The following is a 53546-nucleotide window of genomic DNA, read 5'->3' as shown; positions in this document are numbered from 1 at the left end:
AACGTGATAATTATCACGTTTTACGTAAAAACGTGACGTTTTACATAAGAACGTGACGTTTTAATAAGATAAGCATCACAAACGTAATCGTGCTCGAAAAAATTATTTTCTGTGGGACAGCAATACAATTTCGTAGCACACGCTTCACACTGTGAAAAAACCATCTCTACTCCAAATTCTTTCTGGATGGTTTCTTACATAACCTGACATACAGCGTCAGGCCACTGCAGAGTAGGTCATATAGGCAGCTTAAATCCACAAGGTCATTGTTCTGTTTAATATGCAAATTACATGACTGACAGTAAAAATATAAACCAACAAATAAATCAAGTCTCGTCTTCCAACTCAGCTCTGTCAAAACCACAACAGAGTTGTGACATCATGCAAAACTCAATCCGTCAGTCTGTGACTGTCCTTCCCTCAAACTTTAACTCAACTTCATACAGAATTACCTTCCACCCTCGAGGTCGTCTTGTGTCATCATGTTACAAAAATATTAAAATGAGTCCATTCAAAAACAGACTCTCCTTTAATTTGAACAATTTCAAACAGTATCAAAATAAAAATTTAACATAGCTAAACAAAATGAACAAGATTGCTCCTATGTAGTATATAAATATATATATATATATATAGTGATAGACACGTTTTCATTTGAAGCTGCACTGGTGCTTCCTTCATCATCTGAAGCGGGACTTAAGCGAGTTCTGCTTGTGGATGAAATTTCCACAGGTATGAAGTCTCCATCAAACTGGTAGATGATGATGTCATCAAGTTCACCAGGAACAGGCTCTGCATTTGAGACTCAGCTTGATACAAACTGGAAGCACTATATGATAAAAACCATTAGATCAACTGTGAATTTTCATACAAGATATAAATAAAACCTGTAACCAACATTATATACCATTCACATACCTGCCATCAGCAATAAATGCTGCTGAACACTGCAACATCTCCAATTCCTGATGAGCTGCTGACAACTGAGCTTTGCTCAAAATCGGTTTGCTCTTGTAGGAACTGAACTTTTTTTCCAAGGCTTTAACCTTTGGTCCGTTTTAGACGGAGCGTTCAGTGCCACGTTAAAACGTCACAGAACTTTCTGCATACATCATCCCTTGTTGCTGCTGCAAAAGCGTTGTGAAAACCCTTTTCCCATTGCTGTACCTTTGGTTTGCAAGAACAGTTTGTTGCCAAACATGAAGTTGTTTCTTTCAAGTTTGATTTTCAAGAGTTCCAGAATGATGTCTGGTCGGGTCCAGGTTCTCCTGGAAGCATTCCAGTCCTCTGTCCATTTCAGTGTTGGTGTACAAGCTTTTGACATCCATGGTGAAGAGGAGGCTTCTCAACCTCTCTTAAGGTTGGGGTCTCAGTGTGTGGCAATTTTCTGTAAAAAGTCCCCTGTGTCCTTGATGTAGCTGGGGTGTTTGTTGGAGAGGGGATTCAAGTAGTGGTCAAGGAAGAAAGCCGAGCCGTAGGACTCTCACTGCTGCAATCGGAGACGATGGGTCTGCCCTTCGGATTTGGTCCACTCAGAGTGTTCCTTGTGGATCTTCGGAAGGAGGTAGAAATACCTAGGCCTGGGCGGATTGGTACCCATTAGAAAGAGGAGCTGCTTATGCATATGCATTTCCTCTCAGTTGTTTAAGCAGTCACAGAACTTAATCATGGTTTGTGTTTCTGGGTAGATGGGTTCCTCCAGAGGTTTGTAATATTCCTCATCTTGGAGTTGTCTCATGGCCTCCCAGTCATAGTCTGTTTTGTCCATGATCACTATGGTGGAGCCTTTGTCTGCTGGTTTGATGATGGAGTGGAGGTTTTGGATTTCCTTTAGTGCGTTCTCCTCCCCCTGGGTGAGGTAGGTCATCTCTGGCTCTATGGGGATCCTCCTGTTCAATGAGTTCAAGGATGAGGGGGTGGCCCTTGTCCGCCGGTAGTTCCCACTGGGAGGGGGACAATAAGGAGAACTGTTCCTTGTTGCTGAAGAAATAGGCTAATTTGATTTTGCGGTGGTAGTGGTTTATTTGAAAATTGAGAAGTTCCCTGACATTTGGGATCCTGGTGGTTGTTGGGACTAAAGTAAGATCTTTTGTCAAAAGTTTAATATGGTCATCTTTTAAGTGGAGTGTTGTTGACAGGTTAGGTACTCTGTTTTTAGTGCCAAGTTGGCTTGCTTTCAATTTGAGCTTTTTCAATGCTTTAGGTCTGTGTTTCAAGGCTAGGCGTTCCGTTTAATTCATATGGCCCTATTAGTTTAACGCACGGATCCAGTGGTTCCAGATATGCTGCCCAGTGTCCAGTGTATCCTGTCCTCAACTGTGGGAAAGTGAGCAACCTGGATTTTGAGGATGATGTGGTTCGTCTCTGGCGAACTGACATGATGGTTGAACCTTTTAGCAGCAAATCTAACAAACTTCTAAAACAGATTGAAAATTTACCTCACCTGCTACATTTCTTGCATGGAAACACTTCCTTGGGGTTCTGCGGCGGTTTTGGTGGAGGTTTGGGCTTCTTTGCGGCGGGTTCAGCCCAATGCTGCTGACTGACGAGCCTCCTTACTCATTGGGTCTGGCTCTTTGATGACCAGAACTGTCCCTGTCTGAAGCTACATGTGGGTTTTGACTATGCAAAGAAAGTTCGACGATTTCCTCTTTTTGAACGTAACGGGGTGTTAAGCGAATAAAGAGGATTGGACAGTACTTACGTTTCCGGTAGCTAATTTCCAGGAGTGACGTCACGTTTTTATTCCCTGCTTGTTTGTGTGTCTAGCAGACTGAAAGGTAAAGTACCAGAGAGAGGCTAAGAGCGGTAACGAAAGTTAACAGGATTTAAACGGAGCGTGCTTCTTCTAATTAATGGACAATAAATAAAAAAAGTGTTTATTTTAGGCTACACTCTTTTATTTGGCCTGGTTTAATAACGCTGCACCAGAGCGGCAGAGTTACCTCTGTGTTCAGTCGTATCTAAGCTGAAGAGAATTTCAGAACTTGCTCTTCAGTGGTGTACGGCTGGGTCGACAGGCGTTTTGGCCGTTTATCACCAGAGACGCGTCAATTGACATCTCCTCTCATCTCTGTTGAATTTATAGCAGCATCACGTAGAGAGGGTGCTATATAACACTTATCGGTAATCCTCGTGGCTCTGCAAAAGTATGCACAGACGTTCTTGTCCTCATGGCTGAAGCAACAATAAAACTTTCTCAAATCCAAAAATCTTAGGCGTCATAGTCACTGTAACTCATAAAACTCACCCTAATGCAGAGCTTCTCAGTTCTGGTCCTCAGGCCCCTTTCTTCTAATTCTATAGAGTTTTCTGGCAGTTTACAGACTTTGTGTATTACCACCATCAACAGGACGGAGATGTAATTCAGAAATTAATTTTTCCTTTATATCTTCTCAGGCCCCCTGCTCTGCATGTTTTAGGTTTTTCTCTTCTATCACACACCTGGATTGAATCTGTGGGTGATTAACAGACTTCTGATGAGGTCATGCAATCATCTGAATCAGCTGTTCTGGATTAGAGGCACCCTAAATCTGCCCTACTGACACAATCCATATATTTTAATGTTGACCTTTGATGAAAGATTAGTTCTCTTGAAAACCTTTAACTGTACAAATATTTAAATGCTACTCAGTAAGTAGCAAGGAAGAATAATTTAAACAAGCTAAAATTATCTATTTTTATTTTCAAACATTTTCTTTGGTTTTCTTAAAATACAACTAAAACTTACACATAATCTTAATATTAATTTGTAAAGAAAATCAATGTGTATATCTTTCTACATGAAAACTTTTATTTTTTTTAAACTTGATCGCCATGAAGAAAGATTATTCTCTCCAATATATTCTGCATACTGTAATTGTTTTCAGTTATTTTTTATGTGTAGAAACCCACTGCCATATTGGATGCCTAACACAATGGACCTTATCTCAGGGGCCGCTTTTCATTGGCTGATGCCCTTTTTACGTGGTAGAGCGGCTGCAACGTGTGTAGCCGTCTCAAACACACGCTTCTCGTTAGCTAAGTACAGAATAATAGCAGCACTGATACAACTTCTACACCTTGAAGCCTGTCTGTTACACAGTCTTACATTAGCTAAACAGATTGATATGCAATGTGTACTTTATCTGACATACACTAAAGATTTTATTTTAGCAGAAAAGCCTTTGGACTAAATTGTTCCTCGTGTTAGCCACTCTAGCACCAAGTACAGTGTATCAGGCCTGGGCACACTCAGACATTTGCCAACAAACCACAGGAATCACCCACTGATTTCAAAACTAATCTACAAAACGATGAATGCCCGACTTACCCAGCCTTGTAAGAACAATTTAGGCATCAGTGATCTTCTATAGTGAGGTAGAGGGTGCGTGGATCTGCTGTTTTCCTCATCGGGCGAAAGCATTTTGCTGCGAAGTGCATGGGAAGGTCCATGAATGAAGTTTGATTCAGGCACCAGAAGAGCCTGAAAGTCAACGTTAGCTAAAATCAAATGAAGAAAAAGATCATCTGAAGGTGTTAGGAACACCAAAGAAATCTTAAAGGTGAAAAAGATTGAAAAAGAGTTTAAATTAGTAAAGAAATAAAAAATAAAACAAAGAGGTTATATATTTTATTTTATTTTTCTAATCACAATATTCAGCAGTTGCATATTATATCCACATTTAACACTATAAAGTCACAGAATTTACATTTCACAGCTTCTTTGTTTTCAATATTTTTTTATTATATTTTTCTGGATTTTATTATTTCTGCTGATGGTGGTGGCTTCTTTCAGATAATTGTTTTTAGATTTTGAAATTGCTTAAAGAGATGTTTCGCTAAAACTATGTTGTTGTTTTTTTACTTCTGGGTTTTGTTAACAATATAAACAAAAGTAAAATGAGAAGTGTATAAATCTTAAGAGATGCCAACATCAGCTTTGTCCCTTATTTTTCTTTTTTCAGGCTGGAACAAACATGATTCTGATGATTATAATTAATGTAAAATAGCCTGAATTATCTTGTCCATATTTACGGTTTTAATAGTTAATAATGTATCTAAGCCAACATTTATCAAATATAACATTATTTGTTTTGACACTATTGATTTTAACATTTATTTCACTTAAATGCCTGCAGGTATTTCATTTTTATTTCACTTGTTTGCTGCAGGTAATGTTTGTGTCATATTTAACTAAATTAAACTGCTCAACTGTTACAGGTTTATTTTGAATATTAAATCTGGAAAAGGACTGTTTCCAGGGCAGCAATGTTACTTTTTTTCTTACACTTCTCTTTGAAAAAATGTCAAAATGCTAAATCAAATGTAAGATTTAAAATAAGACGCGAAGACCAAAGCAGATTTTAAAACGGCAGGAAAGTGTTTTTTAGATTATTCCAACTGTTCAAGACAAAATAATCATAAAACTCACATCACCCAAAATATATCTTTAAAACACAAATCCTGCAGTCATCACTAATTTATGAAACATTTGTTATTCATGTTCTAACACAAAAAAAATGCTAATTTCTGTTTTCTTCTAAACTTTAATCAGCAGAAACACAAAATAAAATCAGCGTCTTGTTTGAACTTGTCAGAAAAACAGCAAACTTATGCAAACTCCCTCCATGAGACATAGCATCAAAGTTGCCTAAAATATAATTAATGTAAATTATTTTAGACAAGCAAGGATTTACGTTCACTGGCCACTTTATCAGGTACACCAGGAACTTGGAATAAATAGAATAAAAGTGGATCAGCAGCAATACGATGATGCTGTTCTGATAAAACAGATCAAATCTCTAAGCCATGAAGAATTAATGCTTTTCTAAAATTAGATACAAATTGCGTTAATGAGGTGTGTCTAACAAAGTGGCCACTGAGTAATTGTACAATTTAAAATAAATTATTTTTACCACAAAGATGCTAAAAAAATTCAGACGAGCTACTTGTGATTTACATTCTGGTTGAACTTTTAAAGGGGCAGTATCATGTAAAAATCAATGTTTTGTGCTTTACTTCATGTTTTATTATTCCCTCATCAGATTCTTTCAAGGATGTTTGAGAAATCCTCTAATCTCCATGGTAACCATGCAGCTGTGCAAAACCCCTGAAAGGACCAAAAGCACATTGCCTCTTTTTCCCACTAAGCTCCTCCAGACTAGCCAGCAGAAATTAGCAAACACCTGGTGGAACAGAACCAGTGCTGAGAGTTTCAGTGAAATGCTGGTGAAAACGATGTTAAAGGGTTAATGGAGGAACCATGCTGTGACGACTTCCTGAACGAAAGAGCAGGAGTTTCTTAAACACACAGAGGCCCAATTTCAAGGTGTAAATTTACAAAGTTTTATTTAATTTTTTACGTCATACTTCACATACGCAGAATTTTTACAACAGAAGGTAACATAGTTACTTGATACAAAATACGTGATACTGCCCCTTTAAGGAGAAAGGAAACAAGATGTGAAGTGATTTATTGCTTTAAACAAACATTGGTGTCTGTTTGTCTGACGGTGAGGATGTTAATCCAAACAGCAGGAACTCCTCTGGGAGTTCTTTTGCCCCAGCATGTCTAGCTTTTCTCTTTTTCTGTGGACATCCTCCCATCATGCCACGCTTCCCGGGTGTTCTTCAGGGCTTTGGTCCGTTTGGGATCCACCACCACGTAGTCCACCCGCCTGCGGTCGCCGCGCGCTCGTTCATCACCCGCTGCAGCGTGATCACTGCTGCTGGGCCCACCTTCTGCTGTGGAGCGTTTCTAAAGACACAGACAGGATTCATGACATGGAGTTCTAATTTATATTCTGCAACAAGATTAATTTACATCTCTAATGAGTTACGCTTAATGCACTGGTGTCCAAACTCTTTGCAACTTGAGCTACAACTGTGAAGTTAAAAATAAAGTTCCATCTCTTTTGTTGTGAAAAATGTGAAAATAATTACAGCATTAGCTGAGACCGTCATCTTAAAAAAAGTACTTATTCATTTAGCCTAATTTAATAAATAGCATCAAATTCTTTTTTTTTTTTTTTCAGTAAAAGTTTCTTAATGTTTTTGGTGCTATATACCATCAAGTTAAAATGAAAGGCAATAATTCTGTAATTAAAAGATAGTTTTTGAGTTTGTTTTCTATTTTAAGATTATTTTGAATTTCTCTACATCCTTTTTTTAAATCAGTGAAATCTGTGTGATTCTTGAACTGTGAACAAGGGCCACACAGAATCATACCAAGGGCTGCAAATGGCCCCCGGGCCACACTTTTGACACCCTAGTTGAACTTTACAGACACAGTTGGTTCTTTGATGCCCTCTAGTGGACAAACTCCAAGCAGGTGAAATAAATCACCTAGATTTGAGTTATCCAGTTACTTTTTTAAACTATTTTTTAAGGGGTAAAAACAGCAGCTTTGCAACATCAATATCTACAGAGAAAACAGGATGTGCTATAAAGCAATCAGTTTTGCCTCCACCACCTCCTGAAACGATACCCAGTCCCATCATCCATCATTGTGGATTTTGTGAGGGAAAACACAACTTAACTGACTGTTCGCGTTTTAAAACAGAGTCACATGATACTAAAGTTGAATTTTTGAGAAGTCATGGATATTGCTTTGGTTGCCTACTAAAAGGTCATTTAAGCAAAAATTGTAAGAGGAGATTAATGTGTCAAGTTTGTCGAATGAGACATCCAACAGTACTTCATATTAAAAGTGCAAAACTTGTGCAGCAGGACAGTCAAATTGAGACTGAAGTAACTCCCATAAGCAGTGCTCTTGTTTCAGCAGGTGATGCAACCAGGGCCGGGAGAGAATGTGCACTTTCAATTGTTCCCGTCCGAGTTAAGGTGGCAAACGGGGACAAATATATTCAGACCTATGCTTTCCTTGACCCGGGCAGCACGGCAACATTTTGTACTGAAAGATTGATGAACATATGTATATATATATATATATATATATATATATATATATATATATATATATATATATATATATATATATATATATATATATATATATATATATATATATATATATATATATATGTGTATATGTATGTATATACAGTTGTGTTCGAAATAATAGCAGTGCCTCAACAGCAGCAAGAAAATCACTGGTTTTATTAACATTTCAAACTCTATACCCCAGATAAGTTTCTGGGGGGTAAAATAAAGGTATAGAAAACCAACAAACCCAACAGGACAGCCATGCATACTGTGGATTCTGTGAAATTGAATGATTAACTGAAAAGGGTGTGTTCAAAAAAATAGCAGTGGTGAGTTCAATTAGAGAGGGTATTCTGGGAAAAAAGGGTGTTAACAGGTGATCCGTATTTAAGGATCAAGACAACTGGCATGCTGGCTGTGCATTTCTCCTGAAAAAACAATGAAAATGGGTCGTTCAAGACACTGTTCTGAAGATGAGTTTCCTAATAAAAAAATTGATTAAAGAAGGGAAAACATACAAAGAGGTGCAGAAAATCATTGGCTGTTCAGCTAAAATGATCTCAAATGCCCTGAAATGGGAGCAAAAAACTGAAAAACGAGGAAGAAAAAGAAAGACAACCCCTCGAATGGACAGAAGAATAGCCAAACTGGCGAAGACTCAGCCAATGATGGGATCCAAGAGGATCAAGCAAGACCTTCAGTTGACAGTGAGTACTGTGACAATCAGAAGACGTCTTACTGAGGTTAACCTTCCAGCAAGAAGCCCCCGCAAAGTCCCACTGCTGAGAAAAAGACATGTGCAGAAGCGTTTACAATTTGCCAAAGAGCACATTGACTGGCCTGAAAAGAAATGGCATAATATCTTGTGGACAGATGAAAGCAAGATTGTTCTTTTTGGGTCTAAGGGTCACAGGCAGTATGTCAGACGCCCTGCAAACACAGAATTCAAGCCACAGTACTCACTGAAGACCATTAAGCATGGTGGTGCAAGCATCATGATATGGGGATGTTTTTCATACTATGGTGTTGGTCCGATTCACCGCATACAAGGGATCATGGATCAGTTCCAGTACATCAGGATCCTGGAAGAGGTCATGCTGCCATATGCTGAGGAGGAAATGCCTTTGAGGTGGACCTTTCAACAGGATAATGACCCCAAACACACCAGCAAGCGAGCAAAAGCATGGTTCCAGATGAACAAGATTCAACTGATGGAGTGGCCAGCACAATCCCCGGACCTTAATCCCATTGAAAACTTGTGGGCTGACATAAAAAGTGCAGTGCATGAGGCAAAACCAAGAAACGCTGAGGAATTGTGGAATACAGTGCAATTATCCTGGGCTGCAATACCTGTGGAACGATGCCAGAAGTTGGTTGACTCCATGCACCACAGATGTGAAGCAGTCATCGGAAACCGTGGTTTTGCAACAAAATATTAGTTTAGGATACTCAGCTAGGTTCACTTATCAAGAATTTCTTTGTTTGTACAGTACATTTTTGAGTTTCCAAGGAAAGATGGCAACACTGCTATTCTTTTGAACATGCCATTTCTTACTTTATTTGAAATATTATTATTATTATTTAAGTTTTGATGACTTTGCGCAATTGTTTTGCTTTGGAATAGAATGTACTGTGTCCCCAATGTATCTGTGTTCATTAAAGTACAATTTCTTTGAAGAATTTTGACATTTACTCATTTTTCTAAAGGCACTGCTATTATTTCGAACACAACTGTATATATATATATATATAGGAACTGGAGAGGGCCTGGAAGGTGAAGACCACAGTGGTGCCTGTGGTCATCCGGACCCTCGGGGCAGTCACTCCCAAACTGGAACAGTGGCTACAACAGATTCCAGGAACAACATCAGACATCTCAGTCCAGAAATGTGCAGTCCTAGGCACAGCCAAGATACTGCGCAGAACCCTCAAGCTCCCAGGCCTCTGGTAGAGGACCCGAGCTAAGAGGAAGAAGAATCACCACCTGAGTGAGAAGGAATTATTATTTTTTATTATATATATATATATATATATATACACATATATATGTGTATATATATATATATATATGTGTGTATATATATATATGTATATATATATATATATGTGTATGTATATATATATGTGTGTATATATATATATGTATATATATATATGTGTATGTATATATATATATATATATATGTGTATATATATGTATATATATGTGTATATATATATATATATATATATATATATATATATTTATATATATATATATACGTATATATATATATATATATACGTATGTATATATATATATATATATATATATATATATACATACGTATATATATGTATATATATATACATACGTATATATATGTATATATATATACATACGTATATATATGTATATATATATACATACGTATATATATGTATATATATATACATACGTATATATGTATATTATTATTATTATTATTATTATTATTATTATTATTTATTATCATTGTTATAAACAAGTTAAAATTTTCTTCCTTAGCCAATTCATTATCAAATTTGCACAAAATCTTTTTGGACTGATGGAGGAAGCCTGAGAAAGTTCCTGAAACAAACAAAGGAGATGATTGTTGATTTCAGGAGGAACAGGATTAGATCAAAGTTTGTTTCCATCATGGGAGTAGAAGTGAAGGTGGTTGAGGAATATAACCACCTCAATGTTCATCTGGACCACAGACGGGACTGGAGACGCAACAGGGAAGCGTCTATGAGAAGGAACAGAGCAGACTGGAGTCCTGGAGGAAGTGAAGGTCCTTCAAGATGCTGCAGATCTTCTATAATCTGTTGTTGAGAGCGCCATCTGTTGGGGCAGCAGCATCAGCGCCAGGGACCTAAAAATGCTCAACAGCCTGGTAAAGAAGACTGGTTCTGTTCTGGTTCTGTTCTGGGGAACCTCTGGAGATGGTCATGCAGAGAAGGATTCTTCATAGGATCAAGAAAATTAGGGACGATCCTGATCATCCTCTTCATCCGATTGTCTTGGATTGTCTTGTTCTCAATGGCTCTTTGAAGAATCCTGATGAATATTCAATTTTCTTTGGGATCAATAAAGTATTTTTAAACTGAATCAGGAAATTTAATGACATCTGGTGAATACCTTCCTCCAGTTGTCATTAAATTTGAAGCAAAGCATCCAATTCTTGGCATGGTACTGCCAACACATAAGTCAATCCACAGACACAAATTAGAAAAAAATATAAGAATGAAAAATCACAAATCCAAAAAATAACCAGCAGCAGGCAAAATAAGCACAAAATTAACAATAATATCTCCCACTTAGATATATTCTTACATATATTTACACAAATAGATATATAGTTTTGGTTATTAAACAGTTTTTCTCTCTCTTTTAAAATAATCTCCACAGACTCAGAAACGGTTTCTGCCTTGATTTCAGCGACATCTTCTGATGATTCTGCTCTCCCTCTGCTTTGGAGAGGGAGAGCAGGGTAAGACGTTACACTTGCTGTTTTCTTCTCATAAATGTAAACAAATCCCGTTTCAGAAATTACTTTCTTGCAGTCGTCACCTGGAGTCATTACAAGGTCATCATCAACCATGAATATCTGTTGTCCCCGGATCAGGAAGGTGTAGAAGTGTGTCAGCTTCGAATTACTGCAGATGATGGAAGAAAGATGGTATGTCTGATTTCCACCTTTTCCGGGGACGTCAAGCGTTGCACTTGGAGCCAGTATTGGATTCCAAGCCCTGGCCGACAGTTGCCGGAAAAGGACAATCGCTTCATTATTGCCTAGAAAGTTTTTTCTGTAAAATACCCTTTTGCAGACTGAACAGCGAGTTTCCCCACAAAAATCCAACCAACACTTAAACAGAGAAGTGAAGCTCTCTGCACGTAGTGAAGGCAGAGCAACGAGGGGGCTGCTCTTCAAGAGTCCAATAAGATCTCTCTTGCACTTCATGCAGGTCTTCTCTCCTGCCATTAGCATTTTCATGTTTCTATCACTTGAATTTAGCCAGGTTAAAATAACTTCCAATAAGTATGAAATGTTATAGTCCTTACCCAAGTCAGACCACAGTTCATTTTCTCTCAGCTCCATCTGAACTCGGGCCATTTCCAGTGGGGTAAAATATTTTCCCGGATTGTGAACGGCTGTCGAGATGAGACTGGCACATAATGGTGTGGCTGATGATGCCTTAGAAAACTTCTTGGGATTTTGAAAAAGGACCTTTCTGGTTAAATTCAAATTCAATATGCCTTGAAAACTGGCGTTAATCCAACCATTTTTGCAAAGGTTGGAAAACTTACAAATATTGTCAATGCTGCCTTCTTTGCTTTTGCTGACTTGGTTATTTAAAACATCTGTTGTTTCTGAGAGAAGCTGCTTATCTACAAAGCAAACATCCCCAGCCGGGGAGGTTTGCTTCTCTGTTGGATAAGGCTTGAAGACAGATGCATCATATTCAGGAAAAGTGCCCTCATCCTGAGAGCAACTTTTCTCTACCTCCCCAGCCGGGGAGGTTTGCTTCTCTGTTGGATAAGGGGCGAAGACAGATGCATCATATCCAGAAAAAGTGCTCTCATCCTGAGAGCAACTTTTCTCTACCTCCCCAGCCGGGGAGGTTTGCTTCTCTGTTGGATAAGGCTTGAAGACAGATGCATCATATCCAGAAAAAGTGCCCTCATCCTGAGAGCAACTTTTCTCTACCTCCCCAGCCGGGGAGGTTTGCTTCTCTGTTGGACAAGGGGCGAAGACAGATGCATCATATCCAGAAAAAGTGCTCTCATCCTGAGAGCAACTTTTCTCTACCTCCCCAGCCGGGGAGGTTTGCTTCTCTGTTGGATAAGGCTTGAAGACAGATGCATCATATCCAGAAAAAGTGCCCTCATCCTGAGAGCAACTTTTCTCTACCTCCCCAGCCGGGGAGGTTTGCTTCTCTGTTGGAGATGGAAGGAAGAGAAATGCATCAAAAGCATCGTATTGAGGAAAATTGCTTTCGTCTTCAGTGCTACTTTTCTCTACCTCCCCAGCCGGGGAGGTTTGCTTCTCAGTTGGAGAAGGATTGTAGAGAAATGCATCAAATGCATCGTATTCGGAGGAAGTGCTCTCATCTTGAGCACTACGTTGTTCTAAACCGCTTCCAGGAAGTAGTTTGTCAAAAACTTTCTTCATACTGGTGGTTACTAAATATCCAAGGCCAAAACCAAGGGGGAAACACACGTTGACCAAAATCTCTGCCATCCTGAAAATCCTTGCGAAAAACAATGTTGAGGTTCGAAGAGCTGCTTGGATATGAACTGAGGTCTTGGAACACAAGCATTCATAACCTCAGATGTTCTTTGATCTAGAACCGCATGTCATAGATGAGGTCATAACTACAATGAGGTCACTGGGGGAATGTCTTGTTTCTTCTTGTTGCTATGGAAACGGTCAGATCATGTCTGCTTGAGCCAAACTATTGCCCCTCTGCAACGGCGTCACTTAATGGTTCGAGGAGCCATGATGAGAAGTGAGGGACGGGAGTATTGAACTGAGCAACTGAAGTTGTTTTACAAAGTTGTTAGGAGTCGGCGTGTTTTTTTAATTTAATAAAAATGTATTAATAAACTTTCTTTGATAAACAGTACTGCAAGCTTCTCATCTGGCCTCTCTCTCTGCATATATATATATGGTTTATTATTGTCATATATAGTCTTACAGTTCAATCTCCTCCCTGTTCATTGAGTCTTCATTCCAATAAATGAGCCCCTCAACTGTGAAATCACCCATAAAGTAAATTTCCAGGCCTTATCTGTGAATTCACTACTGTGTGAGAAGCAGTGGGCCGAGAACACAACCTTGAGGTTTCCCAGTTATCCGTATTGGGCTGACTGTGGTCTCTCAATCTAGATATTTAAAATTCAGATTAAAGTTTTCTGTTATTTCTTTATAATAGCTGTTGAAAAATGTTAATGTTAAACATTGAGCATGACAATCTTTTTAAATGTCCCTTTTCACAATACACACATTGAGTGCAGTCTTATTGTGATAACAAAGAAGTTGCAATATATTTTTTCCCAGCCCTACTCAAAAGTAATCTGGTTAGAAAAGTTAAAGTGCGCAGAAGTACTTTAAAATCTGTATCTATATTCACCCAGCACGTGGCAATACTAAATTTAGATGTTTAGCTTAAACTGGATTTAGGTTATTTTTTGCTTTTTTGGCCTAAAATATATTGTGGAAAGATTGAGGTGGCAATTATAATTATTAATAACTTAAATATTTAATCAAGAACACTTTTGGGAAAAAAGAAGCGATTATTTTAGGAATATACGTGAACGTTGATTTATCCCATTGCGAATGTGCGCAGAAGACGAACGTTAATGACGTCACACGGGGGCGCACTGTTTACGGAAGTAATAATGGATGCCGCCAAAGACTGAATGTTTTTCCTCTGCGAGTCTCAAATGTTTCTGCAATATTCAGCTAACGGCGTCCACCTCGCGTTTTCACAGGAGATGCATATTGTTCTGGTTATAAGTCATATTACATCCTTCTGCTTTAATTAAACCGTTAAATGCTGAGCAGTAAGAAGAGCTTTGATATAAACTGGTGTGAAAACGTTTTTCAAAACCTGACCAACACGACAAAGTGTTTTAACAGTGACTCACCTCGCTGCAACCGGTGGCTCATTGGTGGAGGCGCTCATGGGAACATAACTTTCATCCAGATCGTCATCTTCAGAACAAAAGCTTCCCAGAGGAACCATGCCTTTATTAAACTGGGAGAAAGAACGAACAGGAGGGAACATGACTTAAAGATGAGCAACAAAATAAACGATTGCGTCATTTAAAGTGGATAACTCACAAAGTAGGTGTTGAAGCTCTCGCTGAAGTCAAACATGGTGGCTCTGTCAGACTGAGAGCGAGGAATGAAGACAGATTCGCTCCCTGAAACACAGACATTAAAAAACGTGAATCTTACAATGTGAGTTCATCAACATCCTCCTGGTGTCGACATCAATTCCTCCAAAACTAAGTGAAATAAGCCAAAATCAAAAGATAAAAACCTGTTGTTTATGTATTATTTGGATCACACATTTCTAAAGAGAAAACTGAGGAGATGTGGACGTGTGTGTCATATTTCATGTTGACAGCTGTAAACATTTCAACGTTCATGCTGCTTCTTTATAACAAAACAGTTATTGCAAAAGTAATTAACAGGCCGTGAAATCACTTCTGCTCAATAACATCTTTGTTTCGTTGCGGGGTAAAGCTCTCATCTTAATACCTGCAGTTCTGGTGAAATTACTCTGAACACAGTCAGAGTTGTTCCACTAAGCATGAAATCTGTAACCCTGCCATCTGAGAACAATAAAGCTTCTTAAAAGTAGTTTTCTGATCTGCTGTGAGCTCCAAAGGTCACGACAAATCTCACTCCAAAAAATGCATTCATTTTCAGATAAACCATTTTAACTGTAAAATATTTGGCACCGTGGAGAAACTTTTCAACAGTTTTTATCCAGTTTAATGTTAATTTATGGTCAGGTCTGCTACTTTGTGGAAAGATTTCTCCTAAAAATTACATCATGGTTCATTTTCTACTTTTAAATCATTAGTTAAAGTTTACTTTAATAATATTACCTTTAATTTTTTAATCTCTTTAATTAAAATTTTTGTCTCACATTTTAATTGCTTTGGTATACATTTTTAATTTCTTGTCATTTTGTTTTAATTATTTTTGTTTATATATTTTGTAATATTTGCTTTATGAGTGCTACACCTAAAGTATTATTACTGATGTATTAAAATAAGGCATTAACTGTTTTACTGAAGTTGCTTGGCAACGAACTGTTTTACTGAAGTTGCTTGGCAACAAAATGTTTTACTGGAGTTGCTTGGCAACAAACTGTTTTACTGGAGTTGCTTGGCAACGAACTGTTTTACTGAAGTTGCTTGGCAACAAACTGTTTTACTGGAGTTGCTGGGTGTCATGGTGCGTTCACACCAAATGTATTTCGGACGTCAAACTTGACGCGTCCAACGCTTCAATTTTGATGTGTTTACATGTTGAAGACAGACGGCTGACATTTTGCTCACAGTCGGATGCATCAAACACGTGAAAATCGCTCTAGCCATTGTTTTCCGTTGCTGGCCTATTTGTCGGACACGTTGGACGCTCTTGACGGTTCAAATCGCGCCGCGATGGGCCCTCGACGCGCCTCCACATACTTTGAACTTAAACCAGACACGCCTGGTGTTCAAAACACGTTTGGTGTGAACGCACCGTTAGGCAACGCCTGCTGGTGTGTGGTTTTTGAAACACCTCATTTTCCAGATACCAAAAAACTTTAACTTATTGCCAAAAACTGACGGGGTCTTTTTTTAAGTGCTTTGGCTGTTTTTAGAAGGAATAAAGTCCCAAATGGAAGAACAAAAATGTGAATTTTGCGTAACAGGTCCTGTTGTGGCTAATCTTGCTTCATAATAAGGTCCAAAAGTGTTTTTAAGAGGAGGTTTTCGACTCACTCCAAATAAAAAACCAGAGTTTTCTGGTTTCAAAAAGTGTTTTCTTATAGAAATAATAGAAATATTTGACTTCATACTAAATATTTAAATATTAACATTAATTTTGTGGTAGAAAAACTGTTTCACTCCTTCACCAAACAATCAGATCAACCACAGCAGCTTGTTAATCACAGCAGGAGGCTGACGGACAAGAAGGGTCTAAGCAAACAATAAATAAGTAAATAAACAACAATAGGTCGACCATTCGCATGATCTTGGATGTAAGATGAAATAAAGACGCGAAGACCAAAGCAGATTTTAAAACGGCAGGAAAGTGTTTTTTAGATTATTCCAACTGTTCAAGACAAAAATAATCATAAAACTCACATCACCCAAAATATATCTTTAAAACACAAATCCTGCAGTCATCACTAATTTATGAAACATTTGTTATTCATGTTCTAACACACAAAAAATGCTCATTTCTGTGTTATTCTAAACTTTAATCAGCAGAAACACAAAATAAAAACTGTCTTGTTTGAACTTGTCAGAAAAACAGCAAACTTAAAACTCCTCCATGAGACATAGCATCAAAGTTGCCTAAAATGTAATTAATGTAAATTATTTTAGTCAAGCAAAGATTTACGCTCACTGGCCACTTTATTAGGTACACCAGGAACTTGGAATAAATAGAATAAAAGTGGATCAGCAGCAATACGATGATGCTGTTCTGATAAAACAGATCAAATCTCTAAGCCATGAAGAATTAATGCTTTTCTAAAATTAGATACAAATTGCGTTACTGAAGTGTGTCTAACAAAGTGGCCACTGAGTGTAATTGTACAATTTAAAATAAATTATTTTTACCACAAAGATGCTAAAAAATTCAGACGAGCTACTTGTGATTTACATTCTGGTTGAACTTTTAAAGGGGCAGTATCATGTAAAAATCAATGTTTTGTGCTTTACTTCATGTTTTATTATTCCGTCATCAGATTCTTTCAAGGATGTTTGAGAAATCCTCTAATCTCCATGGTAACCATGCAGCTGTGCAAAACCCCTGAAAGGACCAAAAGCATATTGCCTCTTTTTCCCACTAAGCTCCTCCAGACTAGCCAGCAGAAATTAGCAAACACCTGGTGGAACAGAACCTGTGCTGAGAGTTTCAGTGAAATGCTGGTGAAAACGATGTTAAAGGGTTAATGGAGGAGCCATGCTGTGACGACTTCCTGAACGGAAGATCAGGAGTTTCTTAAACACACAGAGGCCCAATTTCAAGACGTAAATTTACAAAGTTTTTTTTTTTTTTGTTTTACGTCATACTTCACATACGTAGAATTTTTACAACAGAAGATAACATAGATACTTGATACAAAATACGTGATACTGCCCCTTTAAGGAGAAAGAAAACAAGATGTGAAGTGATTTATTGCTTTAAACAAACATTGGTGTCCGTTTGTCTGACGGTGAGGACGTTAATCCAAACAGCAGGAATTCCTCTGGGAGTTCTTTTGCCCCAGCATGTCTAGCTTTTCTCTTTTTCTGTGGACATCCTCCCATCATGCCACGCTTCCCGGGTGTTCTTCAGGGCTTTGGTCCGTTTGGGATCCACCACCACGTAGTCCACCCGCCTGCGGTCGCCGCGCGCTCGTTCATCACCCGCTGCAGCGTGATCACTGCTGCTGGGCCCACCTTCTGCTGTGGAGCGTTTCTAAAGACACAGACAGGATTCGTGACATGGAGTTCTAATTTATATTCTGCAACAAGATTAATTTACATCTCTAATGAGTTACGCTTAATGCACTGGTGTCCAAACTCTTTGCAACTTGAGCCACAACTGTGAAGTTAAAAATAAAGTTCCATCTCTTTTGTTGTGAAAAATGTGAAAATAATTACAGCATTAGCTGAGCCCGTCATCTTAAAAAAAGTACTTATTCATTTAGCCTAATTTAATAAATAGCATCAAATTCTTTTTTTTTTTGAGTAAAAGTTTCTTAATGTTTGTGGTCCTATATACCATCAAGTTAAAATGAAAGGCAATAATTCTGTAATTAAAAGATAGTTTTTGTGTTTGTTTTCTATTTTAAGATTATTTTGAATTTCTCTACATCCTTTTTTTAAATCAGTGAAATCTGTGTGATTCTTGAACTGTGAACAAGGGCCACACAGAATCATACCAAGGGCTGCAAATGGCCCCCGGGCCACACTTTTGACACCCTAGTTGAACTTTACAGACACAGTTGGTTCTTTGATGCCCTCTAGTGGACAAACTCCAAGCAGGTGAAATAAATCACCTAGATTTGAGTTATCCAGTTACTTTTTTAAACTAATAATTATAAAAAATTTTATTTTTAGCACCTGTCTTGTTGGTGTCGATCGTCCTGTGTGGAGGTCCAGGTCCAGATACTCCACCTGTTTCTCAGCTCGTTGTACCAATGGGCTGCTGACTCCACCCTCAGAGCCGCGGTGCAGCATCATCCTCAGCGACTGCAAACCAAAACATTCAGATTTTAACAAAATACCAGACGTAAAAATAAGCATTCGGTGATCAAAGACGATAAAATGTGTTTCACCTGCTCCCCAGCACTTCGACTGAGGCTGGAGGTCACCATGGTTACGTAGCTGTCGTCGGGGTCATCAGAATCAGAGGATGGGGATGAGCTTTGGACCGAGCTCGCTGTGAATGACCCACGAATGGACGGACTGAGACACAAAAACACAATTAATTTCTAAAATAAATAATTTTTTAAGGATTCTTTCCAAAACTGTTTTTACTTTTTTGACACTTCATTGCTTTTATTTTTCTTTACCCCCAAACTAATTTACTTCTCAGAAGATGTGTGTATTCAATCACATTCATCCACAGCAGATATAACAGACTGTAATACTAATTTACGACCACAAGGTGGAAGCAGAGAGAAACGCAGCTGCAGCTCTTCAACGTCTTTCAAAGAGCACGTCACATTTATGGCTAAATATATTTATTTCTTCCTGCTTTAGCAAAATGTTGACGCCAACTCACCCTCGAGTGAAGGTGCGAGTGACAGGTGAGCGAACAGGAGGCGGGACTTCCTGCCAGTCCTGCGACACCGGAGTTATTTCCAGAGGAGCTGGTTTTACTGAAATATACACGAAGAACATTCAAATCAGGGCAATGTTAATAAGTGCAGTTTTGTTTGTATGTGACCCAGTAAAACGTAATGATAAATAATTATGCAAATTTATTTATCATAGATATCAATGGTTTTCGCACCCAAAAATATTTTCAAAATCTTATACAGTGGCAGCATCATGTCAGCAGGGGGCAGCACTACAACACACTCTACAAATAGTGAAAATGATGAGATGAGTCCCGTCCTTTCTCTGGAATCTTGTTTCAAGAGCATAAAACTGCAGATTCCCAAATATAAATCAGCATCTTTAGTGTTCGCAGGACCAACACAAACATTAATTATTGATGTTTTAATGTTCCCACGTCCTGCATCTTTAGGTTTCCTGATGTTCGTTTGCATGTGCGCTGCTGCCAGAACCTTTTTCTGCAGACTTGTCAGGTAAACCGGGTGCAGATTAATAATTAAAATCAAAGCAGGCATGTTGGGAACAGGAGAGTCATGAAATGACAGAGTTACATAAGACGGAGGAAAGGAACTATGAACTCTTTCTTACTGTTTCGAAATGACTCAGTAAGTCGATGACAGATCAAAACTGCAAACAAAACTTAAGAAGTAAGAATATTTTCTAATACATCAGTAATATAAAAGATCTTCACTAGCATTAGATGTGACTAATCGATACATTTGAATGCATGTCAAACTCAAAACTCTCTAAAGCCAGATAGTTTTGCAGGACTGAAGTTTGTACCTTTTGTTTTATGTGTGGCCTCTGCAGGAATCTGGCTGCTGTTCTTCCCCACAGCCTGACTGCCACAAACTCCTGCAGAGGCATAATTTCAGGTATGAAGCTTTTAGACTTTAACAAACCAGTTGTTTTATGCAATCAGAACCATAAGGCAATGTTAATTATATATCACCTTTCACAAGATAATTGTCAAAGTGCTTTTAGATGCCATCAAAAAGACAAAGAAAATTACAAACAGGAAAAACAATATTTTTTGAAATAAAGAACTGGGATGGATTGCTTTTCATCTAACCAGTTAGGTTTTAAATGTAAAACAAAAACCTTTAAAAACACCAAAACAAGATAAGACTGAACTCTGCATTCCAGGGAGGCCTGGAGGAGTTTAAAGCAAAGATGCAGCAGACCAGTTCACCGACCTGTTTTCTTATTTTTGCTCTGGTAATAAATGTAAAGTCCTTTTATCTCAAATCCTAGAATCAAAAACATGTAAAGTAAAATATCTTGTTTAAGAAGCATCAGTTTGTGGACGAACAAGAAACCCCAGCAGGGGTCTTGACTAAAGACGATTGTTGTTTTAAGTATCATTTTCTGTATCATGACCTCCTAATAGCAGAAGTGCATCATGAAGCTTCATGTGCCCAACAATAACCCCGACCTGCTGCCACTGACCTTTCCGCTGAGGTTTCAGGTTGCGGAGGATTGGAGGAGGAACGACTTCAGCTTCACCTACGCTGGTGTTGTGCATTGTATTCCGGGGTGGAGGAATGACTGGAGTCATTGTGGAATTACGAAACCCATGGGGCTGGAGGCACCTGCCTCCCAGCAAGGCCAGGTCACCTGTAGCAGCAGTGGGATAAGCAGGTAGGGAGGATGGGACGTAGTTGCCGTCTTGGAGCTCAGCAGTAAAGTCTGATGGACCCCCTGGATTAGCCCTGGATTAAAAACAACAACTGTAGATTAGAATTGAAAAAATACAAAGTTTCTGCAAATGTTTTAAAGTATAAAATCTTCAACCAGCAACTGGATTCTGTAGCTGAACCCTAATTCCATCAATCCTTTCAAAAACTAAATCCAACCATCTTTTAGCTTTTTAGCTAATTTTGATATTTACATGGTTTGTTTCCACACTGTGTGGATTATGTTTACTGTAGATTAAGTTAAGCGTGTTAATCTACAGTAGATTATTGTGCAGCACATTTCAGCAGTGAGGCAGTTCAAAGTGCTTCTTAAAAACACACAATAAAAAAGATCAAATGTAAAGCTAGTGCTAATAGATGCTATTGTTATTATTTTTGCTCCTTTTAGCTAATTTTGGTTTTTGCGTGAGTTTTATCACTCTGCATGGAATATGTTACTGCATCCAAACTACCTTATAAACTGCGAGAAAGATGGCGAACCACAGCTTATGAAATACAACAGAGAACTGGCAGGAGAGTGAGATTTAAACATCTTGTCGAGTTTGTGGAAAACTATGCTAATATGCTTTTGGATCCTTTGTTTGGAGACCTTCAAGACCAAACAACAATCAAAAAAACATTCCCAAGAGGCAAAGGTGAGCTAAAATCAATAAGAGGTAAAAACAGCAGCTTTGCAACATTAATATCTACAGAGAAAACAGGATGTGCTATAAAGCAATCAGTTTTGCCTCCACCACCTCCTGAAACGATACCCAGTCCCATCATCCATCACTGTGGATTTTGTGAGGGAAAACACAACTTAACTGACTGTTTGCGTTTTAAAACAGAGTCACATGATACTAAAGTTGAATTTTTGAGAAGTCATGGATATTGCTTTGGTTGCCTACTAAAAGGTCATTTAAGCAAAAATTGTAAGAGGAGATTAATGTGTCAAGTTTGTCGAATGAGACATCCAACAGTACTTCATATTAAAAGTGCAAAAGTTGTACAGCAGGACAGTCAAACTGAGACTGAAGTAACTCCCATAAGCAGTGCTCTTGTTTCAGCAGGTGATGCAACCAGGGCTGGGAGAGAATGTGCACTTTCAATTGTTCCCGTCCGAGTTAAGGTGGCAAACGAGGACAAATATATTCAGACCTATGCTTTCCTTGACCCGGGCAGCACGGCAACATTTTGTACTGAAAGAAAGTTTGAAAGGACGCAAAACTGAGATACTTCTCGAACAATGGGACAGGAAAAGCCAAAGAACCTATGAGGTTAGAGGACTAGAGGTGGGAGACTTGGAGGGCTGCATTGGACTTGCCAAAGGTTTACACACAGGATAAAATACCTGTCTCAAACATAATCACAGCTGATCTGGAGATGTGGCCTCATCTCAAGGGTGTGTCCATTTAAAGAAAATTGAGGCAGACATTGAACTACTCATTGGAACTGATGTTCCTCGAGCATTAGAGCCATGGAGAATAATAAACAGTCATGATAACGGACCGTATGCAATGGAAACAGTGCTTGGATGGGTGGTAACTGGACCACTTGGTGTTGATAGTACCACAGAATATTTTGGGCCTATTGCAGTGTCAATAGGCTGATTTGAAGGATTTACTCATCAGACAATATAACCAGGATTTCTCTGAGAACTTGTATGAGGAGAAAAATGAGATGTCTGTTGAGGATAAGTGTTTATGGAGATTGCTTGGCTCATTGTATATTAAAGATGGACACTATCACCTACCACTTCCTTTCAGAAATAAAGACAAAGTTATGCCTGATAACTATAAAGTGGTTTGGAGACCTTCAAGACACCTTATGAAAAGGTTTAAGATGGATATGTTGTAAAATGCAGAAGAATACACATCCTTCATGGAGGATATTTTGAAAAAGGGCTATGCAGAAAAGGTTCCATTAGAGCAGCTTTGCAGGGAGGATGGACATGTCTGGTACATTCCCATCATGGTGTTTACCATGTAAGCGAAAACGCAAACTGAGGGTGGTGTTTGATTGTACATCCTCATACCAAGGAACTTCTCTGAACAAGGAGTTGCTCCAAGGTCCCGATTTAACAAACACCCTTATTGGGGTACTGTTAAGGTTTCGCCAAGAACCAATTGCAGTAATGGCAGATATTGAGGCAATGTTTTATCAAGTTTATGTGGATGAAAAGGACAGAGATTTCCTCAGGTTTCTGTGGTGGCCAGAAGGGAACATTAACAAACCTCTTGAGGTTTACCGGATGAAAGTTCACCTCTTTGGCTCTGTATCATCCCCAAGCATTGCTAACTTTGCTCTGCATCAAACTGCTACTGACAACCAGAAGCACTATTCTGATTATTAAAACCATTAAAAGTAACTTCAGACTGATTGTCTCCGATCAGTGGCAACAATACTATACATATGTATATACATATGTATATACATATGTATATACATATGTATATACATATGTATATGCATATGTATATACATATATATATGCATATGTATATATACATATATATACATATGTATATGTATATATATGCATATATATGTATATACACGTATATATATGCATATGTATATATACATATATATACATATGTATATGTATATATATGCATATATATGTATATACACGTATATATATGCATATATATGTATATACACATATACATATGTATATATGTATATACGCATATATATACACATATGTGTATATGTATATATATATATACACATATGTATATATAGACATATATACATATGTATATATATATACATATGTGTATATATATATATACATATACATATGTATATATATATATACATATGTATATATGTATATATATATATATATATATATATATATATATGTGTATATATACATATACATACATATATATACATATGTATATGTGTATATGTATATATATACATATGTGTATATGTATATTAATATTATTATTATTATTTATTATCATTGTTATAAACAAGTTAAATTTTTCTTCCTTAGCCAATTCATTATCAAATTTGCACAAAATCTTTTTGGACTGATGGAGGAAGCCTGAGAAAGTTCCTGAAACAAACAAAGGAGATGATTGTTGATTTCAGGAGGAACAGGATTAGATCAAAGTTTGTTTCCATCATGGGAGTAGAAGTGAAGGTGGTTGAGGAATATAACCACCTCAATGTTCATCTGGACCACAGACGGGACTGGAGACGCAACAGGGAAGCGTCTATGAGAAGGAACAGAGCAGACTGGAGTCCTGGAGGAAGCTAAGGTCCTTCAAGATGCTGCAGACCTTCTATAATCTGTTGTTGAGAGCGCCATCTGTTGGGGCAGCAGCATCAGCGCCAGGGACCTAAAAATGCTCAACAGCTTGGTAAAGAAGACTGGTTCTGTTCTGGTTCTGTTCTGGGAAACCTCTGGAGATGGTCATGCAGAGAAGGATTCTTCATAGGATCAAGAAAATTAGGGACGATCTTGATCATCCTCTTCATCCGATTGTCTTGGATTGTATTGTTCTCAATGGCTCTTTTAAGAATCCTGATGAACATTCAATTTTCTTTGGGATCAATAAAGTAATTTTAAACTGAATCAGGAAATTTAATGACAACTGGTGAATACGTTCCACCAGTTGTCATTAAATTTGAAGCAAAGCATCCAATTCTTGGCATGGTACTGCCAACACATAAGTCAATCCACAGACACAAATTAGAAAAAAATATAAGAATGAAAAATCACAAATCCAAAAAATAACCAGCAGCAGGCAAAATAAGCACAAAATTAACAATAATATCTCCCACTTAGATATATTCTTACATATATTTACACAAATAGATATATAGTTTTGGTTATTAAACAGATTTTCTCTCTCTTTTAAAATAATCTCCACAGACTCAGAAACGGTTTCTGCCTTGATTTCAGCGACATCTTCTGATGATTCTGCTCTCCCTCTGCTTTGGAGAGGGAGAGCAGGGTAAGACGTTACACTTGCTGTTTTCTTCTCATAAATGTAAACAAATCCCGTTTCAGAAATTACTTTCTTGCAGTCGCCACCTGGAGTCATTACAAGGTCATCATCAGCCATGAATATCTGTTGTCCCCGGATCAGGAAGGTGTAGAAGTGTGTCAGCTTTGAATTACTGCAGATGATGGAAGAAAGATGGTATGTCTGATTTCCACCTTTTCCGGGGACGTCAAGCGTTGCACTTGGAGCCAGTATTGGATTCCAAGCCCTGGCCGACAGTTGCCGGAACAGGACAATCGCTTCATTATTGCCTAGAAAGTTTTTTCTGTAAAATACCCTTTTGCAGACTGAACAGCGAGTTTCCCCACAAAAATCCAACCAACAGTTAAACAGAGAAGTGAAGCTCTCTGCACGTAATGAAGGCAGAGCAACGAGGGGGCTGCTCTTCAAGAGTCCAATAAGTTCTCTCTTGCACTTCATGCAGGTCTTCTCTCCTGCCATTAGCATTTCCATGTTTCTATCACTTGAATTTAGCCAGGTTAAAATAACTTCCAATAAGTATGAAATGTTATAGTCCTTACCCAAGTCAGACCACAGTTCATTTTCTCTCAGCTCCATCTGAACTCGGGCCATTTCCAGTGGGGTAAAATATTTTCCCGGATTGTGAACGGCTGTCGAGATGAGACTGGCACATAATGGTGTGGCTGATGATGCCTTAGAAAACTTCTTGGGATTTTGAAAAAGGACCTTTCTGGTTAAATTCAAATTCAATATGCCTTGAAAACTGGCGTTAATCCAACCATTTTTGCAAAGGTTGGAAAACTTACAAATATTGTCAATGCTGCCTTCTTTGTTTTTGCTGACTTGGTTATTTAAAACATCTTGTTGGACAAGAGTTGAAGACAGATGCATCATATCCAGAAAAAGTGCCCTCATCCTGAGAGCAACTTTTCTCTACCTCCCCAGCCGGGGAGGTTTGCTTCTCTGTTGGATAAGGGGCGAAGACAGATGCATCATATCCAGAAAACGTGCTCTCATCCTGAGAGCAACTTTTCTCTACCTCCCCAGCCGGGGAGGTTTGCTTCTCTGTTGGATAAGGCTTGAAGACAGATGCATCATATCCAGGAAAAGTGCCCTCATCCTGAGAGCAACTTTTCTCTACCTCCCCAGCCGGGGAGGTTTGCTTTTCTGTTGGACAAGAGTTGAAGACAGATGCATCATATCCAGAAAAAGTGCCCTCATCCTGAGAGCAACTTTTCTCTACCTCCCCAGCCGGGGAGGTTTGCTTCTCTGTTGGATAAGGCTTGAAGACAGATGCATCATATCCAGAAAAAGTGCCCTCATCCTGAGAGGAACTTTTCTCTACCTCCCCAGCCGGGGAGGTTTGCTTCTCTGTTGGATAAGGCTTGAAGACAGATGCATCATATCCAGAAAAAGTGCTCTCATCCTGAGAGCAACTTTTCTCTACCTCCCCAGCCGGGGAGGTTTGCTTCTCTGTTGGATAAGGCTTGAAGACAGATGCATCATATCCAGAAAAAGTGCCCTCATCCTGAGAGCAACTTTTCTCTACCTCCCCAGCCGGGGAGGTTTGCTTCTGAGTTGGAGATGGAAGGAAGAGAAATGCATCAAAAGCATCGTATTGAGGAAAATTGCTTTCGTCTTCAGTGCTACTTTTCTCTACCTTCCCAGCCGGGGAGGTTTGCTTCTCAGTTGGAGAAGGATTGTAGAGAAATGCATCAAATGCATCGTATTCGGAGGAAGTGCTCTCATCTTGAGCACTACGTTGTTCTAAACCGCTTCCAGGAAGTAGTTTGTCAAAAACTTTCTTCATACTGGTTGTTACTAAATATCCAAGGCCAAAACCAAGGGGGAAACACACGTTGACCAAAATCTCTGCCATCCTGAAAATTCTTGCGAGAAACAATGTTGAGGTTCGAAGAGCTGCTTGGATCTGAACTGAGGTCTTGGAACACAAGCATTCATAACCTCAGATGTTCTTTGATCTAGAACCGCATGTCATAGATGAGGTCATAACTACAATGAGGTCACTGGGGGAATGTCTTGTTTCTTCTTGTTGCTATGGAAACCATCAGATCATTTCTGCTTGAGCCAAACTATTGCCCCTCTGCAACGGCGTCACTTAATGGTTCGAGGAGCCATGATGAGAAGTGAGGGACAGGAGTATTGAACTGAGCAACTGAAGTTGTTTTACAAAGTTGTTAGGAGTCGGCGTGTTTCTTTATTTAATAAAAATGTATTAATAAACTTTCTTTGATAATCAGTACTGCAAGCTTCTCATCTGGCCTCTCTCTCTGCATATATATATATATATATATATATATATATATATATATATATATATATATATATATATATGGTTTATTATTGTCATATATAGTCTTACAGTTCAATCTCCTCCCTGTTCATTGAGTCTTCATTCCAATAAATGAGCCCCTCAACTGTGAAATCACCCATAAAGTAAATTTCCAGGCCTTATCTGTGAATTCACTACTGTGTGAGAAGCAGTGGGCCGAGAACACAACCTTGAGGTTTCCCAGTTATCCGTATTGGGCTGACTGTGGTCTCTCAATCTAGATATTTAAAATTCAGATTAAAGTTTTCTGTTATTTCTTTATAATAGCTGTTGAAAAATGTTAATGTTAAACATTGAGCATGACAATCTTTTTAAATGTCCCTTTTCACAATACACACATTGAGTGCAGTCTTATTGTGATAACAAAGAAGTTGCAATATATTTTTTCCCAGCCCTACTCAAAAGTAATCTGGTTAGAAAAGTTAAAGTGCGCAGAAGTACTTTAAAATCTGTATCTATATTCACCCAGCACGTGGCAATAGGGCCTACTAAATTTAGATGTTTAGCTAAAACTGGATTTAGGTTATTTTTCGCTTTTTTTGGCCTAAAATATATTGTGGAAAGATTGAGGTGGCAATTATAATTATTAATAACTTAAATATTTAATCAAGAACACTTTTGGGAAAAAAGAAGCGATTATTTTAGGAATATACGTGAACGTTGACGATCCCATTGCGACCCGTGTGCGCAGAAGACGAACGTTAATGACGTCACACGGGGGCGCACTGTTTACGGAAGTAATAATGGATGCCGCCAAAGACTGAATGTTTTTCCTCTCTGCGAGTCTCAAATGTTTCTGCAATATTCAGCTAACGGCGTCCACCTCGCGTTTTCACAGGAGATGCATATTGTTCTGGTTATAAGTCATATTACATCCTTCTGCTTTAATTAAACCGTTAAATGCTGAGCAGTAAGAAGAGCTTTGATATAAACAGGTGTGAAAACGTTTTTCAAAACCTGACCAACACGACAAAGTGTTTTAACAGTGACTCACCTCGCTGCAACCGGTGGCTCATTGGTGGAGGCGCTCATGGGAACATAACTTTCATCCAGATCGTCATCTTCAGAACAAAAGCTTCCCAGAGGAACCATGCCTTTATTAAACTGGGAGAAAGAACGAACAGGAGGGAACATGACTTAAAGATGAGCAACAAAATAAACGATTGCGTCATTTAAAGTGGATAACTCACAAAGTAGGTGTTGAAGCTCTCGCTGAAGTCAAACATGGTGGCTCTGTCAGACTGAGAGCGAGGAATGAAGACAGATTCGCCCCCTGAAACACAGACATTAAAAAACGTGAATCTTACAATGTGAGTTCATCAACATCCTCCTGGTGTCGACATCAATTCCTCCAAAACTAAGTGAAATAAGCCAAAATCAAAAGATAAAAACCTGTTGTTTATGTATTATTTGGATCACACATTTCTAAAGAGAAAACTGAGGAGATGTGGACGTGTGTGTCATATTTCATGTTGACAGCTGTAAACATTTCAACGTTCATGCTGCTTCTTTATAACAAAACAGTTATTGCAAAAGTAATTAACAGGCCGTGAAATCACTTCTGCTCAATAACATCTTTGTTTCGTTGCGGGGTAAAGCTCTCATCTTAATAACTGCAGTTCTGGTGAAATTACTCTGAACACAGTCAGAGTTGTTCCACTAAGCATGAAATCTGTAACCCTGCCATCTGAGAACAATAAAGCTTCTTAAAAGTAGTTTTCTGATCTGCTGTGAGCTCCAAAGGTCACGACAAATCTCACTCCAAAAAATGCATTCATTTTCAGATAAACCATTTTAACTGTAAAATATTTGGCACCGTGGAGAAACTTTTCAACAGTTTTTATCCAGTTTAATGTTAATTTATGGTCAGGTCTGCTACTTTGTGGAAAGATTTCTCCTAAAAATTACATCATGGTTCATTTTCTACTTTTAAATCATTAGTTAAAGTTTACTTTAATAATATTACCTTTAATTTTTTAATCTCTTTAATTAAAATTTTTGTCTCACATTTTAATTGCTTTGGTATACATTTTTAATTTCTTGTCATTTTGTTTTAATTATTTTTGTTTATATATTTTGTAATATTTGCTTTATGAGTGCTACACCTAAAGTATTATTACTGATGTATTAAAATATAATAATGAACTGCGGAGCTGCAGGCATTTGGTTGTTCGCTGAAGTTGCTTGGCAACGAACTGTTTTACTGAAGTTGCTTGGCAACAAACTGTTTTACTGGAGTTGCTTGGCAACGAACTGTTTTACTGAAGTTGCTTGGCAACAAACTGTTTTACTGGAGTTGCTGGGTGTCATGGTGCGTTCACACCAAATGTATTTCGGACGTCAAACTTGACGCGTCCAACGCTTCAACTTTGATGTGTTTACATGTTGAAGACAGACGGCTGACATTTTGCTCACAGTCGGATGCATCAAACACGTGAAAATCGCTCTAGCCATTGTTTTCCGTTGCTGGCCTATTTGTCGGACACGTTGGACGCTCTTGACGGTTCAAATCGCGCCGCGATGGGCCCTCGACGCGCCTCCACATACTTTGAACTTAAACCAGACACGCCTGGTGTTCAAAACACGTTTGGTGTGAACGCACCGTTAGGCAACGCCTGCTGGTGTGTGGTTTTTGAAACACCTCATTTTCCAGATACCAAAAAACTTTAACTTATTGCCAAAAACTGACGGGGTCTTTTTTTAAGTGCTTTGGCTGTTTTTAGAAGGAATAAAGTCCCAAATGGAAGAACAAAAATGTGAATTTTGCGTAACAGGTCCTGTTGTGGCTAATCTTGCTTCATAATAAGGTCCAAAAGTGTTTTTAAGAGGAGGTTTTCGACTCACTCCAAATAAAAAACCAGAGTTTTCTGGTTTCAAAAAGTGTTTTCTTATAGAAATAATAGAAATATTTGACTTCATACTAAATATTTAAATATTAACATTAATTTTGTGGTAGAAAAACTGTTTCACTCCTTCACCAAACAATCAGATCAACCACAGCAGCTTGTTAATCACAGCAGGAGGCTGACGGACAAGAAGGGTCTAAGCAAACAATAAATAAGTAAATAAACAACAATAGGTCGACCATTCGCATGATCTTGGATGTAAGATGAAATAAAGACGCGAAGACCAAAGCAGATTTTAAAACGGCAGGAAAGTGTTTTTTAGATTATTCCAACTGTTCAAGACAAAAATAATCATAAAACTCACATCACCTGTCGTGATCTGTGTTTTTTGGGTTTATTTTGAAGTTTCCTGTGTGTCTGAGTCTCTGTGTTGTCCTGTCTCCCCGTGATTAGTCCCCAGGTGTGTCTCGTTCCCTGATTACCCTCTTGTGTATTTAGTGTCACCTGTGTGTGTCTGTCTTCGTCGGGTCCTACGTCAGTGAACGTCTAGCTACGTCCGTGTTCTCTTGTCACGTCTGAGTTTTGTTCATTTGAGAGTGGACTGTTACTGTTTATTTTTCATCATTAAAACTCCTCCTCACCTCATCTGGGTCTACTGCGTGCTGCCTCACCTCCACCACACCGCAAATCATGACAGAAGGACCCGACCACAAACGAGGTGAGGTAGCTACCTTTTTGGCTCAGTTGGACCGGGAGGTTTTGAGGGGACTAGACTGGTCTTGGCACCCCCGGATACTGGTCCCCTCCGTTACCTCCGCCAGGAAGTAGGCGACCTGAGCCGCCCGGTGGACCCGGCCCCTGGTCGCTTCCCAGCACCACCTCCGCAGTCAGTCTGGAGGAAGCGGCGTGAGCCGCCGATGCGAACTCGGCCTCGTTGCTTCCCGGAACCACCACCTCTGCAGTCAGTCCGAGGCGGCGTGAGCACCGATGAACTCGGCCCTCGTCGCTTCCGGATCAACCACCTCCGCAGGCCACCCGGAGACAACGGCGTGAGCCGCGGTGGATCCGGACCCTCGTCGCCCTCCGAAACGCCACCTCCGCTGCCGGCCCGAGGCGCTTCGCGGCACTCCTCCGCTGCGGCCCGGCGCCGCCCGGCACTCCTCCGCTACCCGGCCCGAAGCGCCGCCGGCACTCCTCCGCTGCGGCCCAGGCGCCGCGGCACTCCTCCGCTACCGGCCCGGCGGCGCGCCGGACTTCCCCGCAGCAGCCCGAGCGCTCGCCGGCACTTCTCCGCTGCGGCCCGCGGATCACGCGCTGCACTCCTCCGCTGCCGCTCCGAGGCGCTTCGCGGACTTCCTCCGCTGCCCGCTCCGGCGCCGCCGGACTTCCTCCGCTGCCGCTCCGGCGCCGGACTTCCTCCGCTGCCCGCTCCGGCGCCGCCGGACTTCCTCCGCTGCCCGCTCCGAGGCGCTTCGCGCGACTTCCTCCGCTGCCGCTCCAGCGCCGCGGACTTCCTCCGCTGCCCGCTCCGAGGCGCTTCGCCGGACTTCCTCCGCTGCCCGCTCCGAGGCGCTTCGCCGGACTTCCTCCGCTGCCCGCTCCGAGGCGGCTCAACGGACTTCCTCTGCAGCCGGCCCCGAGGCGGCTCAACGGACTTCCTCCGCTCCTGCCCTCAGTAAGTCCCCAGTTTCCTAGTGCCAGTCTCCAGTTTCCTAGTGCCAGTCTCCAGTTTCCTAGTGCCTGTCCCGAGCTTCCTAGTGCCTGTCCCGAGCTTCCTAGTGCCTGTCCCGAGCTTCCTAGTGCCTGTCCCGAGCTTCCTAGTGCCTGTCCCGAGCTTCCTAGTGCCTGTCCCGAGCTTCCTAGTGCCTGTCCCGAGCTTCCTAGTGCCTGTCCCGAGCTTCCTAGCGTCAGTTCCCCTAGCGTCAGTTCCCCAGAGCCTCCTAGCGTCAGTTCCCCAGAGCCTCCTAGCGTCAGTTCCCCTAGCGTCAGTTCCCCAGAGCCCCCTAGTGTCAGTCCTAAGCCCCCTAGTGTCAGTCCAGAGCCCCCTAGTGCTCCCCCCGAGACCCCTAGTGCTCCCCCCGAGACTCCTAGTGCTCCCCCCGAGACTCCTTGTGCTCCTCGTCGCCGCCCCCGTGCGGCCCCAGAGACTCCTTGTGCTCCTCGTCGCCGCCCCCGTGCGGCCCGCCTCCTGCGCCGCGGACGGCCGCCGGACAGCCTCCGTGGTTCCCGCCTCCTGCGCCGCGGACGGCCGCCTGACCGCCTCCGTGGTTTCCGCCTCCGTGGTTTCCGCCTCCGGCGCCGCGGACGGCCGCCGGACCGCCTCCGTGGTTTCCGCCTCCGGCGCCGCGGACGGCCGCCGGACCGCCTCCGTGGTTTCCGCCTCCGGCGCCGCGGACGGCCGCCGGACCGCCTCCGTGGTTTCCGCCTCCGTGGTTTCCGCCTCCGTGGTTTCCGCCTCCGTGGTTTCCGCCTCCGGCGCCGCGGACGGCCGCCGGACCTCCTCTGTGGTTCCCGCCTTCCGGTGCTTCCGCCCACCCAGTTGGGTTTGTTTTGTTTGTTTTTTGGACTCTTGGCCTTCGTGTGCCTCCGCCCACCCGGTTGGGTTTGTTTTTTGTTGTGTTGGACTCTGGCCCCCCGTCCAGCTCCCCTCCACCCACCCTTGTTGTGTTTTTCTGTTTTGGGCGTCTGGGAGCCGCCCTTTGAGGGGGGGGTACTGTCGTGATCTGTGTTTTTTGGGTTTATTTTGAAGTTTCCTGTGTGTCTGAGTCTCTGTGTTGTCCTGTCTCCCCGTGATTAGTCCCCAGGTGTGTCTCGTTCCCTGATTACCCTCTTGTGTATTTAGTGTCACCTGTGTGTGTCTGTCTTCGTCGGGTCCTACGTCAGTGAACGTCTAGCTACGTCCGTGTTCTCTTGTCACGTCTGAGTTTTGTTCATTTGAGAGTGGACTGTTACTGTTTATTTTTCATCATTAAAACTCCTCCTCACCTCATCTGGGTCTACTGCGTGCTGCCTCACCTCCACCACACCGCAAATCATGACATCACCCAAAATATATCTTTAAAACACAAATCCTGCAGTCATCACTAATTTATGAAACATTTGTTATTCATGTTCTAACACACAAAAAATGCTAATTTCTGTGTTATTCTAAACTTTAATCAGCAGAAACACAAAATAAAAACTGTCTTGTTTGAACTTGTCAGAAAAACAGCAAACTTACGCAAACTCCCTCCATGAGACATAGCATCAAAGTTGCCTAAAATGTAATTAATGTAAATTATTTTAGTCAAGCAAAGATTTACGCTCACTGGCCACTTTATTAGGTACACCAGGAACTTGGAATAAATAGAATAAAAGTGGATCAGCAGCAATACGATGATGCTGTTCTGATAAAACAGATCAAATCTCTAAGCCATGAAGAATTAATGCTTTTCTAAAATTAGATACAAATCGCATTAATGAGGTGTGTCTAACAAAGTGGCCACTGAGTGTAATTGTACAATTTAAAATAAATTATTTTTACCACAAAGATGCTAAAAAATTCAGACGAGCTACTTGTGATTTACATTCTGGTTGAACTTTTAAAGGGGCAGTATCATGTAAAAATCAATGTTTTGTGCTTTACTTCATGTTTTATTATTCCCTCATCAGATTCTTTCAAGGATGTTTGAGAAATCCTCTAATCTCCATGGTAACCATGCAGCTGTGCAAAACCCCTGAAAGGACCAAAAGCATATTGCCTCTTTTTCCCACTAAGCTCCTCCAGACTAGCCAGCAGAAATTAGCAAACACCTGGTGGAACAGAACATGTGCTGAGAGTTTCAGTGAAATGCTGGTGAAAACGATGTTAAAGGGTTAATGGAGGAGCCATGCTGTGACGACTTCCTGAACGGAAGATCAGGAGTTTCTTAAACACACAGAGGCCCAATTTCAAGACGTAAATTTACAAAGTTTTTTTTTTTTTTGTTTTACGTCATACTTCACATACGTAGAATTTTTACAACAGAAGATAACATAGTTACTTGATACAAAATACGTGATACTGCCCCTTTAAGGAGAAAGAAAACAAGATGTGAAGTGATTTATTGCTTTAAACAAACATTGGTGTCCGTTTGTCTGACGGTGAGGACGTTAATCCAAACAGCAGGAATTCCTCTGGGAGTTCTTTTGCCCCAGCATGTCTAGCTTTTCTCTTTTTCTGTGGACATCCTCCCATCATGCCACGCTTCCCGGGTGTTCTTCAGGGCTTTGGTCCGTTTGGGATCCACCACCACGTAGTCCACCCGCCTGCGGTCGCCGCGCGCTCGTTCATCACCCGCTGCAGCGTGATCACTGCTGCTGGGCCCACCTTCTGCTGTGGAGCGTTTCTAAAGACACAGACAGGATTCGTGACATTGAGTTCTAATTTATATTCTGCAACAAGATTCATTTACATCTCTAATGAGTTACGCTTAATGCACTGGTGTACAAACTCTTTGCAACTTGAGCCACAACTGTGAAGTTAAAAATAAAGTTCCATCTCTTTTGTTGTGAAAAATGTGAAAATAATTACAGCATTAGCTGAGCCCGTCATCTTAAAAAAAGTACTTATTCATTTAGCCTAATTTAATAAATAGCAGCATCAAATTCATTTTTTTTTTTTTGAGTAAAAGTTTCTTAATGTTTGTGGTGCTATATACCATCAAGTTAAAATGAAAGGCAATAATTCTGTAATTAAAAGAGAAATAGTTTTTGAGTTTGTTTTCTATTTTAAGATTATTTTGAATTTCTCTACATCCTTTTTTTAAATCAGTGAAATCTGTGATTCTTGAACTGTGAACAAGGGCCACACAGAATCATACCAAGGGCTGCAAATGGCCCCCGGGCCACACTTTTGACACCCTAGTTGAACTTTACAGACACAGTTGGTTCTTTGATGCCCTCTAGTGGACAAACTCCAAGCAGGTGAAATAAATCACCTAGATTTGAGTTATCCAGTTACTTTTTTAAACTAATAATTATAAAAAATGATATTTTTAGCACCTGTCTTGTTGGTGTCGATCGTCCTGTGTGGAGGTCCAGGTCCAGATACTCCACCTGTTTCTCAGCTTGTTGTACCAATGGGCTGCTGACTCCACCCTCAGAGCCGCGGTGCAGCATCATCCTCAGCGACTGCAAACCAAAACATTCAGATTTTAACAAAACACCAGACGTAAAAATAAGCATTCGGTGATCAAAGACGATAAAAGGTGTCTTACCTGCTCCCCAGCACTTCGACTGAGGCTGGAGGTCACCATGGTTACGTAGCTGTCGTCGGGGTCATCAGAATCAGAGGATGGGGATGAGCTTTGGACCGAGCTCGCTGTGAATGACCCACGAATGGACGGACTGAGACACAAAAACACAATTAATTTCTAAAATAAATAATTTTTTAAGGATTCTTTCCAAAACTGTTTTTACTTTTTTGACACTTCATTGCTTTTATTTTTCTTTACCCCCAAACTAATTTACTTCTCAGAAGATGTGTATATTCAATCACATTCATCCACAGCAGATATAACAGACTGTAATACTAATTTACGACCACAAGGTGGAAGCAGAGAGAAACGCAGCTGCAGCTCTTCAACGTTTTTCAAAGAGCACGTCACATTTATGGCTAAATATATTTATTTCTTCCTGCTTTAGCAAAATGTTGACGCCAACTCACCCTCGAGTGAAGGTGCGAGTGACAGGTGAGCGAACAGGAGGCGGGACTTCCTGCCAGTCCTGCGACACCGGAGTTATTTCCAGAGGAGCTGGTTTTACTGAAATATACACGAAGAACATTCAAAACAGGGCAGTGTTAATAAGTGCAGTTTTGTTTGTATGTGACCCAGTAAAACGTAATGATAAATAATTATGCAAATTTATTTACCATAGATATCAATGGTTTTCGCACCCAAAAATATTTTCTAAATCTTATGCAGTGGCAGCATCATGTCAGCAGGGGGCAGCACTACAACATACTCTACAAATAGTGAAAATGACTGAGTCCTGTCCTTTCTCTGGAATCTTGTTTCAAGAGCATAAAACTGCAGATTCCCAAATATAAATCAGCATCTTTAGTGTTCGCAGGACCAACACAAACATTAATTATTTATGTTTAATGTTCCCACGTCCTGCATCTTTAGGTTTCCTGATGTTCGTTTGCATGTGCGCTGCTGCCAGAACCTTTTTCTGCAGACTTGTCAGGTAAACCGGGTGCAGATTAATAATTAAAATCAAAGCAGGCATGTTGGGAACAGGAGAGTCATGAAATGACAGAGTTACATAAGACGGAGGAAAGGAACTATGAACTCTTTCTTACTGTTTCGAAATGACTCAGTAAGTCGATGACAGATCAAAACTGCAAACAAAACTTAAGAAGTAAGAATATTTTCTAATACATCAGTAATATAAAAGATCTTCACTAGCATTAGATGTGACTAATCGATACATTTGAATGCATGTCAAACTCAAAACTCTCTAAAGCCAGATAGTTTTGCAGGACTGAAGTTTGTACCTTTTGTTTTATGTGTGGCCTCTGCAGGAATCTGGCTGCTGTTCTTCCCCACAGCCTGACTGCCACAAACTCCTGCAGAGGCATAATTTCAGGTATGAAACAACTTTAGGACTTTAGACTTTAACAAACCAGTTGTTTTATGCAATCAGAACCATAAGGCAATGTTAATTATATATCACCTTTCACAAGATAATTGTCAAAGTGCTTTTAGATGCCATCAAAAAGACAAAGAAAATTACAAACAGGAAAAACAATATTTTTTGAAATAAAGAACTGGGATGGATTGCTTTTCATCTAACCAGTTAGGTTTTAAATGTAAAACAAAAACCTTTAAAAACACCAAAACAAGATAAGACTGAACTCTGCATTCCAGGGAGGCCTGGAGGAGTTTAAAGCAAAGATGCAGCAGACCAGTTCACCGACCTGTTTTCTTATTTTTGCTCTGGTAATAAATGTAAAGTCCTTTTATCTCAAATCCTAGAATCAAAAACATGTAAAGTAAAATATCTTGTTTAAGAAGCATCAGTTTGTGGACGAACAAGAAACCCCAGCAGGGGTCTTGACTAAAGACGATTGTTGTTTTAAGTATCATGACCTCCTAATAGCAGAAGTGCATCATGAAGCTTCATGTGCCCAACAATAACCCCGACCTGCTGCCACTGACCTTTCCGCTGAGGTTTCAGGTTGCGGAGGATTGGAGGAGGAACGACTTCAGCTTCACCTACGCTGGTGTTGTGCATTGTATTCCTCCTCAGGGGCGGGGTGGAGGGAATGACTGGAGTCATTGTGGAATTACGAAAACCCATGTGGGCCGGCGGAGGCACCTGCCTCCCCAGCAAGGCCAGGTCACCTGTAGCAGCAGTGGGATAAGCAGGTAGGGAGGAGGTCAATGGAGTCATTGGGACGTAGTTGCCGTCTTGGAGCTCAGCAGTAAAGTCTGATGGACCCCCTGGATTAGCCCTGGATTAAAAACAACAACTGTAGATTAGAATTGAAAAAATACAAAGTTTCTGCAAATGTTTTAAAGTATAAAATCTTCAACTAGCAACTGGATTCTGTAGCTGAACCCTAATTCTATCCATCCTTTCAAAACTAAATCCAACCATCTTTTAGCTTTTTAGCTAATTTTGATATTCACATGGTTTTTTTCCACACTGTGTGGATTATGTTTACTGTAGATTAAGTTAAGCGTGTTAATCTACAGTAGATTATTGTGCAGCACATTTCAGCAGTGAGGCAGTTCAAAGTGCTTCTTAAAAACACACAATAAAAAAGATCAAATGTAAAGCTAGTGCTAATAGATGCTATTGTTATTATTTTTGCTCCTTGAGTTCTGCCTTTTAGCTAATTTGTGGTTGTTTTGTGTTACAGTTTTATCACTCTGAAATTCCATCAAATTTAAGGCTGCTAGCATCCAAACTACCTTATAAACTGCGAGAAAGATGGCGAACCACAGCTTATGAAATACAACAGAGAACTGGCAGGAGAGTGAGATTTAAACATCTTGTCGAGTTTGTGGAAAACTATGCTAATATGCTTTTGGATCCTTTGTTTGGAAACCTTCAAGACCAAACAACAATCAAAAAAACATTCCCAAGAGGCAAAGGTGAGCTAAAATCAATAAGAGGTAAAAACAGCAGCTTTGCAACATTAATATCTACAGAGAAAACAGGATGTGCTATGAAGCAATCAGTTTTGCCTCCACCACCTCCTGAAACGATAACCAGTCCCATCATCCATCACTGTGGATTTTGTGAGGGAAAACACAACTTAACTGACTGTTCGCGTTTTAAAACAGAGTCACATGATACTAAAGTTGAATTTTTGAGAAGTCATGGATATTGCTTTGGTTGCCTACTAAAAGGTCATTTAAGCAAAAATTGTAAGAGGAGATTAATGTGTCAAGTTTGTCGAATGAGACATCCAACAGTACTTCATATTAAAAGTGCAAAAGTTGTAAAGCAGGACAGTCAAACTGAGACTGAAGTAACTCCCATAAGCAGTGCTCTTGTTTCAGCAGGTGATGCAACCAGGGCCGGGAGAGAATGTGCACTTTCAATTGTTCCCGTCCGAGTTAAGGTGGCAAACGAGGACAAATATATTCAGACCTATGCTTTCCTTGACCCGGGCAGCACGGCAACATTTTGTACTGAAAGATTGATGAACCGACTAAGTTTGAAAGGACGCAAAACTGAGATACCTCTGCGAACAATGGGACAGGAAAAGCCAGCAAGAACCTATGAGGTTAGAGGACTAGAGGTGGGAGACTTGGAGGGCTGCACATACTTGGACTTGCCAAAGGTTTACACACAGGATAAAATACCTGTCTCAAAAGAAAACATAATCACACAAGCTGATCTGGAGATGTGGCCTCATCTCAAGGGTGTCCATTTAAAGAAAATTGAGGCAGACATTGAACTACTCATTGGAACTGATGTTCCTCGAGCATTAGAGCCATGGAGAATAATAAACAGTCATGATAATGGACTGTATGCAATGGAAACAGTGCTTGGATGGGTGGTAACTGGACCACTTGGTGTTGATAGTACCACAGAATATTTTGGGCCTATTGCAGTGTCAATAGGCTGATTTGAAGGATTTACTCATCAGATAATATAACCAGGATTTCTCTGAGAACTTGTATGAGGAGAAAAATGAGATGTCTGTTGAGGATAAGTGTTTTATGGAGATTGCTTCTGGCTCATTGTATATTAAAGATGGACACTATCACCTACCACTTCCTTTCAGAAATAAAGACAAAGTTATGCCTGATAACTATAAAGTGGTTAAGGAACGCACACTGCACCTTATGAAAAGGTTTAAGATGGATATGTTGTATGCAGAAGAATACACATCCTTCATGGAGGATATTTTGAAAAAGGGCTATGCAGAAAAGGTTCCATTAGAGCAGCTTTGCAGGGAGGATGGACATGTCTGGTACATTCCGCATCATGGTGTTTACCATAAGCGAAAGCGCAAACTGAGGGTGGTGTTTGATTGTACATCCTCATACCAAGGAACTTCTCTGAACAAGGAGTTGCTCCAAGGTCCCGATTTAACAAACACCCTTATTGGGGTACTGTTAAGGTTTCGCCAAGAACCAATTGCAGTAATGGCAGATATTGAGGCAATGTTTTATCAAGTTTATGTGGATGAAAAGGACAGAGACTTCCTCAGGTTTCTGTGGTGGCCAGAAGGGAACATTAACAAACCTCTTAAGGTTTACCGGATGAAAGTTCACCTCTTTGGCTCTGTATCATCCCCAAGCATTGCTAACTTTGCTCTGCATCAAACTGCTACTGACAACCAGAAGCACTATTCTGATGAAGTTATTAAAACCATTAAAAGTAACTTTTATGATCAGTGGAGACAATATATGTATATATATGCGTATATACATATATATACATATGTATATGTATATGTATATGTATATATATATATATATGTCTATATATATACATATACATATGTGTATATGTATATATACACATATGTATATATATATATATATATATATATATATATATATACATATGTGTATATGTGTGTATATACACATATGTATATATATATATATATATATATATATATATATATATATATATATATATATTATATATGTATGTACACATATATGTATATATATGTATATATATATATACACATATATATATATATATATATATATACATATACATATATCACATATGTGTATATATACATATATATGTATATATATATATATATATATATATATATATATATATATGTGTATATATATATATATATATATATATATATATATACATATATATATATATATATATATATATACATATATATATATATGTATATACATATGTATATATGTATGTGTATATATATATATATATACATATGTGTATATATACATATGTGTATATACATATATGTATATATATACATATGTGTATATGTATATATATATATAAATGTGTATATGTATATATATATATATATATGTGTATATGTATATTAATATTATTATTATTATTTATTATCATTGTTATAAACAAGTTAAAATTTTCTTCCTTAGCCAATTCATTATCGAATTTGCACAAAATTTTTTTGGACTGATGGAGGAAGCCTGAGAAAGTTCCTGAAACAAACAAAGGAGATGATTGTTGATTTCAGGAGAAACAGGATTAGATCAAAGTTTGTTTCCATCATGTTTCCATCATGGGAGTAGAAGTGAAGGTGTTTGAGGAATATAAACACCTCAATGTTCATCTGGACCACAGACGGGACTGGAGACGCAACAGGGAAACGTCTATGAGAAGGAACAGAGCAGACTGGAGTCCTGGAGGAAGCTAAGGTCCTTCAAGATGCTGCAGATCTTCTATAATCTGTTGTTGAGAGCGCCATCTGGTGGGACAGCAGCATCAGCGCCAGGGACCTAAAAATGCTCAACAGCCTGGTAAAGAAGACTGGTTCTGTTCTGGTTCTGTTCTGGTTCTGTTCTGGGAAACCTCTGGAGATGGTCATGCAGAGAAGGATTCTTCATAGGATCAAGAAAATTAGGGACGATCCTGATCATCCTCTTCATCCGATTGTCTTGGATTGTCTTGTTCTCAATGGCTCTTTTAAGAATCCTGATGAACATTCAATTTTCTTTGTGATCAATAAAGTAATTTTAAACTGAATCAGGAAATTTAATGACAACTGGTGAATACGTTCCACCAGTTGTCATTAAATTTAAAGCAAAGCATCCAATTCTTGGCATGGTACTGCCAACACATAAGTCAATCCACAGACACAAATTAGAAAAAAATATAAGAATGAAAAATCACAAATCCAAAAAATAACCAGCAGCAGGCAAAATAAGCACAAAATTAACAATAATATCTCCCACTTAGATATATTCTTACATATATTTACACAAATAGATATATAGTTTTGGTTATTAAACAGATTTTCTCTCTCTTTTAAAATAATCTCCACAGACTCAGAAACGGTTTCTGCCTTGATTTCAGCGACATCTTCTGATGATTCTGCTCTCCCTCTGCTTTGGAGAGGGAGAGCAGGGTAAGACGTTACACTTGCTGTTTTCTTCTCATAAATGTAAACAAATCCCGTTTCAGAAATTACTTTCTTGCAGTCGCCACCTGGAGTTATAACAAGGTCATCATCAGCCAGGAATATCTGTTGTCCCCGGATCAGGAAGGTGTAGAAGTGTGTCAGCTTCGAATTACTGCAGATGATGGAAGAAAGATGGTATGTCTGATTTCCACCTTTTCCGGGGACGTCAAGCGTTGCACTTGGAGCCAGTATTGGATTCCAAGCCCTGGCCGACAGTTGCCGGAACAGGACAATCGCTTCATTATTGCCTAGAAAGTTTTTTCTGTAAAATACCCTTTTGCAGACTGAACAGCGAGTTTCCCCACAAAAATCCAACCAACAGTTAAACAGAGAAGTGAAGCTCTCTGCACGTAATGAAGGCAGAGCAACGAGGGGGCTGCTCTTCAAGAGTCCAATAAGTTCTCTCTTACACTTCATGCAGGTCTTTTCTCCTGCCATTAGCATTTCCATGTTTCTATCACTTGAATTTAGCCAGGTTAAAATAACTTCCAATAAGTATGAAATGTTATAGTCCTTACCCAAGTCAGACCACAGTTCATTTCTCTCAGTTCCATCTGAACTCGGGCCATTTCCAGTGGGGTAAAATATTTTCCCGGATTGTGAACGGCTGTCGAGATGAGACTGGCACATAATGGTGTGGCTGATGATGCCTTAGAAAACTTCTTGGGATTTTGAAAAAGGACCTTTCTGGTAAAATTCAAATTCAATATGCCTTGAAAACTGGCGTTAATCCAACCATTTTTGCAAAGGTTGGAAAACTTACAAATATTGTCAATGCTGCCTTCTTTGCTTTTGCTGACTTGGTTATTTAAAACATCTGTTGTTTCTGAGAGAAGCTGCTCATCTACAAAGCAAACATCCCCAGCCGGGGAGGTTTGCTTCTCTGTTGGATAAGGCTTGAAGACAGATGCATCATATCCAGGAAAAGTGCCCTCATCCTGAGAGCAACTTTTCTCTACCTCCCCAGCCGGGGAGGTTTGCTTCTCTGTTGGACAAGAGTTGAAGACAGATGCATCATATCCAGAAAAAGTGCCCGCATCCTGAGAGACGAACTTTCTCTACCTCCCAGCCGGGAGGTTTGCTTCTGTTGGACAAGGCGAAGACAGATGCATCATATCCAGAAAAGTGCTCACATCCTGAGAGACACCTTTCCCTACCTCCCCAGCCGGGGAGGTTTGCTTCTCTGTTGGATAAGGCTTGAAGACAGATGCATCATATCCAGAAAAAGTGCCCTCATCCTGAGAGCAACTTTTCTCTACCTCCCCAGCCGGGGAGGTTTGCTTCTCTGTTGGATAAGGCTTGAAGACAGATGCATCATATCCAGATAAAGTGCCCTCATCCTGAGAGCAACTTTTCTCTACCTCCCCAGCCGGGGAGGTTTGCTTCTCTGTTGGACAAGAGTTGAAGACAGATGCATCATATCCAGATAAAGTGCCCTCATCCTGAGAGCAACTTTTCTCTACCTCCCCAGCCGGGGAGGTTTGCTTCTCTGTTGGAGATGGAAGGAAGAGAAATGCATCAAAAGCATCGTATTGAGGAAAATTGCTTTCGTCTTGAGTGATACTTTTCTCTACCTCCCCAGCCGGGGAGGTTTGCTTCTGAGTTGGAGATGGAAGGAAGAGAAATGCATCAAAAGCATCGTATTGAGGAAAATTGCTTTCTTCTTGAGCACTACGTTGTTCTCCAGGAAGTAGTTTGTCGGTGGTTACTAAATATCAAGGCCAAAACCAAGGGGGAAACACACGTTGACCAAAATCTCTGCCATCCTGAAAATTCTTGCAAGAAACAATGTTGAGGTTCGAAGAGCTGCTTGGATATGAACTGAGGTCTTGGAACACAAGCATTCATAACCTCAGATGTTCTTTGATCTAGAACCGCATGTCATAGATGAGGTCATAACTACAATGAGGTCACTGGGGGAATGTCTTGTTTCTTCTTGTTGCTATGGAAACGGTCAGATCATTTCTGCTTGAGCCAAACTATTGCCCCTCTGCAACGGCGTCACTTAATGGTTCGAGGAGCCATGATGAGAAGTGAGGGACGGGAGTATTGAACTGAGCAACTGAAGTTGTTTTACAAAGTTGTTAGGAGTCGGCGTGTTTTTTTAATTTAATAAAAATGTATTAATAAACTTTCTTTGATAAACAGTACTGCAAGCTTCTCATCTGGCCTCTCTCTCTGCATATATATATATATATATATATATATATATATATATATATATATATATATATATATATATATATATATATATATATATATATATATATATATACAGTTCAATCTCCTCCCTGCTCATTGAGTCTTCATTCCAATAAATGAGCCCCTCAACTGTGAAATCACCCATAAAGTAAATTTCCAGGCCTTATCTGTGAATTCACTGCTGTGTGAGAAGCAGTGGGCCGAGAACACAACCTTGAGGTTTCCCAGTTATCCGTATTGGGCTGACTGTGGTCTCTCAATCTAGATATTTAAAATTCAGATTAAAGTTTTCTGTTATTTCTTTATAATAGCTGTTGAAAAATGTTAATGTTAAACATTGAGCATGACAATCTTTTTAAATGTCCCTTTTCACAATACACACATTGAGTGCAGTCTTATTGTGATAACAAAGAAGTTGCAATATATTTTTTCCCAGCCCTACTCAAAAGTAATCTGGTTAGAAAAGTTAAAGTGCGCAGAAGTACTTTAAAATCTGTATCTATATTCACCCAGCACGTGGCAATACTAAATTTAGATGTTTAGCTTAAACTGGATTTAGGTTATTTTTTGCTTTTTTGGCCTAAAATATATTGTGGAAAGATTGAGGTGGCAATTATAATTATTAATAACTTAAATATTTAATCAAGAACACTTTTGGGAAAAAAGAAGCGATTATTTTAGGAATATACGTGAACGTTGACGATCCCATTGCGACCCGTGTGCGCAGAAGACGAACGTTAATGACGTCACAAGGGGGCGCACTGTTTACGGAAGTAATAATGGATGCCGCCAAAGACTGAATGTTTTTCCTCTCTGCGAGTCTCAAATGTTTCTGCAATATTCAGCTAACGGCGTCCACCTCGCGTTTTCACAGGAGATGCATATTGTTCTGGTTATAAGTCATATTACATCCTTCTGCTTTAATTAAACCGTTAAATGCTGAGCAGTAAGAAGAGCTTTGATATAAACTGGTGTGAAAACGTTTTTCAAAACCTGACCAACACGACAAAGTGTTTTAACAGTGACTCACCTCGCTGCAACCGGTGGCTCATTGGTGGAGGCGCTCATGGGAACATAACTTTCATCCAGATCGTCATCTTCAGAACAAAAGCTTCCCAGAGGAACCATGCCTTTATTAAACTGGGAGAAAGAACGAACAGGAGGGAACATGACTTAAAGATGAGCAACAAAATAAACGATTGCGTCATTTAAAGTGGATAACTCACAAAGTAGGTGTTGAAGCTCTCGCTGAAGTCAAACATGGTGGCTCTGTCAGACTGAGAGCGAGGAATGAAGACAGATTCACTCCCTGAAACACAGACATTAAAAAACGTGAATCTTACAATGTGAGTTCATCAACATCCTCCTGGTGTCGACATAAATTCCTCCAAAACTAAGTGAAATAAGCCAAAATCAAAAGATAAAAACCTGTTGTTTATGTATTATTTGGATCACACATTTCTAAAGAGAAAACTGAGGAGATGTGGACGTGTGTGTCATATTTCATGTTGACAGCTGTAAACATTTCAACGTTCTTGCTGCTTCTTTATAACAAAACAGTTATTGCAAAAGTAATTAACAGGCCGTGAAATCACTTCTGCTCAATAACATCTTTGTTTCGTTGCGGGGTAAAGCTCTCATCTTCTTAATAACTGCAGTTCTGGTGAAATTACTCTGAACACAGTCAGAGTTGTTCCACTAAGCATGAAATCTGTAACCCTGCCATCTGAGAACAATAAAGCTTCTTAAAAGTAGTTTTCTGATCTGCTGTGAGCTCCAAAGGTCACGACAAATCTCACTCCAAAAAATGCATTCATTTTCAGATAAACCATTTTAACTGTAAAATATTTGGCACCGTGGAGAAACTTTTCAACAGTTTTTATCCAGTTTAATGTTAATTTATGGTCAGGTCTGCTACTTTGTGGAAAGATTTCTCCTAAAAATTACATCATGGTTCATTTTCTACTTTTAAATCATTAGTTAAAGTTTACTTTAATAATATTACCTTTAATTTTTTAATCTCTTTAATTAAAATTTTTGTCTCACATTTTAATTGCTTTGGTATACATTTTTAATTTCTTGTCATTTTGTTTTAATTATTTTTGTTTATATATTTTGTAATATTTGCTTTATGAGTGCTACACCTAAAGTATTATTACTGATGTATTAATATAATAATGAACTGCGGAGCTGCAGGCATTTGGTTGTTCGCTGAAGTTGCTTGGCAACAAACTGTTTTACTGGAGTTGCTTGGCAACGAACTGTTTTACTGAAGTTGCTTGGCAACGAACTGTTTTACTGGAGTTGCTGGGTGTCATGGTGCGTTCACACCAAATGTATTTCGGACGTCAAACTTGACGCGTCCAACGCTTCAATTTTGATGTGTTTACATGTTGAAGACAGACGGCTGACATTTTGCTCACAGTCGGATGCATCAAACACGTGAAAATCGCTCTAGCCATTGTTTTCCGTTGCTGGCCTATTTGTCGGACACGTTGGACGCTCTTGACGGTTCAAATCGCGCCGCGATGGGCCCTCGACGCGCCTCCACATACTTTGAACTTAAACCAGACACGCCTGGTGTTCAAAACACGTTTGGTGTGAACGCACCGTTAGGCAACGCCTGCTGGTGTGTGGTTTTTGAAACACCTCATTTTCCAGATACCAAAAAACTTTAACTTATTGCCAAAAACTGACGGGGTCTTTTTTTAAGTGCTTTGGCTGTTTTTAGAAGGAATAAAGTCCCAAATGGAAGAACAAAAATGTGAATTTTGCGTAACAGGTCCTGTTGTGGCTAATCTTGCTTCATAATAAGGTCCAAAAGTGTTTTTAAGAGGAGGTTTTCGACTCACTCCAAATAAAAAACCAGAGTTTTCTGGTTTCAAAAAGTGTTTTCTTATAGAAATAATAGAAATATTTGACTTCATACTAAATATTTAAATATTAACATTAATTTTGTGGTAGAAAAACTGTTTCACTCCTTCACCAAACAATCAGATCAACCACAGCAGCTTGTTAATCACAGCAGGAGGCTGACGGACAAGAAGGGTCTAAGCAAACAATAAATAAGTAAATAAACAACAATAGGTCGACCATTCGCATGATCTTGGATGTAAGATGAAATAAAGACGCGAAGACCAAAGCAGATTTTAAAACGGCAGGAAAGTGTTTTTTAGATTATTCCAACTGTTCAAGACAAAAATAATCATAAAACTCACATCACCCAAAATATATCTTTAAAACACAAATCCTGCAGTCATCACTAATTTATGAAACATTTGTTATTCATGTTCTAACACACAAAAAATGCTAATTTCTGTGTTATTCTAAACTTTAATCAGCAGAAACACAAAATAAAAACTGTCTTGTTTGAACTTGTCAGAAAAACAGCAAACTTACGCAAACTCCCTCCATGAGACATAGCATCAAAGTTGCCTAAAATGTAATTAATGTAAATTATTTTAGTCAAGCAAAGATTTACGCTCACTGGCCACTTTATTAGGTACACCAGGAACTTGGAATAAATAGAATAAAAGTGGATCAGCAGCAATACGATGATGCTGTTCTGATAAAACAGATCAAATCTCTAAGCCATGAAGAATTAATGCTTTTCTAAAATTAGATACAAATTGCGTTACTGAAGTGTGTCTAACAAAGTGGCCACTGAGTGTAATTGTACAATTTAAAATAAATTATTTTTACCACAAAGATGCTAAAAAATTCAGACGAGCTACTTGTGATTTACATTCTGGTTGAACTTTTAAAGGGGCAGTATCATGTAAAAATCAATGTTTTGTGCTTTAATTCATGTTTTATTATTCCCTCATCAGATTCTTTCAAGGATGTTTGAGAAATCCTCTAATTTCCATGGTAACCATGCAGCTGTGCAAAACCCCTAAAGAGACTGAAAGCATATTGCCTCTTTTTCCCACTAAGCTCCTCCAAACTAGCCAGCAGAAATTAGCAAAACATGTGCTGAGAGTTTCAGTGAAATGCTGGCGAAAACGATGTTAAAGGGTTAATGGAGGAGCCATGCTGTGACGACTTCCTGAACGAAAGAGCAGGAGTTTCTTAAATACACAGAGGCCCAATTTCAAGACGTAAATTTACAAAGTATTTTTTTGTTTTACGTCATACTTCACATACGTAGAATTTTTACAACAGACGGTAACATAGTTACTTGATACAAATTACGTGATACTGCCCCTTTAAGGAGAAAGAAAACAAGATGTGAAGTGATTTATTGCTTTAAACAAACATTGATGTCTGTTTGTCTGACGGTGAGGACGTTAATCCAAACAGCAGGAATTCCTCTGGGAGTTCTTTTGCCCCAGCATGTCTAGCTTTTCTCTTTTTCTGTGGACATCCTCCCATCATGCCACGCTTCCCGGGTGTTCTTCAGGGCTTTGGTCCGTTTGGGATCCACCACCACGTAGTCCACCCGCCTGCGGTCGCCGCGCGCTCGTTCATCACCCGCTGCAGCGTGATCACTGCTGCTGGGCCCACCTTCTGCTGTGGAGCGTTTCTAAAGACACAGACAGGATTCGTGACATCGAGTTCTAATTTATATTCTGCAACAAGATTCATTTACATCTCTAATGAGTTACGCTTAATGCACTGGTGTACAAACTCTTTGCAACTTGAGCCACAACTGTGAAGTTAAAAATAAAGTTTCATCTCTTTTGTTGTGAAAAATGTGAAAATAATTACAGCATTAGCTGAGCCCGTCATCTTAAAAAAAGTACTTATTCATTTAGCCTAATTTAATAAATAGCAGCATCAAATTCTTTTATTTTTTTTTTTGAGTAAAAGTTTCTTAATGTTTGTGGTCCTATATACCATCAAGTTAAAATGAAAGGCAGTAATTCTGTAATTAAAAGATAAAGAGTTTTTGTGTTTGTTTTCTATTTTAAGATTATTTTGAATTTCTCTACATCCTTTTTTTAAATCAGTGAAATCTGTGTGATTCTTGAACTGTGAACAAGGGCCACACAGAATCATACCAAGGGCTGCAAATGGCCCTCGGGCCACACTTTTGACACCCTAGTTGAACTTTACAGACACAGTTGGTTCTTTGATGCCCTCTAGTGGACAAACTCCAAGCAGGTGAAATAAATCACCTAGATTTGAGTTATCCAGTTACTTTTTTAAACTAATAATTATAAAAAATGATATTTTTAGCACCTGTCTTGTTGGTGTCGATCGTCCTGTGTGGAGGTCCAGGTCCAGATACTCCACCTGTTTCTCAGCTCGTTGTACCAATGGGCTGCTGACTCCACCCTCAGAGCCGCGGTGCAGCATCATCCTCAGCGACTGCAAACCAAAACATTCAGATTTTAACAAAATACCAGACGTAAAAATAAGCATTCGGTGATCAAAGACGATAAAATGTGTTTCACCTGCTCCCCAGCACTTCGACTGAGGCTGGAGGTCACCATGGTTACGTAGCTGTCGTCGGGGTCATCAGAATCAGAGGATGGGGATGAGCTTTGGACCGAGCTCGCTCTGAATGACCCACGAATGGACGGACTGAGACACAAAAACACAATTAATTTCTAAGATAAATAATAATTTTTTAAGGATTCTTTCCAAAACTGTTTTTACTTTTTTGACACTTCATTGCTTTTATTTTTTCTTTACCCCCAAACTAATTTACTTCTCTGAAGATGTGTATATTCAATCACATTCATCCACAGCAGATATAACAGACTGTAATACTAATTTACGACCACAAGGTGGAAGCAGAGAGAAACGCAGCTGCAGCTCTTCAACGTCTTTCAAAGAGCACGTCACATTTATGGCTAAATATATTTATTTCTTCCTGCTTTAGCAAAATGTTGACGCCAACTCACCCTCGAGTGAAGGTGCGAGTGACAGGTGAGCGAACAGGAGGCGGGACTTCCTGCCAGTCCTGCGACACCGGAGTTATTTCCAGAGGAGCTGGTTTTACTGAAATATACACGAAGAACATTCAAAACAGGGCAATGTTAATAAGTGCAGTTTTGTTTGTATGTGACCCAGTAAAACGTAATGATAAATAATTATGCAAATTTATTTACCATAGATATCAATGGTTTTCGCACCCAAAAATATTTTCTAAATCTTATGCAGTGGCAGCATCCTGTCAGCAGGGGGCAGCACTACAACATACTCTACAAATAGTGAAAATGACTGAGTCCTGTCCTTTCTCTGGAATCTTGTTTCAAGAGCATAAAACTGCAGAGTCCCAAATATAAATCAGCATCTTTAGTGTTCGCAGGACCAACACAAACATTAATTATTGATGTTTTAATGTTCCCATGTCCTGCATCTTTAAGTTTCCTGATGTTCGTTTGCATGTGCGCTGCTGCCAGAACCTCTTTCTGCAGACTTGTCAGGTAAACCGGGTGCAGATTAATAATTAAAATCAAAGCAGGCATGTTGGGAACAGGAGAGTCATGAAATGACAGAGTTACATAAGACGGAGGAAAGGAACTATGAACTCTTTCTTACTGTTTCGAAATGACTCAGTAAGTCGATGACAGATCAAAACTGCAAACAAAACTTAAGAAGTAAGAATATTTTCTAATACATCAGTAATATAAAAGATCTTCACTAGCATTAGATGTGACTAATCGATACATTTGAATGCATGTCAAACTCAAAACTCTCTAAAGCCAGATAGTTTTGCAGGACTGAAGTTTGTACCTTTTGTTTTATGTGTGGCCTCTGCAGGAATCTGGCTGCTGTTCTTCCCCACAGCCTGACTGCCACAAACTCCTGCAGAGGCATAATTTCAGGTATGAAGCAACTTTAGGATTTTAGACTTTAACAAACCAGTTGTTTTATGCAATCAGAACCATAAGGCAATGTTAATTATATATCACCTTTCACAAGATAATTGTCAAAGTGCTTTTAGATGCCATCAAAAAGACAAAGAAAATTACAAACAGGAAAAACAATATTTTTTGAAATAAAGAACTGGGATGGATTGCTTTTCATCTAACCAGTTAGGTTTTAAATGTAAAACAAAAACCTTTAAAAACACCAAAACAAGATAAGACTGAACTCTGCATTCCAGGGAGGCCTGGAGGAGTTTAAAGCAAAGATGCAGCAGACCAGTTCACTAACCTGTTTTCTTATTTTTGCTTTTCTTATTTTTCTTATATTTGAGATAAATGTAAAGTCCTTTTATCTCAAATCCTAGAATCAAAAACATGTAAAGTAAAATATCTTGTTTAAGAAGCATCAGTTTGTGGACGAACAAGAAACCCCAGCAGGGGTCTTGACTAAAGACGATTGTTGTTTTAAGTATCATGACCTCCTAATAGCAGAAGTGCATCATGAAGCTTCATGTGCCCAACAATAACCCCGACCTGCTGCCACTGACCTTTCCGCTGAGGTTTCAGGTTGCGGAGGATTGGAGGAGGAACGACTTCAGCTTCACCTACGCTGGTGTTGTGCATTGTATTCCTCCTCAGGGGCGGGGTGGAGGGAATGACTGGAGTCATTGTGGAATTACGAAAACCCATGTGGGCCGGCGGAGGCACCTGCCTCCCCAGCAAGGCCAGGTCACCTGTAGCAGCAGTGGGATAAGCAGGTAGGGAGGAGGTCAATGGAGTCATTGGGACGTAGTTGCCGTCTTGGAGCTCAGCAGTAAAGTCTGATGGACCCCCTGGATTAGCCCTGGATTAAAAACAACAACTGTAGATTAGAATTGAAAAAATACAAAGTTTCTGCAAATGTTTTAAAGTATAAAATCTTCAACCAGCAACTGGATTCTGTAGCTGAACCCTAATTCCATCAATCCTTTCAAAACTAAATCCAACCATCTTTTAGCTTTTTAGCTAATTTTGATATTTACATGTTTTTTTTCCACACTGTGTGGATTATGTTACTGTAGATTAAGTTAAGCGTGTTAATCTACAGTAGATTATTGTGCAGCACATTTCAGCAGTGAGGCAGTTCAAAGTGCTTCTTAAAAACACACACAATAAAAAAGATCAAATGTAAAGCTAGTGCTAATAGATGCTATTGTTATTATTTTTGCTCCTTTTAGCTAATTTTGGTTTTTGCGTGAGTTTTATCACTCTGCATGGAATATGTTACTGTAGGTCCCAACCTAGAGGCTACTGTTAGTATTTCAACAGTATTAAGCTCATTTTAGCTCAGAAGTTGTTCTTACTTTACAGTTTAGCTTTGTAAACAGAGTTCTGCACAAATTTTTAATACCCTTTGTGTTGTATTTGTGCAAGTTACAGTACTTAGAGGAACTTGAAATTCCATCAAATTTAAGGCTGCTAGCATCCAAACTACCTTATAAACTGCGAGAAAGATGGCGAACCACAGCTTATGAAATACAACAGAGAACTGGCAGGAGAGTGAGATTTAAACATCTTGTCGAGTTTGTGGAAAACTATGCTAATATGCTTTTGGATCCTTTGTTTGGAAACCTTCAAGACCAAACAACAATCAAAAAAACATTCCCAAGAGGCAAAGGTGAGCTAAAATCAATAAGAGGTAAAAACAGCAGCTTTGCAACATCAATATCTACAGAGAAAACAGGATGTGCTATAAAGCAATCAGTTTTGCCTCCACCACCTCCTGAAACGATACCCAGTCCCATCATCCATCACTGTGGATTTTGTGAGGGAAAACACAACTTAACTGACTGTTCGCGTTTTAAAACAGAGTCACATGATACTAAAGTTGAATTTTTGAGAAGTCATGGATATTGCTTTGGTTGCCTACTAAAAGGTCATTTAAGCAAAAATTGTAAGAGGAGATTAATGTGTCAAGTTTGTTGAATGAGACATCCAACAGTACTTCATATTAAAAGTGCAAAAGTTGTACAGCAGGACAGTCAAACTGAGACTGAAGTAACTCCCATAAGCAGTGCTCTTGTTTCAGCAGGTGATGCAACCAGGGCCGGGAGAGAATGTGCACTTTCAATTGTTCCCGTCCGAGTTAAGGTGGCAAAGGGACAAATATATTCAGACCTATGCTTTCCTTGACCCGGGCAGCACGGCAACATTTTGTACTGAAAGATTGATGAACCGACTAAGTTTGAAAGGACGCAAAACTGAGATACCTCTGCGAACAATGGGACAGGAAAAGCCAGCAAGAACCTATGAGGTTAGAGGACTAGAGGTGGGAGACTTGGAGGGCTGCACATACTTGGACTTGCCAAAGGTTTACACACAGGATAAAATACCTGTCTCAAAAGAAAACATAATCACACAAGCTGATCTGGAGATGTGGCCTCATCTCAAGGGTGTCCATTTAAAGAAAATTGAGGCAGACATTGAACTACTCATTGGAACTGATGTTCCTCGAGCATTAGAGCCATGGAAAATAATAAACAG

General features: G+C 39.5%; 3 protein-coding genes and 1 long non-coding RNA gene across 6 annotated transcripts in view; all 4 read right to left on the bottom strand.

Annotated features, from left to right (window-relative positions):
* Positions 1-2451: 2451 nt before the first annotated feature.
* On the bottom strand, positions 2452-3433 carry LOC122820338. The gene is made up of 3 exons (XR_006368769.1): positions 2946-3433; positions 2705-2773; positions 2452-2622 (listed from the first exon to the last, which is right to left on the bottom strand). It is a non-coding gene; the product is annotated as an uncharacterized LOC122820338 (long non-coding RNA).
* A 2844-nt stretch (positions 3434-6277) lies between these two features.
* On the bottom strand, positions 6278-17950 carry LOC122820217. 2 transcript variants are annotated; one of them, XM_044097455.1, is made up of 4 exons: positions 17862-17950; positions 14778-14860; positions 14582-14691; positions 6278-6739 (listed from the first exon to the last, which is right to left on the bottom strand). In XM_044097455.1, the coding sequence occupies exons 2-4, from the start codon at positions 14811-14813 to the stop codon at positions 6613-6615; spliced, it is 273 nt and encodes a 90-aa protein (XP_043953390.1). In that variant the 5' UTR covers positions 14814-14860; positions 17862-17950; the 3' UTR covers positions 6278-6612. The 2 variants fall into 2 exon arrangements, with proteins under 2 accessions (XP_043953390.1, XP_043953389.1); XM_044097454.1 differs by lacking the exons at positions 14582-14691; positions 14778-14860; positions 17862-17950 and adding an exon at positions 11993-13649 and having other exon boundaries at positions 6655-6739.
* LOC122820218 (GRB2-associated-binding protein 1-like) lies at positions 16729-34543 on the bottom strand. The gene is made up of 9 exons (XM_044097456.1): positions 33404-34543; positions 28704-30728; positions 28508-28617; positions 20945-21207; positions 20279-20350; positions 19440-19536; positions 18991-19120; positions 18776-18904; positions 16729-18128 (listed from the first exon to the last, which is right to left on the bottom strand). The coding sequence occupies exons 2-9, from the start codon at positions 28737-28739 to the stop codon at positions 17943-17945; spliced, it is 1023 nt and encodes a 340-aa protein (XP_043953391.1). The 5' UTR covers positions 28740-30728; positions 33404-34543; the 3' UTR covers positions 16729-17942.
* Positions 34544-48407: 13864 nt separating this feature from the next.
* LOC122820216 (GRB2-associated-binding protein 1-like) overlaps positions 48408-53546 on the bottom strand; it is a 28547-nt gene continuing 23408 nt past the window's right edge. Inside the window, exons 8-13 of one of the 2 annotated variants that reach the window (XM_044097452.1) lie at positions 51572-51867; positions 50890-50961; positions 50055-50151; positions 49602-49731; positions 49387-49515; positions 48408-48727 (exon numbers count right to left, since the gene is read on the bottom strand). In XM_044097452.1, the coding sequence (XP_043953387.1) occupies positions 48542-48727; positions 49387-49515; positions 49602-49731; positions 50055-50151; positions 50890-50961; positions 51572-51867 (910 nt within the window). In that variant the 3' untranslated portion in view covers positions 48408-48541. The remainder of the gene's footprint in view (positions 48728-49386; positions 49516-49601; positions 49732-50054; positions 50152-50889; positions 50962-51571; positions 51868-53546) is intronic. The other variant, XM_044097453.1, reaches the window with a different exon arrangement.

Source organism: Gambusia affinis, linkage group LG18 (genome assembly GCF_019740435.1).
Source record: "Gambusia affinis linkage group LG18, SWU_Gaff_1.0, whole genome shotgun sequence".
NCBI classification, from domain to species: Eukaryota; Metazoa; Chordata; class Actinopteri; order Cyprinodontiformes; family Poeciliidae; genus Gambusia; species Gambusia affinis.
The sequence above is the reverse complement of the archived record's forward strand: the minus strand, read 5'-3'. Positions and strand labels throughout refer to the sequence as shown.

What these genes read in the sequence shown, in the direction of transcription:
- LOC122820217 (XM_044097454.1), bottom strand. Translation starts at nt 13,172, where the DNA reads ATGGCAGAGATTTTGGTCAACGTGTGTTTCCCCCTTGGTTTTGGCCTT. An exon ending in TGAACTGTGGTCTGACTTGG is followed by an intron (nt 6,740 to 11,992) that starts GTAAGGACTATA and finishes CTGTGTCTTTAG; the next exon opens with AAACGCTCCACAGCAGAAGG.
- LOC122820218 (XM_044097456.1), bottom strand. Translation starts at nt 28,739, where the DNA reads ATGTTTGACTTCAGCGAGAGCTTCAACACCTACTTT. An exon ending in GAGCCACCGGTTGCAGCGAG is followed by an intron (nt 21,208 to 28,507) that starts GTGAGTCACTGT and finishes TTTTTAATCCAG; the next exon opens with GGCTAATCCAGGGGGTCCAT. An exon ending in CCTGAAACCTCAGCGGAAAG is followed by an intron (nt 20,351 to 20,944) that starts GTCAGTGGCAGC and finishes ATGCCTCTGCAG; the next exon opens with GAGTTTGTGGCAGTCAGGCT.